Below are 72089 nucleotides of genomic sequence, written 5' to 3'. Positions count from 1 at the left end.
GCTAGTATCAGTACTCGATAATGTAGATTCCATATATATACAAATAATCTAGTCAGTTGTTTCCACCTGAAATTTACATACGTCTCTCGTGGGCAATGTGCGAGATTTCCGCGCTTTTAGTGACACACAGAAATAACGTCATATTGAACTATTAATTGACAGCACCAAAATCATTATGCATTGGCCGGGAATCGAACCCGGGCCTCCCGCGTGGCAGGCGAGAATTCTACCACTGAACCACCAATGCGATATGTTGTTGATCCATCACGGACATTTCAGAAAATATTAAATTTTACGTGACATAATGCAGATTAAGCTAGTATCAGTACTCGATAATGTAGATTCCATATATATACAAATAATCTAGTCAGTTGTTTCCACCTGAAATTTACATACGTCTCGCATGGGCAATGTGCGAGATTTCCGCGCTTTTAGTGACACACAGAAATTACGTCATATTGAACTATTAATTGACAGCACCAAAATCATTTTGCATAGGCCGGGAATCTACCACTGAACCACCAATGCGATATGTTGTTGTTCCATCACGGACATTTCAGGAAATATTGAATTTTATGTGACATAATGCAGATTAAGTTAGTATCAGAACTCGATAATGTAGATTCCATATCTATACAAATAATCTAGTCAGTTGTTTCCACCTGAAATTTACATACGCCTTGCATGGGCAATGTGCGAGATATCCGCGCTTTTAGTGACATACAGAAATAGCGTCATATTGAACTATTAATTGACAGCACCAAAATCATTTTGCATTGGCCGGGAATCGAACCCGGGCCTCCCGCGTGGCAGGCGAGAATTCTACCACTGAACCACCTATGCGATATGTTGTTGTTCCATCACGGACATTTCAGAAAATATTAAATTGTATGTGACATAATGCAGATTAAGTTAGTATCAGTACTCGATAATGTAGATTCCATATATATACAAATAATCTAGTCAGTTGTTTCCACCTGAAATTTACATACGTCTCGCATGGGCAAAGTGCGAGATTTCCGCGCTTTTAGTGACGCACAGAAATGACGTCATATTGAACTATTAATTGACAGCACCAAAATCATTTTGCATAGGCCGGGAATCTACCACTGAACCACCAATGCGATATGTTGTTGTTCCATCACGGACATTTCAGGAAATATTGAATTTTATGTGACATAATGCAGATTAAGTTAGTATCAGAACTCGATAATGTAGATTTATATGTATACAAATAATCTAGTCAGTTGTTTCCACCTGAAATTTACATACGCCTTGCATGGGCAATGTGCGAGATATCCGCGCTTTTAGTGACATACAGAAATAGCGTCATATTGAACTATTAATTGACAGCACCAAAATCATTTTGCATTGGCCGGGAATCGAACCCGGGCCTCCCGCGTGGCAGGCGAGAATTCTACCACTGAACCACCAATGCGATATGTTGTTGTTCCATCACGGACATTTCAGAAAATATTGAATTTTATTTGACATAATGCAGATCAAGTTAGTATCAGAACTCGATAATGTAGATTCCATATGTATACAAATAATCTAGTCAGTTGTTTCCGCCTGAAATTTACATACGTCTCGCATGGGCAATGTGCGAGATTTCCGCGCTTTTAGTGACACACAGAAATGACGTCATATTGAACTATTAATTGACAGCACCAAAATCATTTTGCATAGGCCGGGAATCTACCACTGAACCACCAATGCGATATGTTGTTGTTCCATCACGGACATTTCAGGAAATATTAAATTTTATGTGACATAATGCAGATTAAGTTAGTATCAGTACTCGATAATGTAGATTCCATATCTATACAAATAATCTAGTCAGTTGTTTCCACCTGAAAATTACATATGTCTCGCATGGGCAATGTGCGAGATTTCCGCGCTTTTAGTGACACACAGAAATAACGTCATATTGAACTATTAATTGACAGCACCAAAATCAATTTGCATTGGCCGGGAATCTACCACTGAACCACCAATGCGATATGTTGGTGTTCCATCACGGACATTTCAGGAAATATTGATTTTTATGTGACATAATGCAGATTAAGTTAGTATCAGAACGCGATAATGTAGATTCCATATCTATACAAATAATCTCGTCAGTTGTTTCCACCTGAAATTTACATATGTCTCGCACAGACAATGTGCGAGGTTTCCGCGCTTTTAGTGACACACAGAAATAACGTCATATTGAACTATTAATTGACAGCACCAAAATCATTTTGCATTGGCCGGGAATCGAACCCGGGCCTCCCGCGTGGCAGGCGAGAATTCTACCACTGAACCACCAATGCGATATGTTGTTGTTCCATCTACGGACATTTCAGGAAATATTGAATTTTATGTGACATAATGCAGATTAAGTTAGTATCAGTACTCGATATTGTAGATTCCATATCTATACAAATAATCTAGTCAGTTGTTTCCACCTGAAATTTACATACGTCTCTCGTGGGCAATGTGCGAGATTTCCGCGCTTTTAGTGACACACAGAAATAACGTCATATTGAACTATTAATTGACAGCACCAAAATCATTTTGCATTGGCCGGGAATCGAACTCGGGCCTCCCGCGTGGCAGGCGAGAATTCTACCACTGAACCACCAATGCGATATGTTGTTGTTCCATCACGGACATTTCAGGAAATATTGAATTTTATGTGACATAATGCAGATTAAGTTAGTATCAGTACTCGATATTGTAGATTCCATATCTATAGAAATAATCTAGTCAGTTGTTTCCACCTGAAATTTACATACGTCTCGCATGGGCAATGTGCGAGATTTCCGCGCTTTTAGTGACACGCAGAAATAACGTCATATTGAACTATTAATTGACAGCACCAAAATCATTTTGCATTGGCCGGGAATCGAACCCGGGCCTCCCGCGTGGCAGGCGAGAATTCTACCACTGAACCACCTATGCGATATGTTGTTGATCCATCACGGACATTTCAGAAAATATTAAATTTTATGTGACATAATGCAGATTAAGTTAGTATCAGTACTCGATAATGTAGATTCCATATATATACAAATAATCTAGTCAGTTGTTTCCACCTGAAATTTACATACGTCTCGCATGGGCAATGTGCGAGATTTCCGCGCTTTTAGTGACACACAGAAATGACGTCATATTGAACTATTAATTGACAGCACCAAAATCATTTTGCATAGGCCGGGAATCTACCACTGAACCACCAATGCGATATGTTGTTGTTCCATCACGGACATTTCAGGAAATATTGAATTTTATGTGACATAATGCAGATTAAGTTAGTATCAGAACTCGATAATGTAGATTCCATATGTATACAAATAATCTAGTCAGTTGTTTCCGCCTGAAATTTACATACGTCTCGCATGGGCAATGTGCGAGATTTCCGCGCTTTTAGTGACACACAGAAATGACGTCATATTGAACTATTAATTGACAGCACCAAAATCATTTTGCATAGGCCGGGAATCTACCACTGAACCACCAATGCGATATGTTGTTGTTCCATCACGGACATTTCAGGAAATATTAAATTTTATGTGACATAATGCAGATTAAGTTAGTATCAGTACTCGATAATGTAGATTCCATATCTATACAAATAATCTAGTCAGTTGTTTCCACCTGAAAATTACATATGTCTCGCATGGAAAATGTGCGAGATTTCCGCGCTTTTAGTGACACACAGAAATAACGTCATATTGAACTATTAATTGACAGCACCAAAATCAATTTGCATTGGCCGGGAATCTACCACTGAACCACCAATGCGATATGTTGGTGTTTCATCACGGACATTTCAGGAAATATTGATTTTTATGTGACATAATGCAGATTAAGTTAGTATCAGAACGCGATAATGTAGATTCCATATCTATACAAATAATCTCGTCAGTTGTTTCCACCTGAAATTTACATATGTCTCGCACAGACAATGTGCGAGGTTTCCGCGCTTTTAGTGACACACAGAAATAACGTCATATTGAACTATTAATTGACAGCACCAAAATCATTTTGCATTGGCCGGGAATCGAACCCGGGCCTCCCGCGTGGCAGGCGAGAATTCTACCACTGAACCACCAATGCGATATGTTGTTGTTCCATCACGGACATTTCAGGAAATATTGAATTTTATGTGACATAATGCAGATTAAGTTAGTATCAGTACTCGATATTGTAGATTCCATATCTATACAAATAATCTAGTCAGTTGTTTCCACCTGAAATTTACATACGTCTCGCATGGGCAATGTGCGAGATTTCCGCGCTTTTAGTGACACACAGAAATGACGTCATATTGAACTATTAATTGACAGCACCAAAATCATTTTGCATAGGCCGGGAATCTACCACTGAACCACCAATGCGATATGTTGTTGTTCCATCACGGACATTTCAGGAAATATTGAATTTTATGTGACATAATGCAGATTAAGTTAGTATCAGAACTCGATAATGTAGATTCCATATCTATACAAATAATCTGGTCAGTTGTTTCCACCTGAAATTTACATACGCCTTGCATGGGCAATGTGCGAGATATCCGCGCTTTTAGTGACATACAGAAATAGCGTCATATTGAACTATTAATTGACAGCACCAAAATCATTTTGCATTGGCCGGGAATCGAACCCGGGCCTCCCGCGTGGCAGGCGAGAATTCTACCACTGAACCACCTATGCGATATGTTGTTGTTCCATCACGGACATTTCAGAAAATATTAAATTTTATGTGACATAATGCAGATTAAGTTAGTATCAGTACTCGATAATGTAGATTCCATATATATACAAATAATCTAGTCAGTTGTTTCCACCTGAAATTTACATACGTCTCGCATGGGCAATGTGCGAGATTTCCGCGCTTTTAGTGACATACAGAAATAGCGTCATATTGAACTGTTAATTGATAGCACCAAAATCATTTTGCATTGGCCGGTAATCTACCACTGAACCACCAATGCGATATGTTGCTGTTCCATCACGGACATTTCAGGAAATATTGAATTTTATGTGACATAATGCAGATTAAGTTAGTATCAGAACTCGATAATGTAGATTCCATATATATACAAATAATCTAGTCAGTTGTTTCCACCTGAAATTTACATACGTCTCGCATGGGCAATGTGCGAGATTTCCGCGCTTTTAGTGACACACAGAAATGACGTCATATTGAACTATTAATTGACAGCACCAAAATCATTTTGCATAGGCCGGCAATCTACCACTGAACCACCAATGCGATATGTTGTTGTTCCATCACGGACATTTCAGGAAATATTGAATTTTATGTGACATAATGCAGATTAAGTTAGTATCAGAACTCGATAATGTAGATTCCATATGTATACAAATAATCTAGTCAGTTGTTTCCACCTGAAATTTACATACGCCTTGCATGGGCAATGTGCGAGATATCCGCGCTTTTAGTGACATACAGAAATAGCGTCATATTGAACTATTAATTGACAGCACCAAAATCATTTTGCATTGGCCGGGAATCGAACCCGGGCCTCCCGCGTGGCAGGCGAGAATTCTACCACTGAACCACCAATGCGATATGTTGTTGTTCCATCACGGACATTTCAGAAAATATTGAATTTTATGTGACATAATGCAGATCAAGTTAGTATCAGAACTCGATAATGTAGATTCCATATGTATACAAATAATCTAGTCAGTTGTTTCCGCCTGAAATTTACATACGTCTCGCATGGGCAATGTGCGAGATTTCCGCGCTTTTAGTGACACACAGAAATGACGTCATATTGAACTATTAATTGACAGCACCAAAATCATTTTGCATAGGCCGGGAATCTACCACTGAACCACCAATGCGATATGTTGTTGTTCCATCACGGACATTTCAGGAAATATTGATTTTTATGTGACATAATGCAGATTAAGTTAGTATCAGAACGCGATAATGTAGATTCCATATCTATACAAATAATCTCGTCAGTTGTTTCCACCTGAAATTTACATATATCTCGCACAGACAATGTGCGAGGTTTCCGCGCTTTTAGTGACACACAGAAATAACGTCATATTGAACTATTAATTGACAGCACCAAAATCATTTTGCATTGGCCGGGAATCGAACCCGGGCCTCCCGCGTGGCAGGCGAGAATTCTACCACTGAACCACCAATGCGATATGTTGTTGTTCCATCACGGACATTTCAGGAAATATTGAATTTTATGTGACATAATGCAGATTAAGTTAGTATCAGTACTCGATATTGTAGATTCCATATCTATACAAATAATCTAGTCAGTTGTTTCCACCTGAAATTTACATACGTCTCTCGTGGGCAATGTGCGAGATTTCCGCGCTTTTAGTGACACACAGAAATAACGTCATATTGAACTATTAATTGACAGCACCAAAATCATTATGCATTGGCCGGGAATCGAACCCGGGCCTCCCGCGTGGCAGGCGAGAATTCTACCACTGAACCACCAATGCGATATGTTGTTGATCCATCACGGACATTTCAGAAAATATTAAATTTTATGTGACATAATGCAGATTAAGCTAGTATCAGTACTCGATAATGTAGATTCCATATATATACAAATAATCTAGTCAGTTGTTTCCACCTGAAATTTACATACGTCTCGCATGGGCAATGTGCGAGATTTCCGCGCTTTTAGTGACACACAGAAATGACGTCATATTGAACTATTAATTGACAGCACCAAAATCATTTTGCATAGGCCGGGAATCTACCACTGAACCACCAATGCGATATGTTGTTGTTCCATCACGGACATTTCAGGAAATATTGAATTTTATGTGACATAATGCAGATTAAGTTAGTATCAGTACTCGATATTGTAGATTCCATATCTATACAAATAATCTAGTCAGTTGTTTCCACCTGAAATTTACATACGTCTCTCGTGGGCAATGTGCGAGATTTCCGCGCTTTTAGTGACACACAGAAATAACGTCATATTGAACTATTAATTGACAGCACCAAAATCATTATGCATTGGCCGGGAATCGAACCCGGGCCTCCCGCGTGGCAGGCGAGAATTCTACCACTGAACCACCAATGCGATATGTTGTTGATCCATCACGGACATTTCAGAAAATATTAAATTTTATGTGACATAATGCAGATTAAGCTAGTATCAGTACTCGATAATGTAGATTCCATATATATACAAATAATCTAGTCAGTTGTTTCCACCTGAAATTTACATACGTCTCGCATGGGCAATGTGCGAGATTTCCGCGCTTTTAGTGACACACAGAAATGACGTCATATTGAACTATTAATTGACAGCACCAAAATCATTTTGCATAGGCCGGGAATCTACCACTGAACCACCAATGCGATATGTTGTTGTTCCATCACGGACATTTCAGGAAATATTGAATTTTATGTGACATAATGCAGATTAAGTTAGTATCAGAACTCGATAATGTAGATTCCATATCTATACAAATAATCTAGTCAGTTGTTTCCACCTGAAATTTACATACGCCTTGCATGGGCAATGTGCGAGATATCCGCGCTTTTAGTGACATACAGAAATAGCGTCATATTGAACTATTAATTGACAGCACCAAAATCATTTTGCATTGGCCGGGAATCGAACCCGGGCCTCCCGCGTGGCAGGCGAGAATTCTACCACTGAACCACCTATGCGATATGTTGTTGTTCCATCACGGACATTTCAGAAAATATTAAATTTTATGTGACATAATGCAGATTAAGTTAGTATCAGTACTCGATAATGTAGATTCCATATATATACAAATAATCTAGTCAGTTGTTTCCACCTGAAATTTACATACGTCTCGCATGGGCAATGTGCGAGATTTCCGCGCTTTTAGTGACATACAGAAATAGCGTCATATTGAACTGTTAATTGATAGCACCAAAATCATTTTGCATTGGCCGGTAATCTACCACTGAACCACCAATGCGATATGTTGTTGTTCAATCACGGACATTTCAGGAAATATTGAATTTTATGTGACATAATGCAGATTAAGTTAGTATCAGTACTCGATATTGTAGATTCCATATCTATACAAATAATCTAGTCAGTTGTTTCCACCTGAAATTTACATACGTCTCGCATGGGCAATGTGCGAGATTTCCGCGCTTTTAGTGACACACAGAAATAACGTCATATTGAACTATTAATTGACAGCACCAAAATAATTTTGCATTGGCCGGAAATCGAACCCGGGCCTCCCGCGCGGCAGGCGAGAATTCTACCACTGAACCACCAATGCAATATGTTGTTGATCCATCACGGACATTTCAGAAAAAATAAAATTTTATGTGACATAATGCAGATTAAGTTAGTATCAGTACTCGATAATGTAGATTCCATATATATACAAATAATCTAGTCAGTTGTTTCCACCTCAAATTTACATACGTCTCGCATGGGCAATGTGCGAGATTTCCGCGCTTTTAGTGACATACAGAAATAGCGTCATATTGAACTATTAATTGACAGCACCAAAATCATTTTGCATAGGCCGGGAATCTACCACTGAACCACCAATGCGATATGTTGTTTTTCCATCACGGACATTTCAGGAAATATTGAATTTTATGTGACATAATGCAGATTAAGTTAGTATCAGAACTCGATAATGTAGATTCCATATGTATACAAATAATCTAGTCAGTTGTTTCCACCTGAAATTTACATACGCCTTGCATGGGCAATGTGCGAGATGTCCGCGCTTTTAGTGACATACAGAAATAGCGTCATATTGAACTATTAATTGACAGCACCAAAATCATTTTGCATTGGCCGGGAATCGAACCCGGGCCTCCCGCGTGGCAGGCGAGAATTCTACCACTGAACCACCAATGCGATATGTTGTTGTTCCATCACGGAAATTTCAGGAAATATTGAATTTTATGTGACATAAAGCAGATCAAGTTAGTATCAGAACGCGATAATGTAGATTCCATATCTATACAAATAATCTAGTCAGTTGTTTCCACCTGAAAATTACATATGTCTCGCATGGGCAATGTGCGAGATTTCAGCGCTTTTAGTGACACACAGAAATAACGTCATATTGAACTATTAATTGACAGCACCAAAATAATTTTGCATTGGCCGGAAATCGAACCCGGGCCTCCCGCGCGGCAGGCGAGAATTCTACCACTGAACCACCAATGCAATATGTTGTTGATCCATCACGGACATTTCAGAAAAAATAAAATTTTATGTGACATAATGCAGATTAAGTTAGTATCAGTACTCGATAATGTAGATTCCATATATATACAAATAATCTAGTCAGTTGTTTCCACCTCAAATTTACATACGTCTCGCATGGGCAATGTGCGAGATTTCCGCGCTTTTAGTGACATACAGAAATAGCGTCATATTGAACTATTAATTGACAGCACCAAAATCATTTTGCATAAGCCGGGAATCTACCACTGAACCACCAATGCGATATGTTGTTTTTCCATCACGGACATTTCAGGAAATATTGAATTTTATGTGACATAATGCAGATTAAGTTAGTATCAGAACTCGATAATGTAGATTCCATATGTATACAAATAATCTAGTCAGTTGTTTCCACCTGAAATTTACATACGCCTTGCATGGGCAATGTGCGAGATGTCCGCGCTTTTAGTGACATACAGAAATAGCGTCATATTGAACTATTAATTGACAGCACCAAAATCATTTTGCATTGGCCGGGAATCGAACCCGGGCCTCCCGCGTGGCAGGCGAGAATTCTACCACTGAACCACCAATGCGATATGTTGTTGTTCCATCACGGAAATTTCAGGAAATATTGAATTTTATGTGACATAAAGCAGATCAAGTTAGTATCAGAACGCGATAATGTAGATTCCATATCTATACAAATAATCTAGTCAGTTGTTTCCACCTGAAAATTACATATGTCTCGCATGGGCAATGTGCGAGATTTCAGCGCTTTTAGTGACACACAGAAATAACGTCATATTGAACTATTAATTGACAGCACCAAAATCATTTTGCATTGGCCGGGAATCTACCACTGAACCACCAATGCGATATGTTGTTGTTCCATCACGGACATTTCAGGAAATATTGAATTTTATGTGACATAATGCAGATTAAGATAGTATCAGAACGCGATAATGTAGATTCCATATCTATACAAATAATCTAGTCAGTTGTTTCCACCTGAAATTTACATACGCCTTGCATGGGCAATGTGCGAGATATCCGCGCTTTTAGTGACATACAGAAATAGCGTCATATTGAACTATTAATTGACAGCACCAACATCATTTTGCATTGGCCGGGAATCGAACCCGGGCCTCCCGCGTGGCAGGCGACAATTCTACCACTGAACCACCAATGCGATATGTTGTTGTTCCATCACGGACATTTCAGGAAATATTGAATTTTATGTGACATAATGCAGATCAAGTTAGTATCAGAACGCGATAATGTAGATTCCATATCTATACAAATAATCTAGTCAGTTGTTTCCACCTGAAATTTACATATTTGTCGCACAGTCAATGTGCGAGATTTCTGCGCTTTTCGTGACACACAGACGTCATATTGAAATATTAATTGACAGCACCAAAATCATTTTGCATTGGCCGGGAATCTACCACTGAACCACCAATGCGATATGTTGTTGTTCCATCACGGACATTTCAGGAAATATTGAATTTTATGTGACATAATGCTGATTAAGTTAGTATCAGAACTCGATAATGTAGATTCCATATCTATACAAATAATCTAGTCAGTTGTTTCCACCTGAAATTTACATACGCCTTGCATGGGCAATGTGCGAGATATCCGCGCTTTTAGTGACATACAGAAATAGCGTCATATTGAACTATTAATTGACAGCACCAAAATCATTTTGCATTGGCCGGGAATCGAACCCGGGCCTCCCGCGTGGCAGGCGAGAATTCTACCACTGAACCACCAATGCGATATGTTGTTGTTCCATCACGGACATTTCAGGAAATATTGAATTTTATGTGACATAATGCAGATTAAGTTAGTATCAGTACTCGATATTGTAGATTCCATATCTATACAAATAATCTAGTCAGTTGTTTCCACCTGAAATTTACATACGTCTCGCATGGGCAATGTGCGAGATTTCCGCGCTTTTAGTGACACACAGAAATAACGTCATATTGAACTATTAATTGACAGCACCAAAATAATTTTGCATTGGCCGGAAATCGAACCCAGGCCTCCCGCGTGGCAGGCGAGAATTCTACCACTGAACCACCAATGCGATATGTTGTTGATCCATCACGGACATTTCAGAAAATATTAAATTTTATGTGACATAATGCAGATTAAGTTAGTATCAGTACTCGATAATGTAGATTCCATATATATATACAAATAATCTAGTCAGTTGTTTCCACCTGAAATTTACATACGTCTCGCATGGGCAATGTGCGAGATTTCCGCGCTTTTAGTGACATACAGAAATAGCGTCATATTGAACTGTTAATTGACAGCACCAAAATCATTTTGCATTGGCCGGTAATCTACCACTGAACCACCAATGCGATATGTTGTTGTTCCATCACGGACATTTCAGGAAATATTGAATTTTATGTGACATAATGCAGATTAAGTTAGTATCAGAACTCGATAATGTAGATTCCATATCTATACAAATAATCTAGTCAGTTGTTTCCACCTGAAATTTACATACGCCTTGCATGGGCAATGTGCGATATATCCGCGCTTTTAGTGACATACAGAAATAGCGTCATATTGAACTATTAATTGACAGCACCAAAATCATTTTGCATTGGCCGGGAATCGAACCCGGGCCTCCCGCGTGGCAGGCGAGAATTCTACCACTGAACCACCAATGCGATATGTTGTTGTTCCATCACGGACATTTCAGGAAATATTGAATTTTATGTGACATAATGCAGATTAAGTTAGTGTCAGTACTCGATATTGTAGATTCCATATCGATACAAATAATCTAGTCAGTTGTTTCCACCTGAAATTTACATACGTCTCGCATCGGCAATGTGCGAGATTTCCGCGCTTTTAGTGACACACAGAAATAACGTCATATTGAACTATTAATTGACAGCACCAAAATAATTTTGCATTGGCCGGAAATCGAACCCGGGTCTCCCGCGCGGCAGGCGAGAATTCTACCACTGAACCACCAATGCAATATGTTGTTGATCCATCACGGACATTTCAGAAAAAATAAAATTTTATGTGACATAATGCAGATTAAGTTAGTATCAGTACTCGATAATGTAGATTCCATATATATACAAATAATCTAGTCAGTTGTTTCCACCTGAAATTTACATACGTCTCGCAAGGGCAATGTGCGAGATTTCCGCGCTTTTAGTGACATACAGAAATAGCGTCATATTGAACTATTAATTGACAGCACCAAAATCATTTTGCATAGGCCGGGAATCTACCACTGAACCACCAATGCGATATGTTGTTTTTCCATCACGGACATTTCAGGAAATATTGAATTTTATGTGACATAATGCAGATTAAGTTAGTATCAGAACTCGATAATGTAGATTCCATATGTATACAAATAATCTAGTCAGTTGTTTCCACCTGAAATTTACATACGCCTTGCATGGGCAATGTGCGAGATGTCCGCGCTTTTAGTGACATACAGAAATAGCGTCATATTGAACTATTAATTGACAGCACCAAAATCATTTTGCATTGGCCGGGAATCGAACCCGGGCCTCCCGCGTGGCAGGCGAGAATTCTACCACTGAACCACCAATGCGATATGTTGTTGTTCCATCACGGAAATTTCAGGAAATATTGAATTTTATGTGACATAAAGCAGATCAAGTTAGTATCAGAACGCGATAATGTAGATTCCATATCTATACAAATAATCTAGTCAGTTGTTTCCACCTGAAAATTACATATGTCTCGCATGGGCAATGTGCGAGATTTCAGCGCTTTTAGTGACACACAGAAATAACGTCATATTGAACTATTAATTGACAGCACCAAATTCATTTTGCATTGGCCGGGAATCTACCACTGAACCACCAATGCGATATGTTGTTGTTCCATCACGGACATTTCAGGAAATATTGAATTTTATGTGACATAATGCAGATTAAGTTAGTATCAGAACGCGATAATGTAGATTCCATATATATACAAATAATCTAGTCAGTTGTTTCCACCTGAAATTTACATACGCCTTGCATGGGCAATGTGCGAGATATCCGCGCTTTTAGTGACATACAGAAATAGCGTCATATTGAACTATTAATTGACAGCACCAACATCATTTTGCATTGGCCGGGAATCGAACCCGGGCCTCCCGCGTGGCAGGCGACAATTCTACCACTGAACCACCAATGCGATATGTTGTTGTTCCATCACGGACATTTCAGGAAATATTGAATTTTATGTGACATAATGCAGATCAAGTTAGTATCAGAACGCGATAATGTAGATTCCATATCTATACAAATAATCTAGTCAGTTGTTTCCACCTGAAATTTACATATTTGTCGCACAGTCAATGTGCGAGATTTCTGCGCTTTTCGTGACACACAAACGTCATATTGAAATATTAATTGACAGCACCAAAATGATTTTGCATTGGCCGGGAATCGAACCCGGGCCTCCCGCGTGGCAGGCGAGAATTCTACCACTGAACCACCAATGCTCTATGTTTTTGTTCCATCACGGACATTTCAGGAAATATTGAATTTTATGTGACATAATGTAGATTAAGTTAGTATCAGAATGCGATAATGTAGATTCCATATCTATACAAATAATCTAGTCAGTTGTTTCCACCTGAAATTTACATATGTCTCGCACAGACAATGTGCGAGGTTTCCGCGCTTTTAGTGACACACAGAAATAACGTCATATTGAACTATTAATTGACAGCACCAAAATCATTTTGCATTGGCCGGGAATCGAACCCGGACCTCCCGCGTGGCAGACGAGAATTCTACCACTGAACCACCAATGCGCTATGTTGTTGTTCCATCACGGACATTTCAGGAAATATTGAATTTTATGTGACGTAATGCAGATTAAGTTAGTATCAGTACTCGATATTGTAGATTCCATATCTATACAAATAATCTAGTCAGTTGTTTGCACCTGAAATTTACATACGTCTCGCATGGGCAATGTGCGAGATTTCCGCGCTTTTAGTGACACACAGAAATAGCGTCATATTGAACTATTAATTGACAGCACCAAAATCATTTTGCATTGGCCGGGAATCGAACCCAGGCCTCCCGCGTGGCAGGCGAGAATTCTACCACTGAACCACCAATGCGATATGTTGTTGTTCCATCACGGCCATTTCAGGAAATATTGAATTTTATGTGACATAATGCAGATCAAGTTAGTATCAGAACGCGATAATGTAGATTCCATATCTATACAAATAATTTAGTTAGTTGTTTCCACCTGAAAATTACATATGTCTCGCATGGGCAATGTGCGAGATTTCAGCGCTTTTAGTGACACACAGAAATAACGTCATATTGAACTATTAATTGACAGCACCAAAATCATTTTGCATTGGCCGGGAATCTACCACTGAACCACCAATGCGATATGTTGTTGTTCCATCACGGACATTTCAGGAAATATTGAATTTTATGTGACATAATGCAGATTAAGTTAGTATCAGAACGCGATAATGTAGATTCCATATCTATACAAATAATCTAGTCAGTTGTTTCCACCTGAAATTTACATACGCCTTGCATGGGCAATGTGCGAGATATCCGCGCTTTTAGAGACATACAGAAATAGCGTCATATTGAACTATTAATTGACAGCACCAAAATCATTTTGCATTGGCCGGGAATCGAATCCGGGCCTCCCGCGTGGCAGGCGAGAATTCTACCACTGAACCACCAATGCTCTATGTTTTTGTTCCATCACGGACATTTCAGGAAATATTGAATTTTATGTGACATAATGCAGATTAAGTTAGTATCAGAATGCGATAATGTAGATTCCATATCTATACAAATAATCTAGTCAGTTGTTTCCACCTGAAATTTACATATGTCTCGCACAGACAATGTGCGACGTTTCCGCGCTTTTAGTGACACACAGAAATAACGTCATATTGAACTATTAATTGACAGCACCAAAATCATTTTGCATTGGCCGGGAATCGAACCCGGGCCTCCCGCGTGGCAGGCGAGAATTCTACCACTGAACCACCAATGCGCTATGTTGTTGTTCCATCACGGACATTTCAGGAAATATTGAATTTTATGTGACGTAAAGCAGATTAAGTTAGTATCAGTACTCGATATTGTAGATTCCATATATATACAAATAATCTAGTCAGTTGTTTCCACCTGAAATTTACATACGTCTCGCATGGGCAATGTGCGAGATTTCCGCGCTTTTAGTGACACACAGAAATGACGTCATATTGAACTATTAATTGACAGCACCAAAATCATTTTGCATAGGCCGGGAATCTACCACTGAACCAAAAATGCGATATGTTGTTGTTCCATCACGGACATTTCAGGAAATATTGAAATTTATGTGACATAATGCAGATTAAGTTAGTATCAGAACTCAATAATGTAGATTCCATATGTATACAAATAATCTAGCCAGTTGTTTCCACCTGAAATTTACATACGCCTTGCATGGGCAATGTGCGAGATATCCGCGCTTTTAGTGACATACAGAAATAGCGTCATATTGAACTATTAATTGACAGCACCAAAATCATTTTGCATTGGCCGGGAATCGAACCCGGGCCTCCCGCGTGGCAGGCGAGAATTCTACCACTGAACCACCAATGAGATATGTTGTTGTTCCATCACGGACATTTCAGGAAATATTGAATTTTATGTGACATAATGCAGATCAAGTTAGTATCAGAACGCGATAATGTAGATTCCATATCTATACAAATAATCTAGTCAGTTGTTTCCACCTGAAATTTACATACGCCTTGCATGGGCAATGTGCGAGATATCCGCGCTTTTAGTGACATACAGAAATAGCGTCATATTGAACTATTAATTGACAGCACCAAAATCATTTTGCATTGGCCGGGAATCGAAGCCGGGCCTCCCGCGTGGCAGGCGACAATTCTACCACTGAACCACCAATGCGATATGTTGTTGTTCCATCACGGACATTTCAGGAAATATTGAATTTTATGTGACGTAATGCAGATTAAGTTAGTATCAGTACTCGATATTGTAGATTCCATATATATACAAATAATCTAGTCAGTTGTTTGCACCTGAAATTTACATACGTCTCGCATGGGCAATGTGCGAGATTTCCGCGCTTTTAGTGACACACAGAAATAACGTCATATTGAACTATTAATTGACAGCACCAAAATCATTTTGCATTGGCCGGAAATCGAACCCGGGTCTCCCGCTTGGCAGGCGAGAATTCTACCACTGAACCACCAATGCGATATGTTGTTGATCCATCACGGACATTTCAGAAAATATTAAATTTTATGTGACATAATGCAGATTAAGTTAGTATCAGTACTCGATAATGTAGATTCCATATATATACAAATAATCTAGTCAGTTGTTTCCACCTGAAATTTACATACGTCTCGCATGGGCAATGTGCGAGATTTCCGCGCTTTTAGTGACACACAGTAATGACGTCATATTGAACTATTAATTGACAGCACCAAAATCATTTTGCATAGGCCGGGAATCTACCACTGAACCACCAATGCGATATGTTGTTGTTCCATCACGGACATTTCAGGAAATATTGAATTTTATGTGACATAATGCAGATTAAGTTAGTATCAGAACGCGATAATGTAGATTCCATATCTATACAAATAATCTAGTCAGTTGTTTCCACCTGAAATTTACATATTTGTCGCACAGTCAATGTGCGAGATTTCTGCGCTTTTCGTGACACACAGACGTCATATTGAAATATTAATTGACAGCACCAAAATCATTTTGCATTGGCCGGGAATCGAACCCGGGCCCCCCGCGTGGCAGGCGAGAATTCTACCACTGAACCACCAATGCGCTATGTTTTTGTTCCATCACGGACATTTTAGGAAATATTGAATTTTATGTGACATAATGCAGATTAAGTTAGTATCAGAACGCGATAATGTAGATTCCATATCTATACAAATAATCTAGTCAGTTGTTTCCACCTGAAATTTACATATGTCTCGCACAGATAATGTGCGAGGTTTCCGCGCTTTTAGTGACACACAGAAATAACGTCATATTAAACTATTAATTGACAGCACAAAAATCATTTTGCATTGGACGGGAATCGAACCCGGCCCTCCCGCGTGGCAGGCGAGAATTCTACCACTGAACCACCAATGCGATATGTTGTTGTTCCATCACGGACATTTCAGGAAATATTGAATTTTATGTGACATAATGCAGATTAAGTTAGTATCTGTACTCGATATTGTAGATTCCATATCTATACAAATAATCTAGTCAGTTGTTTCCACCTGAAATTTACATACGTCTCGCATGGGCAATGTGCGAGATTTCCGCGCTTTTAGTGACACACAGATATAACGTCATATTGAACTATTAATTGACAGCACCAAAATCATTTTGCTTTGGCCGGGAATCGAACCCAGGCCTCCAGCGTGGCAGGCGAGAATTCTACCACTGAACCACCAATGCGCTATGTTGTTGTTCCATCACGGACATTTCAGGAAATATTGAATTTTATGTGACGTAATGCAGATTAAGTTAGTATCAGTACTCGATAATGTAGATTCCATATATATACAAATATTCTAGTCAGTTGTTTCCACCTGAAATTTACATACGTCTCGCATGGGCAATGTGCGAGATTTCCGCGCTTTTAGTGACATACAGAAATAGCGTCATATTGAACTATTAATTGACAGCACCAAAATCATTTTGCATAGGCCGGAAATCTACCACTGAACCACCAATGCGATATGTTGTTATTCCATCACGGACATTTCAGGAAATATTGAATTTTATGTGACATAATGCAGATTAAGTTAGTATCAGAACTCGATAATGTAGATTCCATATGTATACAAATAATCTAGTCAGTTGTTTCCACCTGAAATTTACATACGCCTTGCATGGGCAATGTGCGAGATATCCGCGCTTTTAGTGACATACAGAAATAGCGTCATATTGAACTATTAATTGACAGCACCAAAATCATTTTGCATTGGCCGGGAATCGAACCCGGGCCTCCCGCGTGGCAGGCGAGAATTCTACCACTGAACCACCAATGCGATATGTTGTTGCTCCATCACGGACATTTCAGGAAATATTGAATTTTATGTGACATAATGCAGATCAAGTTAGTATCAGAACGCGATAATGTAGATTCCATATCTATACAAATAATTTAGTTAGTTGTTTCCACCTGAAAATTACATATGTCTCGCATGGGCAATGTGCGAGATTTCAGCGCTTTTAGTGACACACAGAAATAACGTCATATTGAACTATTAATTGACAGCACCAAAATCATTTTGCATTGGCCGGGAATCTACCACTGAACCACCAATGCGATATGTTGTTGTTCCATCCCGGACATTTCAGGAAATATTGAATTTTATGTGACGTAATGCAGATTAAGTTAGTATCAGTACTCGATATTGTAGATTCCATATCTATACAAATAATCTAGTCAGTTGTTTCCACCTGAAATTTACATACGCCTTGCATGGGCAATGTGCGAGATATCCGCGCTTTTAGTGACATACAGAAATAGCGTCATATTGAACTATTAATTGACAGCACCAAAATCATTTTGCATTGGCCGGAAATCGAACCCGGGCCTCCCGCGTGGCAGGCGAGAATTCTACCACTGAACCACCAATGCGATATGTTGTTGATCCATCACGGACATTTCAGAAAATATTAAATTTTATGTGACATAATGCAGATTAAGTTAGTATCAGTACTCGATAATGTAGATTTCATATATATACACATAATCTAGTCAGTTGTTTCCACCTGAAATTTACATACGTCTCGCATGGGCAATGTGCGAGATTTCCGCGCTTTTAGTGACACACAGAAATGACGTCATATTGAACTATTAATTGACAGCACCAAAATCATTTTGCATAGGCCGGGAATCTACCACTGAACCACCAATGCGATATGTTGTTGTTCCATCACGGACATTTCAGGAAATATTGAATTTTATGTGACATAATGCAGATTAAGTTAGTATCAGAACTCGATAATGTAGATTCCATATGTATACAAATAATCTAGTCAGTTGTTTCCACCTGAAATTTACATACGCCTTGCATGGGCAATGTGCGAGATATCCGCGCTTTTAGTGACATACAGAAATAGCGTCATATTGAACTATTAATTGACAGCACCAAAATCATTTTGCATTGGCCGGGAATCGAACCCGGGCCTCCCGCGTGGCAGGCGACAATTCTACCACTGAACCACCAATGCGATATGTTGTTGTTCCATCACGGACATTTCAGGAAATATTGAATTTTATGTGACATAATGCAGATCAAGTTAGTATCAGAACGCGATAATGTAGATTCCATATCTATACAAATAATCTAGTCAGTTGTTTCCACCTGAAATTTACATATTTGTCGCACAGTCAATGTGCGAGATTTCTGCGCTTTTCGTGACACACAGACGTCATATTGAAATATTAATTGACAGCACCAAAATCATTTTGCATTGGCCGGGAATCGAACCCGGGCCTCCCGCGTGGCAGGCGAGAATTCTACCACTGAACCACCAATGCGCTATGTTTTTGTTCCATCACGGACATTTCAGGAAATATTGAATTTTATGTGACATAATGCAGATTAAGTTAGTATCATTACTCGATAATGTAGATTCCATATCTATACAAATAATCTAGTCAGTTGTTTCCACCTGAAATTTACATACGTCTCGCATGGGCAATGTTCGAGGTTTCCGCGCTTTTAGTGACACACAGACATAACGTCATATTGAACTATTAATTGACAGCACCAAAATCAATTCTACCACTGAACCACCAATGCGATATGTTGTTGATCCATCACGGACATTTCAGGAAATATTAAATTTTATGTGACATAATGCAGATTAAGTTAGTATCAGTACTCGATAATGTAGATTCCATATATATACAAATAATCTAGTCAGTTGTTTCCACCTGAAATTTACATACGTCTCGCATGGGCAATGTGCGAGATTTCCGCGCTATTAGCGACACACAGAAATGACGTCATATTGAACTATTAATTGACAGCACCAAAATAATTTTGCATTGGCCGGGAATCTACCACTGAACCACCAATTCGATATGTTGTTGTTCCATCACGGACATTTCAGGAAGCATTGAATTTTATGTGACATAATGCAGATTAAGTTAGTATCAGAACGCGATAATGTAGATTCCATATATATACAAATAATCTAGTCAGTTGTTTCCACCTGAAAATTACATACGCCTTGCATGGGCAATGTGCGAGATATCCGCGCTTTTAGTGACATACAGAAATAGCGTCATATTGAACTATTAATTGACAGCACCAAAATCATTTTGCATTGGCCGGGAATCGAACCCGGGCCTCCCGCGTGGCAGGCGACAATTCTACCACTGAACCACCAATGCGATATGTTGTTGTTCCATCACGGACATTTCAGGAAATATTGAATTTTATGTGACATAATGCAGATTAAGTTAGTATCAGTACTCGATAATGTAGATTCCATATATATACAAATAATCTAGTCAGTTGTTTCCACCTGAAATTTACATACGTCTCGCATGGGCAATGTGCGAGATTTCCGCGCTTTTAGTGACATACAGAAATAGCGTCATATTGAACTATTAATTGACAGCACCAAAATCATTTTGCATTGGCCGGGAATCGAACCCGGGCCTCCCGCGTGGCAGGCGACAATTCTACCACTGAACCACCAATGCGATATGTTGTTATTCCATCACGGACATTTCAGGAAATATTAAATTTTATGTGACATAATGCAGATTAAGTTAGTATCAGTACTCGATAATGTAGATTCCATATGTATACAAATAATCTAGTCAGTTGTTTCCACCTGAAAATTACATACGCCTTGCATGGGCAATGTGCGAGATTTCCGCGCTTTTCGTGACACACAGAAATAACGTCATATTGAACTATTAATTGACAGCACCAAAATCATTTTGCATTGGCCGGGAATCGAACCCGGGCCTCCCGCGTGGCAGGCGACAATTCTACACTGAACCACCAATGCTCTATGTATTTGTTCCATGACGGACATTTCAGGATATATTGAATTTTATGTGACATAATGCAGATTAAGTTAGTATCAGTACTCGATAATGTAGATTCCATGTCTATACAAATAATCTGGTCAGTTGTTTCCACCTGAAATTTACATACGTCTCGCATGGGCAATGTGCGAGATTTCCGCGCTTTTAGTGACACACAGAAATGACGTCATATTGAACTATTAATTGACAGCACCAAAATCATTTTGCATAGGCCGGGAATCTACCACTGAACCACCAATGCGATATGTTGTTGTTCCATCACGGACATTTCAGGAAATATTGAATTTTATGTGACATAATGCAGATTAAGTTAGTATCAGAACTCGATAATGTAGATTCCATATGTATACAAATAATCTAGTCAGTTGTTTCCACCTGAAATTTACATACGCCTTGCATGGGCAATGTGCGAGATATCCGCGCTTTTAGTGACATACAGAAATAGCGTCATATTGAACTATTAATTGACAGCAACAAAATCATTTTGCATTGGCCGGGAATCGAACCCGGGCCTCCCGCGTGGCAGGCGACAATTCTACCACTGAACCACCAATACGATATGTTGTTGTTCCATCACGGACATTTCAGGAAATATTGAATTTTATGTGACATAATGCAGATCAAGTTAGTATCAGAACGCGATAATGTAGATTCCATATCTATACAAATAATCTAGTCAGTTGTTTACACCTGAAATTTACATATTTGTCGCACAGTCAATGTGCGAGATTTCTGCGCTTTTCGTGACACACAGACGTCATATTGAAATATTAATTGACAGCACCAAAATCATTTTGCATTGGCCGGGAATCGAACCCGGGCCTCCCGTGTGGCAGGCGAGAATTCTACCACTGAACCACCAATGCTCTATGTTTTTGTTCCATCACGGACATTTCAGGAAATATTGAATTTTATGTGACATAATGCAGATTAAGTTAGTATCGGAATGCGATAATGTAGATTCCATATCTATACAAATAATCTAGTCAGTTGTTTCCACCTGAAATTTACATATGTCTCGCACAGACAATGTGCGAGGTTTCCGCGCTTTTAGTGACACACAGAAATAACGTCATATTGAACTATTAATTGACAGCACCAAAATCATTTTGCATTGGCCGGGAATCGAACCCGGGCCTCCCGCGTGGCAGGCGACAATTCTACCACTGAACCACCAATGCGATATGTTGTTGTTCCATCACGGACATTTCAGGAAATATTGAATTTTATGTGACATAATGCAGATTAAGTTAGTATCAGTACTCGATAATGTAGATTCCATATATATACAAATAATCTAGTCAGTTGTTTCCACCTGAAATTTACATACGTCTCGCATGGGCAATGTGCGAGATTTCCGCGCTTTTAGTGACATACAGAAATAGCGTCATATTGAACTATTAATTGACAGCACCAAAATCATTTTGCATTGGCCGGGAATCGAACCCGGGCCTCCCGCGTGGCAGGCGACAATTCTACCACTGAACCACCAATGCGATATGTTGTTGTTCCATCACGGACATTTCAGGAAATATTGAATTTTATGTGACATAATGCAGATTAAGTTAGTATCAGTACTCGATAATGTAGATTCCATATGTATACAAATAATCTAGTCAGTTGTTTCCACCTGAAAATTACATACGCCTTGCATGGGCAATGTGCGAGATTTCCGCGCTTTTCGTGACACACAGAAATAACGTCATATTGAACTATTAATTGACAGCACCAAAATCATTTTGCATTGGCCGGGAATCGAACCCGGGCCTCCCGCGTGGCAGGTGACAATTCTACACTGAACCACCAATGCTCTATGTTTTTGTTCCATGACGGACATTTCAGGATATATTGAATTTTATGTGACATAATGCAGATTAAGTTAGTATCAGTACTCGATAATGTAGATTCCATGTCTATACAAATAATCTAGTCAGTTGTTTCCACCTGAAATTTACATACGTCTCGCATGGGCAATGTGCGAGATTTCCGCGCTTTTAGTGACACACAGAAATGACGTCATATTGAACTATTAATTGACAGCACCAAAATCATTTTGCATAGGCCGGGAATCTACCACTGAACCACCAATGCGATATGTTGTTGTTCCATCACGGACATTTCAGGAAATATTGAATTTTATGTGACATAATGCAGATTAAGTTAGTATCAGAACTCGATAATGTAGATTCCATATGTATACAAATAATCTAGTCAGTTGTTTCCACCTGAAATTTACATACGCCTTGCATGGGCAATGTGCGAGATATCCGCGCTTTTAGTGACATACAGAAATAGCGTCATATTGAACTATTAATTGACAGCACCAAAATCATTTTGCATTGGCCGGGAATCGAACCCGGGCCTCCCGCGTGGCAGGCGACAATTCTACCACTGAACCACCAATGCGATATGTTGTTGTTCCATCACGGACATTTCAGGAAATATTGAATTTTATGTGACATAATGCAGATCAAGTTAGTATCAGAACGCGATAATGTAGATTCCATATCTATACAAATAATCTAGTCAGTTGTTTACACCTGAAATTTACATATTTGTCGCACAGTCAATGTGCGAGATTTCTGCGCTTTTCGTGACACACAGACGTCATATTGAAATATTAATTGACAGCACCAAAATCATTTTGCATTGGCCGGGAATCGAACCCGGGCCTCCCGCGTGGCAGGCGAGAATTCTACCACTGAACCACCAATGCTCTATGTTTTTGTTCCATCACGGACATTTCAGGAAATATTGAATTTTATGTGACATAATGCAGATTAAGTTAGTATCGGAATGCGATAATGTAGATTCCATATCTATACAAATAATCTAGTCAGTTGTTTCCACCTGAAATTTACATATGTCTCGCACAGACAATGTGCGAGGTTTCCGCGCTTTTAGTGACACACAGAAATAACGTCATATTGAACTATTAATTGACAGCACCAAAATCATTTTGCATTGGCCGGAAATCGAACCCGGGCCTCCCGCGTGGCAGGCGAGAATTCTACAACTGAACCACCAATGCGATATGTTGTTCATCCATCACGGACATTTCAGAAAATATTAAATTTTATGTGACATAATGCAGATTAAGTTAGTATCAGTACTCGATAATGTAGATTCCATATATATACACATAATCTAGTCAGTTGTTTCCACCTGAAATTTACATACGTCTCGCATGGGCAATGTGCGAGATTTCCGCGCTTTTAGTGACACACAGAAATGACGTCATATTGAACTCTTAATTGACAGCACCAAAATCATTTTGCATAGGCCGGGAATCTACCACTGAACCACCAATGCGATATGTTGTTGTTCCATCACGGACATTTCAGGAAATATTGAATTTTATGTGACATAATGCAGATCAAGTTAGTATCAGAACGCGATAATGTAGATTCCATATCTATACAAATAATCTAGTCAGTTGTTTCCACCTGAAATTTACATATTTGTCGCACAGTCAATGTGCGAGATTTCTGCGCTTTTCGTGACACACAGACGTCATATTGAAATATTAATTGACAGCACCAAAATCATTTTGCATTGGCCGGGAATCTACCACTGAACCACCAATGCGATATGTTGTTGTTCCATCACGGACATTTCAGGAAATATTGAATTTTATGTGACATAATGCAGATTAAGTTAGTATCAGAACGCGATAATGTAGATTCCATATCTATACAAATAATCTAGTCAGTTGTTTCCACCTGAAATTTACATACGTCTCGCATAGGCAATGTTCGAGGTTTCCGCGCTTTTAGTTACACACAGACATAACGTCATATTGAACTATTAATTGACAGCACCAAAATCAATTCTACCACTGAACCACCAATGCGATATGTTGTTGATCCATCACGGACATTTCAGGAAATATTAAATTTTATGTGACATAATGCAGATTAAGTTAGTATCAGTACTCGATAATGTAGATTCCATATATATACAAATAATCTAGTCAGTTGTTTCCACCTGAAATTTACATACGTCTCGCATGGGCAATGTGCGAGATTTCCGCGCTATTAGCGACACACAGAAATGACGTCATATTGAACTATTAATTGACAGCACCAAAATAATTTTGCATTGGCCGGGAATCTACCACTGAACCACCAATTCGATATGTTGTTGTTCCATCACGGACATTTCAGGAAGCATTGAATTTTATGTGACATAATGCAGATTAAGTTAGTATCAGAACGCGATAATGTAGATTCCATATATATACAAATAATCTAGTCAGTTGTTTCCACCTGAAAATTACATACGCCTTGCATGGGCAATGTGCGAGATATCCGCGCTTTTAGTGACATACAGAAATAGCGTCATATTGAACTATTAATTGACAGCACCAAAATCATTTTGCATTGGCCGGGAATCGAACCCGGGCCTCCCGCGTGGCAGGCGACAATTCTACCACTGAACCACCAATACGATATGTTGTTGTTCCATCACGGACATTTCAGGAAATATTGAATTTTATGTGACATAATGCAGATTAAGTTAGTATCAGTACTCGATAATGTAGATTCCATGTCTATACAAATAATCTAGTCAGTTGTTTCCACCTGAAATTTACATACGTCTCGCATGGGCAATGTGCGAGATTTCCGCGCTTTCAGTGACACACAGAAATAACGTCATATTGAACTATTAATTGACAGCACCTAAATCATTTTGCATTGGCCGGGAATCTACCTCTGAACCACCAATGCGATATGTTGTTGTTCCATCACGGACATTTCAGGAAATATTGAATTTTATGTGACATAATGCAGATTAAGTTAGTATCAGAACGCGATAATGTAGATTCCATATCTATACAAATAATCTAGTCAGTTGTTTCCACCTGAAATTTACATATGTGTCGCACAGGCAACGTGCGAGGTTTCCGCGCTTTTAGTGACACACAGACATAACGTCATATTGAACATTTAATTGACAGCACCAAAATCATTTTCCATTGGCCGGGAATCGAACCCGGGCCTCCCGCGTGGCAGGCGACAATTCTACCACTGAACCACCAATGCGCCATGTTGTTTTTCTATCACGGACATTTCAGGAAATATTGAATTTTATGTGACGTAATGCAGATTAAGTTAGTATCAGTACTCGATAATGTAGATTGCATATCTATACAAATAATCTAGTCAGTTGTTTCCACCTGAAATTTACATATGTCTCGCACAGACAATGTGCGAGGTTTCGCGCTTTTAGTGACACACAGACATAACGTCATATTGAACTACTAGTATTAATTGACAGCACCAAAATCATTTTGCATTGGCCGGGAATCTACCACTGAACCACCAATGCGATATGTTGTTGTTCCATCACGGACATTTCAGGAAATATTGAATTTTATGTGACGTAATGCAGATTAAGCTAGTATCAGAACTCGATAATGTAGATTCCATATCTATGATTATTTGTATAGATATGGAATCTACATCATCAAGTTATGATACTAACTTAATCTGCATTATGTCACATAAAGTTCAATACTTGGTGAAATGTCCGTGATGGAACAACAACATATCGCATTGGTGGTTCAGTGATAGAATTCTCGCCTGCCACGCGGGAGGCCCGGCTTCGATTCCCGGCCAATGCGAAATGATTTTGGTGCTGTCAATTAATAGTTCAATATGACTTTATGTCTGTGTGTCACTAAAAGCGCGGAAATCTCGCACATTGCCCGTGCGAGACGTATGTAAATTTCAGGTGAAAACAACTGACTTGATTATTTGTATAGATATGGAATCTACATAATCGCGTTCTGATACTAACTTAATCTGCATTATGTCACATAAAATTCAATATTTCCTGATAGGTCCATGATGGCATAACAACTAAGTAAAGAAATTGCCCTATAATGAATTCCCTGGGTCATCAACCGGGCCCTTTTTGTAAACTGGGACAATAATCGCCTTTGACCAGATACTTGGGAAAGTTCCGGTATAAAAAATTGAATTAAAAATATTTAGATAGGGCATCACAAATGGTTCGCCAATCAGACCGTCTGGACCTGCTGATTTACCGTTTTTGATATGTTTCAGACTTTCATGTATCTCGTCATCTGAGATATGACCATTCAAAATGTCACAATCGATTTCCATATCACATGAAAGAAAATAGTCAACTTTACTGATTAAATTTTCCAGGTCGTTTGCCAAAGCAAAATCATTATTGAATTCATTTTGTGAAAAAAGGGTACTGAAATATTCAAACCATTTCTGGGGATTTATAGATGACCCTTGTGACCCAATGACATGATTTTGAGTGCAACTAACTGTATAAGCGTTGTCCAAAATGTCTTATCTTGGGTACGACTTAATTGTGTTTTGTAATGGCTTAATTTATCACGGCACATATTTTTAAACCTGTTACGGATTGCATGTTTCTAGTTTCCTGCTTTAAGTTTTTTACACTCCAAATCAAACCATGGCGGTTGTTTTCTAGACTGACTCTATACCTTACGTAACATGCCGCTTTTATCAGCAGCAGATTCATTACGCAATTCAATACAAAAATTTGCCATTCTAGAAAACAAGGATGACGAAACTAGTACACAGTCGACAAGACTAGTACCATTACTAGACAGACATGTAACATCATCAATGAGACACGTGGAATGTTGAAACTATCAGCATTTTATATTGGAAAATAGTTTAAAACAATGTTACGTCGTCGTTGACAATAAAATCTGGCTGGCTTCCAGATCTGGCATTAAAATCGCCAACAATTATTACATCAACTTCACCTAAATTAGACAAAATAGTCACCAATTCACTTTCCAACAACTCAATACCATTTTGTGATTCGAGTCTATTATAAACAGTAGACGTTACAATAGTGAATGTCCCTATCTGAACGAATTAATTCTTTTCTAAATAAGAAAAACAAGCAATCATTTAAATTTGATTGAATACTTTCAGAATAATTCACAATCTCATTCTGATAAGCGTCATAACACCTCCAGCAAAACGACCACGCGTTGATTTACGATGACGTGTTTTTACTAGACACTTTAAAACCAGGAAAATCATTTGAAAATTGGTGTTCGTATTCAGCCCATGTTTCGGATAAAGAAATAACATTTGAGGAAATGAACAAAATCAACTGAAATAAGTTTGTGTTTAAAACCTCTAACATTTCAAGACAAACAGTTTAAAAATGATGGACCATGGCCATGTCCCTATAGTGTAGCATCAGCCATTGCACCTCTATCGCTTGTCAACTGTCTATGCTGTAGTCATGTTCGTAGACGTTTAACTCGTTTTGGTGAAGCTTGTCCTTCTCTTCCCGATCTTTGTCGTTCTTTTTGTTGGCCAATTTCTCCTTCCGGGATAATAACCATCTTTCCTCATTTCAGCTTGTTTAGCGATTCGCGCTGCCGTCTCGTGAGGTCATTTCCAATACCTATCCCAGCCTCTTTTAATGCAGGCCGGCCGGAGAGTGCAATTATCTTGTCATCTGAATGGTGAAATTTAGCTATTATTGGTCATACACGACCTTGTATTTGTGAGCTTGGTACTCGATGAGCACTTACAATGTCACGTGGTACCCATAATTTATTTTTCACATTTGCATTCAAAATATGTTTTACCATCTTTACATTTATCAAACGTTTCACCAGTTTCCTCAGCAATTCCGTAAAATCTGACATTGTCCCGTCTACTAACCGCTTCCTGCTTATCTGCATCTTGATCCAAGATATCAAGTCGTGAAATAATATGGTCAAGCTTGTTATCAATTTCAGCTACATCGAGCCCAAATATATTTCCATTTTCGATGATTTGACCAACTTCATTTTTCATTTCGCATACCGATTTATCTAACTTAGATACCCGTTCATCAAGTCACGAATATTTCTTGCGCAATTGGTCATGGTCATGCGTCATTTCCCTCCCTCAGTTCCCATCGTATTTCCTCACCATTACGGCCACCATGTAACCGCCACCAATATTAATGAAAAATACAAGGTTAATACATATTTCGTACACAAAGTCGATCTTAAGGTTGGGTAAACAAACCAATAATAGTTCTCCACGCCAAGAGATCACTGAGTTGGGAAGTTAAGACAGTATCCTAGCTATATATATTATAGTAAAAATCACGAACCATATTCTGATATCATCTTGAGAATTTGCTAGTGTACCATCCCTGTGTTTAAGCTGGCTGATATTAACTTTCCGACATCCCTGCTGTTTTTCTATGTCATAAAAATGATGTGGTCGCCACTCTAATTTAAATATCTGTGTCAGGGCTTAGTTGCAGATTTGATGAGATTCTCAATAATCGATTTCTTTTCATGTAAAATTGTTTTCAGTGATGATTCTTGTTCAGTTTCATGTTTGAGGTTTTTAATTTCATTGTTTAATATATGTTGTATTTATTGTATAGTTAGTGCTTAGTTTAGCATTATATTGTTTTGTTAGTTCTCTAATGTTTAGTTTTCCAATGTCCCTCCACTGTTGATGTTTGAAAACTTGATTTATCTTTTTGCCAGCGTCCCCAGTAATGTTCAAAGATATTACAATGATATTTAATGTGAAGTAGTCTGGTGTTAAAGCACCGGACCGGTTTGCGATTTTTAACAAGTTTCAAATGAAGAACAAAATTTGAAAATATTATGATCCGAAAAGATAAAATGTGGTTGAATGGAACATGTTTTACTGTAACACGAGAAATTATAGATTTGGTTATCAAGAGGGTGTCAATACACGACTTGCTTGATACGTATATCCTCTCTGCTTGACATGTCGGTATTTTTACGAAAGTGATTTATAGAGCAAATGAACAATCTGAGATCGGACATAATTGGGTAGCTTGTTCAACGATTCACAATTGATATTATGCTTTGAAACATGAAAAAAAAAGATTCAGGTGGTGGCATCATTTCAAACAGTGTGATGCCATCCAGTAACCCATGGGAAAGATCAGACGCATCTGATGTGGTTGACTGAACAGCATCCATGTCTTCCATCGAATTTACACATCAAAAGACTCCCTTGAAAAAAGAATATAGAGGGAAACGAATTTGAGGGAGGCAATTTCCGGACTTGAGTGTTGCTGTGCAAAATCGTTGTTTTTATCATTGTCTAGGATATTTGTCAGTACGCCTGGCAGCAAGTTCATCAGCACGTGGATCAGTTGGGGAGTTTTCTTCACAGTAGTTGTGTTGTCACACGTGGCATGTTGTAGACTTAATTTCATCCGTCGACTGGTACATGCTCGTATTTGCATGTGATTACACCATTGAGAGAATTCTCATCGCAGACGGAATAATTTTACGTGGTCGATCAAAGCATTTTAAAGTTTTAAATTATTACGTTTGGTATGTAAGGTGGCACACCTGATAGAATGACCTTAGTAGCATGTTTACATAAAGAAACTAGAACCAATACAAACGCCTGACATATCAGTCACTTCCGATGCGACATCCGACTCTTGATCCTGACCATGTCATTAAATGGAAAGTGGGAGGTTGATTTTTAGAGTCAAACGGATCGATACACGGAGCGTCAACAGAAGAGGGTATATAGTTGTTACAGGAGAGGTTCGCACACTCATCTCATAATTGTTTAATGCACATCTATTACTGTTATAGTCTCAGTGCTGACAATTTCAGTATGATTACAAAAACCTGTACGAGTAACATCAAATTAAACAGCACATTTGTTGGGTTCAAAGTTTAGACATCCATATACACACGCCAGGCGTTTCAGTTGTCATATTATTTTTTTATATCAAAAATCAGTTGAATTGACACTGTTAGTAATCAAAGTTATTGTGTAATTATCGGTAACACCAGTCAGTTTTACTAGTAGATGTTGATGCATCAAGTGTAATTTTGCTTAAACGTTCTGGAACACAGTCTTTATCACTTTATCAATGGGTAACACCTTTACGGCAACTCCGGCGAATTTCCCCTTTCAAGACATTTATGACACACTATCCTGTCCATCGAAAATTAAATTTTGACGATATGCTGACAGTGTGTGATGTTAATAACCCTGTCAATGGAATTCTCACTACATATCATGTACATCTGTTGACAGACTGATTTAACATGCTTTAACTCGGGATTTCCAATTTTAAATTTGGTTGATTTTAAATCAACCAAAAATACTGCAGTTGTATGCCCAAATTGAATAGAAACTCCTGTAGTATTAATAAAGTATTAAGTATTAATAAACCAACGTAGACGAACAAAGAAGTCAACTTAACTCTCAAAAGATAGGGATGCTGAATTGTTACAAAAACATCGAGTTACAGAAACGACCACGCCCATATTTTTTAAAACCACGCCCACTTTTGTGAAACCGCACCCAAATTGTAACTATGTTCAATTAACAGTTAACGGAACTTCGAGTTACAGGCAACATACATTTTGGTTTCTGTTGAACGTCCACATTCACTACCTCAAACTTTAAATAACAGTTAACCAAACTTCGAGTTAGTACTTTTCATAAGTTTATTAAAAGTTCCTTTAAGAGATGCAGGTTTGTGGGCACTTGGGAGTGAATTATTTTTTTTTTTGCTTTTTATTACCTAAAAAGTCTTGGCTATAGACTGTTAAAATTTTGTAGAAATGTGAATAGTGGAACATATTCAAAAAACGATTTTAAAATATAGATAACAGATGCAAAAATTCTCTCTTTTGAATGCTTAGCAAGATTTAGCAAGGCTGTAGATAAATAATAAAAAAGAAACATGGTGAAAAAAAGAAATGACTGGATCTCCATATTATGCACTATATTTAACTTTTAACAAAACTAAAAGACATTTAAATTTGGAACTGTTACAGCCATTTTAATTATGAGCATTAGCAAACTTCTTACTGAGTGAATTGTTATGCAAATTAGCAATTATCTCAGCTTCTTTTTAGTGCACATCCCAGAACTTTAAAAAAAATAGCTCCTAGACGCTTTGACCTTTTGTTTTGAAATTTTCACAAATGATTGACAATGTGTTTATCTTCAAAACGCCGTCGGGGCATTGTTTTTGGTTGAACAGTGTTACAGCAATCGTACAGGCAACTAGCCTGGGTGTTAATTTATGCATTAGCTTGAAGTAGTGAAATTTGGACTGCTGTCCTGCAAAATTGACAACTGGTAGACAGTTTTCAAGACGGCACTTTCTTCATAGTAAACAGCCGTACCCACAAACCAATTTTGACAGGAAACAGAAGCATGGTTTAGGAGGTAATTTTTTTTAAATCACTTTTGACCAAAAAAGCACATTTTTGTGCATATCTCAAACTACAGTGTCCATAACAAAAAAATACTAACAAAATTTTAAAATTTATACAATAAGCTTTCCGAAAACATATAGTTTTGTGGACAAGGGAGGTCATCTTGGTTTCCTAATTAACTAATTAAAATACCTGTCAGGTAAACTGCATCTCTACCTTAATAACCTGTTAGATGGGTTTTTATATTTCTAGTCTTTATTTAGTCGCCTGCCTTTTAACAAAATTCTCCAAGAGATTTCTCCAAAGCTTGCTGTATTGACCCATGGTATGTATGCTTAACAGCTCACAATTACATTTTATGAACAAATGTGACAGGGGTCAACCCAATGCATGTGCACTATAAATATCGGCACTATGGACCAAATAGTGGCATAGTAGAATCGTTTAATTGTTTCTGTTTGCTAATTTGCATAATTGTTGGTGGATCAACTTCTCATGAACAAATTTCCTACAATTACTCTCAAATATCAAGTAAGATACACAACAAAAATCAAGTGAAACAATTCAGCCATCAACAAGTCCATCATCCATCCATAATCCATCCATACTGACTCCAGACGCCGGACACCATCCCAGGTACAATGAGCTAAAAATTAAACAGATGTCATGAGGACCACATGAGGACCACCCATATGGTACCTACATACCTACATCAAATATAAATGCAATCAGGCTAATAGTTCTCAAGAAAAAGTCTAATACAATTATTTAGCAAAAGTGTCATAATAATAACAAACATAATGTATAACCATCTCAAAAATATTTGATAAAAATAACAATGGAGTTTGTTTATTTAAGAATTATAACATGATTTTAAAAGTATGTCTCAAAATGCAATGAAAACTATATACTATATAGAGTCATCTTATCACAATAAAAAATGAAACAGGTAATTTAAATAGTTTGTTCTGCATTCACTATTATATAGTAACTATTAATTACTACTGTCATCTTGGTTGACATGAAGATTCCAAGAGAGTGCCTAGTATGCAGATTCCACATCATCAGTTGAGATGTAATACTCATCATATAACTCATTCCAAGCGAGCGTCTTGTATCACTATGTGAATCCTACATCAAACTGGACAGTTGAGGTGTAATAGTCATCATATAACTCATTCCAAATGAGTGTCTCATATGTGAATCCCACATCAAACTGTACAGTTGAGATATGCAATGTACATCATTTCACTCATCCCAATTTTCTTCACATTCAATCACGCAAGATACAACAGAAAGTTCATTACAGACAGTCATGGCATTATTTTCTTGATGGTAAATGAATGCTGAATAATCAGCTTGTTCGTCACCACTCATGTCTTTTTGATTTTCAACTAGGATAGCAGAGCCATTGTTGACAAGTTGAAAATCATCTGATTTTTCCAGTATCTCTCTGAAAAAAATTACGAAGTATTTATCATGAATAATATAATATTGATGAAAGAAAGAAAACTTAGAAAAAACTGAAGGTATTTGAGGCACATGAAGTAAAAATAGAGAATATTTAAAATTAATAAAACAAGAAGCCTGGTATCTAATATATGTCTGCTCTTTGTAAAAAAAAATATGATCCACAGTATTAAAGTTAATAATATTCACAGAAAACTCTTATAAAACAAAAAGAATACATTTGATTTTACAACTGCGTTTTGCAGTCTGATTTATTCCTATAAAACAGGTTTAAATTAAATCTAATTTTCTGAGATATCAGAAATTGTTCAATTTATGCAAATTAGGTAATCAATATCATAGTTTTTCATAGTTATAACGCCTGTGGATTACCCAAGAGCATCTATGTACGAAGTTTCTTGAAATTTGACTAGTGGTACTGGAGATCTGTGGAACAACTAATAACTAGCCCATTTATTCAAATTAGTTAATTAATACACAGATTTCAACCAAAAAGGGCACATATGTACCAAGTTTCATTGAAAAGTTAATATTGCAAAATATGCAAATAGTATGCACAAATTTCAATTCGAATCCAATTAGGATTTTTACCTTGTTACCATGCACAAATGTAACATTTATATACAGTTGTTCATTTTTTAGATATTGGTGGAAAAATAGAAAATTGATTAAATAGAATGCACAGATTTCAATTCCAAACTAATCAGGTCTGTGCATTGTTTCCAGTCATCTATGTACCAAGTTTCATTGAAATGTAATGATTAGTAAATGAGAAATTGGTGGGAAAGCCAAAGATTTACTGATTACCATGCAAATTAATATATACAGATTTTAACCAAAGGTTAATCAGGTCGGTGCATTTTCCTAAGGCATCTATGTATGAAGTTTCATTGAAATGTGATATTGATTCTTGAGATAATGGTGGAAGAGGCATATGCATACACACTAATGTGGCCTTGTGGTAACCACAAAGTCTCCTATTGTGTGCCAAAACAACCATTCATATCAATTGCTATTAAATCAGAATGCATCAGAAGTTAAAATTGAAATACATGTTATTACATTCTACTCCTCAAACTAAATTCCTGCACTCCAGTCTGGAAAAAACACTTAAATCTACACAAATCTATTCATGTAGTAAATGTGGTTGAAATCCATAAAGTTTTTTTCAAATGAGTCTAAAATGCAAAAATTTATATGCAAATCTAAGTACATATTTATGCACAGATATGGATCAAAATCAGGATAAATTCATAAATATGTTCTTAAATTAGGCTGAAATGAGACAATATGCAAATTAGCTACTTAATATGCACATATACAGAGTGGCCCTAAACTGACATCTGCAAATTACTTCATGGTACATGTATCTGTGTTTCAAATTTGGTTAAAATAGGCTCTGAATTTTTGATATTTTGCTTACCGACAGACAGACATACCAAACTTATTACATCCCTTGTGCACTCACGGTAGCTAATAAAACAGCTGACGTATATAAACATACCTAAGTTTCCCAACACTTGCACACAATTTGTTCACCCTTGTAAATTGCAGCAATCTTTCTAAAGTAATGGTATCTAAGCAATCAGATGCTTCATCACTAGACGTATTGTTTTCTTCAATATCATCAGATGAATCTTCCTTATTTTGACATCTTAGAAGTCTCACATAGTATTGCACTTCTAGTAAAATAGCTTCCTCAGTTGATATCACTTTTTTGATAGGATGGATTGATTCCTGAATCTGTGGATCATAAATGTGTTAGAATATAATGTACAATGATAATTGCTCACTTCTATTTAATAAATCCTGGGATAATTAATTGCTTCTGGAAAAAAAATGAATGTTTATCATTTAAAAAATATTTGTTACAATCCAAAAGGCTGTCAAAGCCATTTGGTAATTCCTATATCCATTCATTGGCTATAGAAGTCATTTGGTAAGGTCAATATCTAATCATTGGCTCCAGAATCCATTTGGTAAGGTCAATATCTAATCATTGGCTCCAGAATCCATTTGGTAAGGCCAATATCTATTCATTGGCTCCAGAATCCATTTGGTAAGGTCAATATCTAATCATTGGCTCCAGAATCCATTTGGTAAGGCCAATATCTAATCATTGGCTCCAGAATCCATTTGGTAAGATCAATATCTAATCATTGGCTCCAGAATCCATTTGGTAAGGTCAATATCTAATCATTGGCTCCAGAATCCATTTGGTAAGGCCAATATCTAATCATTGGCTCCAGAATCCATTTGGTAAGGTCAATATCTATTCATTGTCTCCAGAATCCATTTGGTAAGGTCAATATCTAATCATTGGCTCCAGAATCCATTTGGTAAGGTCAATATCTATTCATTAGCCATAGAATGTCTATATCTATTTTTTGGCCGATTCACTGCCATGCATCCATAAAAGTGATGTGATTGATAAAGTTGTTTTCAACCATCATTCAAAATTTATAAAACATTTGGCACATTCCCAGTTAGTTATCAAATTTAAGATGATTGTTTAACATTAAAAAGATTGACAATTGTATCTGATCAACAAACGAGTACTTGTCCATATTGAGATATATTGCTCTGGAACAGTATTAATTAAAACAAAATCAGCCATTTTGAATACATGTATATATCTATAACATGATGTATAATGAATATATAAAATTTGAACATAATCAGTCAAAGCATGTCAGAGATATGGCTCTTGAAGCCCATTCATAAAACAAAATGGCCACCAGTCAGCCATTTTGAATCCGATCTCCAATATTATAAGTTTGAATGAAATCTATCCATAAATGCCAGATGCTTGATATTTGATGATTTTTTTAGCACAAAAATGGCCACCATTTGACCACTTTGAATAGCATCGTCAAACCATAATATCTGTATATCTATGACATGATGTATAATGAATATTTAAAATTCAAACATAATCAGTCAAAGCAAGTCAGGGATATGGCTTTAGAAGCCCATTCATTAAAACAAAATGGCCACCAGTCAGCCATTTTTAATCCAATCTGGAAAATAAAATGACGTACATCATGAACCTGTAATGTCTAATGTATGTACCAAGTTTGAACGAAATCAATCCATAAATGCTTGATATTTGATGATTTTTTAGCACAAAAATGGCCACCATTCGGCCATTTTGAATAGAATCATCAAACCAATATATTTGTATATATCTGACATGATGTATAATGAATGTTTAAAATTTGAACATAGTCAAAGCAAGTCAGAGATATGGCACTAGAACCACATTCATTAAAACAAAATGGCCACCAGTCAGCCATTTTGAATCCGATCTGAAAATTAAAATCAAGGTTCCATAATGTCTAATGTATATACTAAGTTTGAACAAAATCCAACTGTAAACAGCCAAGAAATGCTTGATTTTGATGATTTTTTAGCACAAAAATGGCCATCATGTATGATGTATGTGTGAAGTTTGATTGCGATTGGTACGGCATTTCTAAGATACAGGTCTGGATGCATGGACGCACAGAAGCACAGACACACGGATGTACAGAGGTCAAAACATAAGTCCCCGTTTTTGGACTGCATCTGAACGGGGACTAAAAAACATTCACGCCTTCATGAAATTCACTGTAATCAAAGTTTAAGTAGTACGCAGCAGAGTTCAGTTTGTTTTGTCTTATTCAGTTTTGTCTTTCTTCAAGCTTTATTTTTAGTTGATGTTCATTTGACCCATGAGTTATTAAAAAATTATTATTAACAGGAGCTAAAATACTTACCAATAGATATGGCATCCTATTTTCACTTACAATAGGAATACGTTCTTTATAGCTTTTAATGAACACTGCCATTTGAGAGCACTGACCAAGATGCTGTGTTCCATCAGGGCCTGCACCTACACCAGAGTATGTGACTATATAGTTATACTGATCAGCAATTGAATTACCCCTGAATGAACAAACACAACATAATAGCATAACTATTCCGGCCAATTCCATCATGATCTTCATCCTCATAGAACTCAGGAAAATTGCAGGTTTTGTTCCTATGTGGGCTAAACACATGCGTAACATGCAAATCTGTTCATTTTAACCTGTGTAATTACCCTCAGTATATATATCCCATGATATTTTCACTTATGTTGACATCAGCAGACACAAGTGATTAATTCCAGAGTTTTGTATTAATCTGAGTTGCAGGCAGTAATCATGCATATAATGTTGACATCAGGGTGTGATATTTCAAGCCTTGCATATGCTGTACTGTGATTTCATCGGTTCGTTTGTTTGTGATATTTGCTCAAATTCATTAGGATTTTTTTAAAATTTCAACCAATATTTTGGAGGGAATGAATAATAATTCTGAAATTAATAATTTTGACATTTTCTGACCTTGATTTGACATTGACAATTTTTGGGGATATATTTATACCCATCTAATTATGGTTGTGTTATGTTAACAGTGATAGTTCATCCTTTCTTGGTAGTTAGCTTTTAATTTTTAGTCTTAAGAGATATTGTTTTATATTATAATATTGTTCTATATTTATGTAATTCATTGTAATATTTATTATTACTTTGTACTGTAACCATTTAATTAATTCTTAGAAATTTAAACATTTTCAATAAATGTTCAGCAACAAAAAAAATGTATAAAATGCAGATGAGATCATATTCATTGGAAGTGCCATATCTGATAACTATCATACTTAATTGAAAAATTAAATTACCATTCTTGAAACTGCTGTCTTGTCCATTCAAAGCGATGATCCCAGTGTCTAAGTCCCTGGAAGTCTTTGAACAGAACATTAAAATCTGCATTTGGTGTTGTCATGACAACAACATTTGGTTGAATTCGATGAAATATATTTTCACGTAAAGCTTCCAACACTGGAGGATCTAAATGCTCAATCCTAAAATAAATGAAATACCAAAAAGGTCATTTTCAAAAATGATAGGATTTTTTTGTATGCTTCATTGTCTTCATCCCACTGGTAACGTTATTTATTTATATTTTTTCAAATAGCTGTAATATTTACTCACAATTCAACACATGCCATCATATCACAGTTGCTTAATCTGCTGTCATAATCTGCCACTGATCCACACAGGATTATCACACTTAATGGATTATCTCTTGGATATAGATAATCTGATATCAAAGGTTGTCCAAAATGTTGATTTGATTCTAGTGCCAGATTATCAATATCCACACCAATCAGTTCTTCTATGTACGATTCATTCTTCAGTTTTCTCAGTAATTTGCACTCAGAGCATCCCATGTCAACCACCTGGAGATACAGAAACAGGGTTTTATAATTTGCACTCAGAGCATCCCATGTCAACCACCTGGAGATACAGAAACAGGGTTTTATAATTTGCACTCAAAGCATTCCATGTCAACCACCTGGAGATACAGGAACAGAGTTTTATAATTTGCACTCAGAGCATCCCATGTCAACCACCTGGAGATACAGAAACAGGGTTTTATAATTTGCACTCAGAGCATCCCATGTCAACCACCTGGAGATACAGAAACAGAGTTTTATAATTTGCACTCAGAGCATCCCATGTCAACCACCTGGAGATACAGAAACAGGGTTTTATAATTTGCACTCAGAGCATCCCATGTCAACCACCTGGAGATACAGAAACAGAGTTTTATAATTTGCACTCAGAGCATCTCATGTCAACCACCTGGTGATACAGAAACAGAGTTTTATAATTTGCACTCAGAGCATCTCATGTCAACCACCTGGAGATACAGAAACAGAGTTTTATAATTTGCACTCAGAGCATCCCCATGTCAACCACCTGGAGATACAGAAACAGAGTTTTATAATTTGCACTCAAAGCATTCCATGTCAACCACCTGGAGATACAGGAACAGAGTTTTATAATTTGCACTCAGAGCATCCCATGTCAACCACCTGGAGATACAGAAACAGGGTTTTATAATTTGCACTCAGAGCATCCCATGTCAACCACCTGGAGATACAGAAACAGAGTTTTATAATTTGCACTCAGAGCATCCCATGTCAACCACCTGGAGATACAGAAACAGGGTTTTATAATTTGCACTCAGAGCATCCCATGTCAACCACCTGGAGATACAGAAACAGAGTTTTATAATTTGCACTCAGAGCATCTCATGTCAACCACCTGGTGATACAGAAACAGAGTTTTATAATTTGCACTCAGAGCATCTCATGTCAACCACCTGGAGATACAGAAACAGAGTTTTATAATTTGCACTCAGAGCATCCCCATGTCAACCACCTGGAGATACAGAAACAGAGTTTTATAATTTGCACTCAGAGCATCCCATGTCAACCACCTGGAGATACAGGAACAGAGTTTTATAATTTGCACTCAGAGCATCTCATGTCAACCACCTGGAGATACAGAAACAGAGTTTTATAATTTGCACTCAGAGCATCTCATGTCAACCACCTGGAGATACAGAAACAGAGTTTTATAATTTGCACTCAGAGCATCCCATGTCAACCACCTGGAGATACAGAAACAGGGTTTTATAATTTGCACTCAGAGCATCCCATGTCAACCACCTGGAGATACAGAAACAGAGTTTTATAATTTGCACTCAGAGCATCCCATGTCAACCACCTGGAGATACAGAAACAGAGTTTTATAATTTGCACTCAGAGCATCCCATGTCAACCACCTGGAGATACAGAAACAGAGCTTTATAATTTGCACTCAGAGCATCCCATGTCAACCACCTGGAGATACAGAAACAGAGTTTTATAATTTGCACTCAGAGCATCCCATGTCAACCACCTGGAGATACAGAAACAGAGTTTTATAATTTGCACTCAGAGCATCCCATGTCAACCACCTGGAGATACAGAAACAGAGTTTTATAATTTGCACTCAGAGCATCCCATGTCAACCACCTGGAGATACAGAAACAGAGTTTTATAATTTGCACTCAGAGCATCCCATGTCAACCACCTGGAGATACAGAAACAGAGCTTTATAATTTGCACTCAGAGCATCCCATGTCAACCACCTGGAGATACAGAAACAGAGTTTTATAATTTGCACTCAGAGCATCCCATGTCAACCACCTGGAGATACAGAAACAGAGTTTTATAATTTGCACTCAGAGCATCCCATGTCAACCACCTGGAGATACAGGAACAGAGTTTTATAATTTGCACTCAGAGCATCCCATGTCAACCACCTGGAGATACAGAAACAGAGTTTTATAATTTGCACTCAGAGCATCCCATGTCAACCACCTGGAGATACAGAAACAGAGTTTTATAATTTGCACTCAGAGCATCCCATGTCAACCACCTGGAGATACAGAAACAGAGTTTTATAATTTGCACTCAGAGCATCCCATGTCAACCACCTGGAGATACAGAAACAGAGTTTTATAATTTGCACTCAGAGCATCCCATGTCAACCACCTGGAGATACAGAAACAGAGTTTTATAATTTGCACTCAGAGCATCCCATGTCAACCACCTGGAGATACAGAGACAGAGTTTTATAATTTGCACTCAGAGCATCCCATGTCAACCACCTGGAGATACAGAAACAGGGTTTTATAATTTGCACTCAGAGCATCCCATGTCAACCACCTGGAGATACAGAAACAGAGTTTTATAATTTGCACTCAGAGCATCCCATGTCAACCACCTGGAGATACAGAAACAGAGTTTTATAATTTGCACTCAGAGCATCCCATGTCAACCACCTGGAGATACAGAAACAGAGTTTTATAATTTGCACTCAGAGCATCCCATGTCAACCACCTGGAGATACAGAAACAGGGTTTTATAATTTGCACTCAGAGCATCCCATGTCAACCACCTGGAGATACAGAAACAGGGTTTTATAATTTGCACTCAGAGCATCCCATGTCAACCACCTGGAGATACAGAAACAGGGTTTTATAATTTGCACTCAGAGCATCCCATGTCAACCACCTGGAGATACAGGAACAAAGTTTTATAATTTGCACTCAGAGCATCCCATGTCAACCACCTGGAGATACAGAAACAGAGCTTTATAATTTGCACTCAGAGCATCCCCATGTCAACCACCTGGAGATACAGGAACAGAGTTTTATAATTTGCACTCAGAGCATCCCATGTCAACCACCTGGAGATACAGAAACAGAGCTTTATAATTTGCACTCAGAGCATCCCATGTCAACCACCTGGAGATACAGAAACAGGGTTTTATAATTTGCACTCAGAGCATCCCCATGTCAACCACCTGGAGATACAGAAACAGAGCTTTATAATTTGCACTCAGAGCATCCCATGTCAACCACCTGGAGATACAGAAACAGGGTTTTATAATTTGCACTCAGAGCATCCCATGTCAACCACCTGGAGATACAGAAACAGGGTTTTATAATTTGCACTCAGAGCATCCCATGTCAACCACCTGGAGATACAGAAACAGGGTTTTATAATTTGCACTCAGAGCATCCCATGTCAACCACCTGGAGATACAGAAACAGGGTTTTATAATTTGCACTCAGAGCATCCCATGTCAACCACCTGGAGATACAGAAACAGGGTTTTATAATTTGCACTCAGAGCATCCCATGTCAACCACCTGGAGATACAGGAACAGAGTTTTATAATTTGCACTCAGAGCATCCCATGTCAACCACCTGGAGATACAGAAACAGAGCTTTATAATTTGCACTCAGAGCATCCCATGTCAACCACCTGGAGATACAGAAACAGGGTTTTATAATTTGCACTCAGATCATCCCATGTCAACCACCTGGAGATACAGAAACAGGGTTTTATAATTTGCATTCAGAGCATCCCATGTCAACCACCTGGAGATACAGCAACAGGGTTTTATAATTTGCACTCAGAGCATCCCATGTCAACCACCTTGAGATACAGGAACAGAGTTTTATAATTTGCACTCAGAGCATCCCATGTCAACGACATGGAGATACAGAAACAGGGTTTTATAATTTGCACTCAGAGCATCCCATGTCAACCACCTGGAGATACAGAAACAGGGTTTTATAATTTGCACTCAAAGCATTCCATGTCAACCACCTGGAGATACAGGAACAGAGTTTTATAATTTGCACTCAGAGCATCCCATGTCAACCACCTGGAGATACAGAAACAGGGTTTTATAATTTGCACTCAGAGCATCCCATGTCAACCACCTGGAGATACAGAAACAGAGTTTTATAATTTGCACTCAGAGCATCCCATGTCAACCACCTGGAGATACAGAAACAGGGTTTTATAATTTGCACTCAGAGCATCCCATGTCAACCACCTGGAGATACAGAAACAGAGTTTTATAATTTGCACTCAGAGCATCTCATGTCAACCACCTGGAGATACAGAAACAGAGTTTTATAATTTGCACTCAGAGCATCTCATGTCAACCACCTGGAGATACAGAAACAGAGTTTTATAATTTGCACTCAGAGCATCTCATGTCAACCACCTGGAGATACAGAAACAGGGTTTTATAATTTGCACTCAGAGCATCCCATGTCAACCACCTGGAGATACAGAAACAGGGTTTTATAATTTGCACTCAGAGCATCCCATGTCAACCACCTGGAGATACAGAAACAGAGTTTTATAATTTGCACTCAGAGCATCTCATGTCAACCACCTGGAGATACAGAAACAGGGTTTTATAATTTGCACTCAGAGCATCTCATGTCAACCACCTGGAGATACAGAAACAGAGTTTTATAATTTGCACTCAGAGCATCTCATGTCAACCACCTGGAGATACAGAAACAGAGTTTTATAATTTGCACTCAGAGCATCTCATGTCAACCACCTGGAGATACAGAAACAGGGTTTTATAATTTGCACTCAGAGCATCTCATGTCAACCACCTGGAGATACAGAAACAGAGTTTTATAATTTGCACTCAGAGCATCTCATGTCAACCACCTGGAGATACAGAAACAGGGTTTTATAATTTGCACTCAGAGCATCCCATGTCAACCACCTGGAGATACAGAAACAGGGTTTTATAATTTGCACTCAGAGCATCCCATGTCAACCACCTGGAGATACAGAAACAGAGTTTTATAATTTGCACTCAGAGCATCTCATGTCAACCACCTGGAGATACAGAAACAGGGTTTTATAATTTGCACTCAGAGCATCCCATGTCAACCACCTGGAGATACAGAAACAGAGTTTTATAATTTGCACTCAGAGCATCTCATGTCAACCACCTGGAGATACAGAAACAGAGTTTTATAATTTGCACTCAGAGCATCCCATGTCAACCACCTGGAGATACAGAAACAGGGTTTTATAATTTGCACTCAGAGCATCCCATGTCAACCACCTGGAGATACAGAAACAGGGTTTTATAATTTGCACTCAGAGCATCCCCATGTCAACCACCTGGAGATACAGAAACAGAGTTTTATAATTTGCACTCAGAGCATCCCATGTCAACCACCTGGAGATACAGGAACAGAGTTTTATAATTTGCACTCAGAGCATCTCATGTCAACCACCTGGAGATACAGAAACAGGGTTTTATAATTTGCACTCAGAGCATCCCATGTCAACCACCTGGAGATACAGAAACAGAGCTTTATAATTTGCACTCAGAGCATCCCATGTCAACCACCTGGAGATACAGAAACAGAGTTTTATAATTTGCACTCAGAGCATCCCATGTCAACCACCTGGAGATACAGAAACAGGGTTTTATAATTTGCACTCAGAGCATCCCATGTCAACCACCTGGAGATACAGAAACAGAGTTTTATAATTTGCACTCAGAGCATCCCATGTCAACCACCTGGAGATACAGGAACAGAGTTTTATAATTTGCACTCAGAGCATCTCATGTCAACCACCTGGAGATACAGAAACAGGGTTTTATAATTTGCACTCAGAGCATCCCATGTCAACCACCTGGAGATACAGAAACAGAGCTTTATAATTTGCACTCAGAGCATCCCATGTCAACCACCTGGAGATACAGGAACAGAGTTTTATAATTTGCACTCAGAGCATCCCATGTCAACCACCTGGAGATACAGGAACAGAGTTTTATAATTTGCACTCAGAGCATCTCATGTCAACCACCTGGAGATACAGAAACAGGGTTTTATAATTTGCACTCAGAGCATCCCATGTCAACCACCTGGAGATACAGAAACAGGGTTTTATAATTTGCACTCAGAGCATCCCCATGTCAACCACCTGGAGATACAGAAACAGGGTTTTATAATTTGCACTCAGAGCATCCCATGTCAACCACCTGGAGATACAGAAACAGAGCTTTATAATTTGCACTCAGAGCATCTCATGTCAAACACCTGGAGATACAGAAACAGAGTTTTATAATTTGCACTCAGAGCATCCCATGTCAACCACCTGGAGATACAGAAACAGGGTTTTATAATTTGCACTCAGAGCATCCCCATGTCAACCACCTGGAGATACAGAAACAGGGTTTTATAATTTGCACTCAGAGCATCCCATGTCAACCACCTGGAGATACAGAAACAGGGTTTTATAATTTGCACTCAGAGCATCCCCATGTCAACCACCTGGAGATACAGGAACAAAGTTTTATAATTTGCACTCAGAGCATCCCATGTCAACCACCTGGAGATACAGAAACAGAGCTTTATAATTTGCACTCAGAGCATCCCATGTCAACCACCTGGAGATACAGAAACAGGGTTTTATAATTTGCACTCAGAGCATCCCATGTCAACCACCTGGAGATACAGAAACAGAGTTTTATAATTTGCACTCAGAGCATCCCATGTCAACCACCTGGAGATACAGAAACAGGGTTTTATAATTTGCACTCAGAGCATCCCATGTCAACCACCTGGAGATACAGAAACAGGGTTTTATAATTTGCACTCAGAGCATCCCATGTCAACCACCTGGAGATACAGGAACAGAGTTTTATAATTTGCACTCAGAGCATCCCATGTCAACCACCTGGAGATACAGAAACAGAGCTTTATAATTTGCACTCAGAGCATCCCATGTCAACCACCTGGAGATACAGAAACAGGGTTTTATAATTTGCACTCAGATCATCCCATGTCAACCACCTGGAGATACAGAAACAGGGTTTTATAATTTGCATTCAGAGCATCCCATGTCAACCACCTGGAGATACAGCAACAGGGTTTTATAATTTGCACTCAGAGCATCCCATGTCAACCACCTTGAGATACAGGAACAGAGTTTTATAATTTGCACTCAGAGCATCCCATGTCAACGACATGGAGATACAGAAACAGGGTTTTATAATTTGCACTCAGAGCATCCCATGTCAACCACCTGGAGATACAGAAACAGGGTTTTATAATTTGCACTCAAAGCATTCCATGTCAACCACCTGGAGATACAGGAACAGAGTTTTATAATTTGCACTCAGAGCATCCCATGTCAACCACCTGGAGATACAGAAACAGGGTTTTATAATTTGCACTCAGAGCATCCCATGTCAACCACCTGGAGATACAGAAACAGAGTTTTATAATTTGCACTCAGAGCATCCCATGTCAACCACCTGGAGATACAGAAACAGGGTTTTATAATTTGCACTCAGAGCATCCCATGTCAACCACCTGGAGATACAGAAACAGAGTTTTATAATTTGCACTCAGAGCATCTCATGTCAACCACCTGGAGATACAGAAACAGGGTTTTATAATTTGCACTCAGAGCATCCCATGTCAACCACCTTGAGATACAGAAACAGGGTTTTATAATTTGCACTCAGAGCATCCCATGTCAACCACCTGGAGATACAGAAACAGAGTTTTATAATTTGCACTCAGAGCATCCCATGTCAACCACCTGGAGATACAGAAACAGAGCTTTATAATTTGCACTCAGAGCATCCCATGTCAACCACCTGGAGATACAGAAACAGGGTTTTATAATTTGCACTCAGATCATCCCATGTCAACCACCTGGAGATACAGAAACAGGGTTTTATAATTTGCATTCAGAGCATCCCATGTCAACCACCTGGAGATACAGCAACAGGGTTTTATAATTTGCACTCAGAGCATCCCATGTCAACCACCTTGAGATACAGGAACAGAGTTTTATAATTTGCACTCAGAGCATCCCATGTCAACGACATGGAGATACAGAAACAGGGTTTTATAATTTGCACTCAGAGCATCCCATGTCAACCACCTGGAGATACAGAAACAGGGTTTTATAATTTGCACTCAAAGCATTCCATGTCAACCACCTGGAGATACAGGAACAGAGTTTTATAATTTGCACTCAGAGCATCCCATGTCAACCACCTGGAGATACAGAAACAGGGTTTTATAATTTGCACTCAGAGCATCCCATGTCAACCACCTGGAGATACAGAAACAGAGTTTTATAATTTGCACTCAGAGCATCCCATGTCAACCACCTGGAGATACAGAAACAGGGTTTTATAATTTGCACTCAGAGCATCCCATGTCAACCACCTGGAGATACAGAAACAGAGTTTTATAATTTGCACTCAGAGCATCTCATGTCAACCACCTGGAGATACAGAAACAGGGTTTTATAATTTGCACTCAGAGCATCCCATGTCAACCACCTTGAGATACAGAAACAGGGTTTTATAATTTGCACTCAGAGCATCCCATGTCAACCACCTGGAGATACAGAAACAGGGTTTTATAATTTGCACTCAGAGCATCTCATGTCAACCACCTGGAGATACAGAAACAGAGTTTTATAATTTGCACTCAGAGCATCTCATGTCAACCACCTGGAGATACAGAAACAGAGTTTTATAATTTGCACTCAGAGCATCCCATGTCAACCACCTGGAGATACAGAAACAGGGTTTTATAATTTGCACTCAGAGCATCCCATGTCAACCACCTGGAGATACAGAAACAGGGTTTTATAATTTGCACTCAGAGCATCCCATGTCAACCACCTGGAGATACAGAAACAGAGTTTTATAATTTGCACTCAGAGCATCTCATGTCAACCACCTGGAGATACAGAAACAGGGTTTTATAATTTGCACTCAGAGCATCCCATGTCAACCACCTGGAGATACAGAAACAGAGTTTTATAATTTGCACTCAGAGCATCCCATGTCAACCACCTGGAGATACAGAAACAGGGTTTTATAATTTGCACTCAGAGCATCTCATGTCAACCACCTGGAGATACAGAAACAGAGTTTTATAATTTGCACTCAGAGCATCTCATGTCAACCACCTGGAGATACAGAGACAGGGTTTTATAATTTGCACTCAGAGCATCCCATGTCAACCACCTGGAGATACAGAAACAGGGTTTTATAATTTGCACTCAGAGCATCCCATGTCAACCACCTGGAGATACAGAAACAGAGTTTTATAATTTGCACTCAGAGCATCTCATGTCAACCACCTGGAGATACAGAAACAGGGTTTTATAATTTGCACTCAGAGCATCCCATGTCAACCACCTGGAGATACAGAAACAGAGTTTTATAATTTGCACTCAGAGCATCTCATGTCAACCACCTGGAGATACAGAAACAGAGTTTTATAATTTGCACTCAGAGCATCCCATGTCAACCACCTGGAGATACAGAAACAGGGTTTTATAATTTGCACTCAGAGCATCCCATGTCAACCACCTGGAGATACAGAAACAGGGTTTTATAATTTGCACTCAGAGCATCCCCATGTCAACCACCTGGAGATACAGAAACAGAGTTTTATAATTTGCACTCAGAGCATCACATGTCAACCACCTGGAGATACAGGAACAGAGTTTTATAATTTGCACTCAGAGCATCTCATGTCAACCACCTGGAGATACAGAAACAGGGTTTTATAATTTGCACTCAGAGCATCCCATGTCAACCACCTGGAGATACAGAAACAGAGCTTTATAATTTGCACTCAGAGCATCTCATGTCAACCACCTGGAGATACAGAAACAGGGTTTTATAATTTGCACTCAGAGCATCCCCATGTCAACCACCTGGAGATACAGAAACAGAGTTTTATAATTTGCACTCAGAGCATCCCATGTCAACCACCTGGAGATACAGGAACAGAGTTTTATAATTTGCACTCAGAGCATCTCATGTCAACCACCTGGAGATACAGAAACAGGGTTTTATAATTTGCACTCAGAGCATCCCATGTCAACCACCTGGAGATACAGAAACAGAGTTTTATAATTTGCACTCAGAGCATCCCATGTCAACCACCTGGAGATACAGAAACAGGGTTTTATAATTTGCACTCAGAGCATCCCCATGTCAACCACCTGGAGATACAGAAACAGGGTTTTATAATTTGCACTCAGAGCATCCCATGTCAACCACCTGGAGATACAGAAACAGGGTTTTATAATTTGCACTCAGAGCATCCCCATGTCAACCACCTGGAGATACAGGAACAAAGTTTTATAATTTGCACTCAGAGCATCCCATGTCAACCACCTGGAGATACAGAAACAGAGCTTTATAATTTGCACTCAGAGCATCCCATGTCAACCACCTGGAGATACAGAAACAGGGTTTTATAATTTGCACTCAGAGCATCCCATGTCAACCACCTGGAGATACAGAAACAGAGTTTTATAATTTGCACTCAGAGCATCCCATGTCAACCACCTGGAGATACAGAAACAGGGTTTTATAATTTGCACTCAGAGCATCCCATGTCAACCACCTGGAGATACAGAAACAGGGTTTTATAATTTGCACTCAGAGCATCTCATGTCAACCACCTGGAGATACAGGAACAGAGTTTTATAATTTGCACTCAGAGCATCCCATGTCAACCACCTGGAGATACAGAAACAGAGCTTTATAATTTGCACTCAGAGCATCCCATGTCAACCACCTGGAGATACAGAAACAGGGTTTTATAATTTGCACTCAGATCATCCCATGTCAACCACCTGGAGATACAGAAACAGGGTTTTATAATTTGCATTCAGAGCATCCCATGTCAACCACCTGGAGATACAGCAACAGGGTTTTATAATTTGCACTCAGAGCATCCCATGTCAACCACCTTGAGATACAGGAACAGAGTTTTATAATTTGCACTCAGAGCATCCCATGTCAACGACATGGAGATACAGAAACAGGGTTTTATAATTTGCACTCAGAGCATCCCATGTCAACCACCTGGAGATACAGAAACAGGGTTTTATAATTTGCACTCAAAGCATTCCATGTCAACCACCTGGAGATACAGGAACAGAGTTTTATAATTTGCACTCAGAGCATCCCATGTCAACCACCTGGAGATACAGAAACAGGGTTTTATAATTTGCACTCAGAGCATCCCATGTCAACCACCTGGAGATACAGAAACAGAGTTTTATAATTTGCACTCAGAGCATCCCATGTCAACCACCTGGAGATACAGAAACAGGGTTTTATAATTTGCACTCAGAGCATCCCATGTCAACCACCTGGAGATACAGAAACAGAGTTTTATAATTTGCACTCAGAGCATCTCATGTCAACCACCTGGAGATACAGAAACAGGGTTTTATAATTTGCACTCAGAGCATCCCATGTCAACCACCTTGAGATACAGAAACAGGGTTTTATAATTTGCACTCAGAGCATCCCATGTCAACCACCTGGAGATACAGAAACAGGGTTTTATAATTTGCACTCAGAGCATCTCATGTCAACCACCTGGAGATACAGAAACAGAGTTTTATAATTTGCACTCAGAGCATCTCATGTCAACCACCTGGAGATACAGAAACAGAGTTTTATAATTTGCACTCAGAGCATCCCATGTCAACCACCTGGAGATACAGAAACAGGGTTTTATAATTTGCACTCAGAGCATCCCATGTCAACCACCTGGAGATACAGAAACAGGGTTTTATAATTTGCACTCAGAGCATCCCATGTCAACCACCTGGAGATACAGAAACAGAGTTTTATAATTTGCACTCAGAGCATCTCATGTCAACCACCTGGAGATACAGAAACAGGGTTTTATAATTTGCACTCAGAGCATCCCATGTCAACCACCTGGAGATACAGAAACAGAGTTTTATAATTTGCACTCAGAGCATCCCATGTCAACCACCTGGAGATACAGAAACAGGGTTTTATAATTTGCACTCAGAGCATCTCATGTCAACCACCTGGAGATACAGAAACAGAGTTTTATAATTTGCACTCAGAGCATCTCATGTCAACCACCTGGAGATACAGAGACAGGGTTTTATAATTTGCACTCAGAGCATCCCATGTCAACCACCTGGAGATACAGAAACAGGGTTTTATAATTTGCACTCAGAGCATCCCATGTCAACCACCTGGAGATACAGAAACAGAGTTTTATAATTTGCACTCAGAGCATCTCATGTCAACCACCTGGAGATACAGAAACAGGGTTTTATAATTTGCACTCAGAGCATCCCATGTCAACCACCTGGAGATACAGAAACAGAGTTTTATAATTTGCACTCAGAGCATCTCATGTCAACCACCTGGAGATACAGAAACAGAGTTTTATAATTTGCACTCAGAGCATCCCATGTCAACCACCTGGAGATACAGAAACAGGGTTTTATAATTTGCACTCAGAGCATCCCATGTCAACCACCTGGAGATACAGAAACAGGGTTTTATAATTTGCACTCAGAGCATCCCCATGTCAACCACCTGGAGATACAGAAACAGAGTTTTATAATTTGCACTCAGAGCATCACATGTCAACCACCTGGAGATACAGGAACAGAGTTTTATAATTTGCACTCAGAGCATCTCATGTCAACCACCTGGAGATACAGAAACAGGGTTTTATAATTTGCACTCAGAGCATCCCATGTCAACCACCTGGAGATACAGAAACAGAGCTTTATAATTTGCACTCAGAGCATCTCATGTCAACCACCTGGAGATACAGAAACAGGGTTTTATAATTTGCACTCAGAGCATCCCCATGTCAACCACCTGGAGATACAGAAACAGAGTTTTATAATTTGCACTCAGAGCATCCCATGTCAACCACCTGGAGATACAGGAACAGAGTTTTATAATTTGCACTCAGAGCATCTCATGTCAACCACCTGGAGATACAGAAACAGGGTTTTATAATTTGCACTCAGAGCATCCCATGTCAACCACCTGGAGATACAGAAACAGAGCTTTATAATTTGCACTCAGAGCATCCCATGTCAACCACCTGGAGATACAGAAACAGAGCTTTATAATTTGCACTCAGAGCATCTCATGTCAACCACCTGGAGATACAGAAACAGGGTTTTATAATTTGCACTCAGAGCATCTCATGTCAACCACCTGGAGATACAGAAACAGGGTTTTATAATTTGCACTCAGAGCATCCCCATGTCAACCACCTGGAGATACAGAAACAGAGTTTTATAATTTGCACTCAGAGCATCTCATGTCAACCACCTGGAGATACAGAAACAGGGTTTTATAATTTGCACTCAGAGCATCCCATGTCAACCACCTGGAGATACAGAAACAGAGCTTTATAATTTGCACTCAGAGCATCCCATGTCAACCACCTGGAGATACAGAAACAGAGCTTTATAATTTGCACTCAGAGCATCTCATGTCAACCACCTGGAGATACAGAAACAGGGTTTTATAATTTGCACTCAGAGCATCTCATGTCAACCACCTGGAGATACAGAAACAGGGTTTTATAATTTGCACTCAGAGCATCCCCATGTCAACCACCTGGAGATACAGAAACAGGGTTTTATAATTTGCACTCAGAGCATCCCCATGTCAACCACCTGGAGATACAGAAACAGAGCTTTATAATTTGCACTCAGAGCATCCCATGTCAACCACCTGGAGATACAGAAACAGAGCTTTATAATTTGCACTCAGAGCATCTCATGTCAACCACCTGGAGATACAGAAACAGGGTTTTATAATTTGCACTCAGAGCATCCCATGTCAACCACCTGGAGATACAGAAACAGGGTTTTATAATTTGCACTCAGAGCATCTCATGTCAACCACCTGGAGATACAGAAACAGAGTTTTATAATTTGCACTCAGAGCATCTCATGTCAACCACCTGGAGATACAGAAACAGGGTTTTATAATTTGCACTCAGAGCATCCCATGTCAACCACCTGGAGATACAGGAACAGAGTTTTATAATTTGCACTCAGAGCATCCCATGTCAACCACCTGGAGATACAGAAACAGAGCTTTATAATTTGCACTCAGATCATCCCATGTCAACCACCTGGAGATACAGAAACAGAGTTTTATAATTTGCACTCAGAGCATCTCATGTCAACCACCTGGAGATACAGAAACAGGGTTTTATAATTTGCACTCAGAGCATCCCATGTCAACCACCTGGAGATACAGAAACAGAGTTTTATAATTTGCACTCAAAGCATCCCATGTCAACCACCTGGAGATACAGAAACAGAGTTTTATAATTTGCACTCAGAGCATCTCATGTCAACCACCTGGAGATACAGAAACAGGGTTTTATAATTTGCACTCAGAGCATCCCCATGTCAACCACCTGGAGATACAGAAACAGAGCTTTATAATTTGCACTCAGAGCATCTTATGTCAACCACCTGGAGATACAGGAACAGAGTTTTATAATTTGCACTCAGAGCATCTTATGTCAACCACCTGGAGATACAGGAACAGAGTTTTATAATTTGCACTCAGAGCATCCCATGTCAACCACCTGGAGATACAGAAACAGGGTTTTATAATTTGCACTCAAAGCATCCCATGTCAACCACCTGGAGATACAGAAACAGGGTTTTATGATTTGCACTCAGAGCATCCCATGTCAACCACCTGGAGATACAGAAACAGGGTTTTATAATTTGCACTCAGAGCATCCCATGTCAACCACCTGGAGATACAGAAACAGGGTTTTATAATTTGCACTCAGAGCATCCCATGTCAACCACCTGGAGATACAGAAACAGAGTTTTATAATTTGCACTCAGAGCATCCCCATGTCAACCACCTGGAGATACAGAAACAGAGCTTTATAATTTGCACTCAGAGCATCTTATGTCAACCACCTGGAGATACAGGAACAGAGTTTTATAATTTGCACTCAGAGCATCTTATGTCAACCACCTGGAGATACAGAAACAGGGTTTTATAATTTGCACTCAGAGCATCTCATGTCAACCACCTGGAGATACAGAAACATAGCTTTATAATTTGCACTCAGAGCATCCCATGTCAACCACCTGGAGATACAGAAACAGGGTTTTATAAATTTGCACTCAGAGCATCCCCATGTCAACCACCTGGAGATACAGAAACAGAGCTTTATAATTTGCACTCAGAGCATCTTATGTCAACCACCTGGAGATACAGGAACAGAGTTTTATAATTTGCACTCAGAGCATCTTATGTCAACCACCTGGAGATACAGGAACAGAGTTTTATAATTTGCACTCAGAGCATCCCATGTCAACCACCTGGAGATACAGAAACAGAGCTTTATAATTTGCACTCAGAGCATCCCATGTCAACCACCTGGAGATACAGAAACAGGGTTTTATAATTTGCACTCAGAGCATCCCATGTCAACCACCTGGAGATACAGAAACAGGGTTTTATAATTTGCACTCAGATCATCCCATGTCAACCACCTGGAGATACAGAAACAGGGTTTTATAATTTGCACTCAGAGCATCCCATGTCAACCACCTGGAGATACAGAAACAGAGTTTTATAATTTGCACTCAGAGCATCCCATGTCAACCACCTGGAGATACAGAAACAGGGTTTTATAATTTGCACTCAGAGCATCCCCATGTCAACCACCTGGAGATACAGAAACAGAGTTTTATAATTTGCACTCAGAGCATCCCATGTCAACCACCTGGAGATACAGAAACAGAGTTTTATAATTTGCACTCAGAGCATCCCCATGTCAACCACCTGGAGATACAGAAACAGAGTTTTATAATTTGCACTCAGAGCATCCCATGTCAACCACCTGGAGATACAGAAACAGAGTTTTATAATTTGCACTCAGAGCATCCCATGTCAACCACCTGGAGATACAGAAACAGGGTTTTATAATTTGCACTCAGAGCATCCCCATGTCAACCACCTGGAGATACAGGAACAGAGTTTTATAATTTGCACTCAGAGCATCTTATGTCAACCACCTGGAGATACAGAAACAGGGTTTTATAATTTGCACTCAGAGCATCCCATGTCAACCACCTGGAGATACAGAAACAGGGTTTTATAATTTGCACTCAGAGCATCCCCATGTCAACCACCTGGAGATACAGGAACAGAGTTTTATAATTTGCACTCAGAGCATCCCATGTCAACCACCTGGAGATACAGAAACAGAGTTTTATAATTTGCACTCAGAGCATCCCATGTCAACCACCTGGAGATACAGAAACAGAGCTTTATAATTTGCACTCAGAGCATCCCCATGTCAACCACCTGGAGATACAGAGACAGAGTTTTATAATTTGCACTCAGAGCATCCCATGTCAACTACCTGGAGATACAGAAACAGGGTTTTATAATTTGCACTCAGAGCATCCCATGTCAACCACCTGGAGATACAGAAACAGGGTTTTATAATTTGCACTCAGAGCATCCCATGTCAACCACCTGGAGATACAGAAACAGGGTTTTATAATTTGCACTCAGAGCATCCCATGTCAACCACCTGGAGATACAGGAACAAAGTTTTATAATTTGCACTCAGAGCATCCCATGTCAACCACCTGGAGATACAGAAACAGGGTTTTATAATGGCCTGATTGTGAACTACGAAAACTATGAAAATAAGTAATTTTACTTTTAATAATGTATTTTTGTACGCTATTATAATCATGACTAGGAAATAATCAACTCCAAAACAAGTAAATTATTCGCCTGTGTAGCATGAGTGCATGGTTTACATGGCAGTGATTGTTTGCTACTAAATCAATCTGCTGTTTTTTTTTTATAGAAACTTGTATAAATTAACACCAATGCACATATAGTAAAAGCATTTATTTTCATGGACATCTGACATTTATTTTCACTATTTTGAAGTTTTGAGAATATTTACTGTGTTTAAATTTCACGAATTTATCAAGGAAACAATGAGTTTTATTGTTAATTATTTTACATGTTCCCGTAGATTTAATTTAATGGATTTTACTTATGAGCGAAAATAGCGAAATTAAAACCAAGTGAATAACTAATGCATTTACAGTAATTACATTAAAATCACAAGAAAAATCTTTTTTTTGGACTGTACAAATTTTAATTATAATATTGATGGTATTATTCTTGATATTTTGTATTTAGGGTATAATAGGTAGAACTAGCAGTAAAATTGCACCAAAAAAGCATCCCATTAACTATGACACTGAATGAAAAATAAAACATAATTGACAAGAACATACAAAGCATTACATATACCAAATTTAAACACAATCAGTCAAGAGTGTCAGAGAAATAAAGATGAGAACACTAGACAACAAACCAACATAATAATTGCTATTCAATCAGTTTACATGTACATAATGCGTAATGACAGCACCAAGCATGAATAAAACCGACACCGACATACTAGAGAAATTGTTGATAACATGTTGCATTCTGGGTGAACAAACTGAAGAACAAAACTCATGATGTGGTATATCCATATATTTACACTTGCGACTTTAGTGAAAAGAACTTCCATACACATGTACCCCCACAAACATCAGGGTGCGGCTACTAATAGCATTCTGTCATAAACTAACCTTTTTTGGTTGATATTTTCTTGCTATATCAACTACAGCATCGTATCTTTGTCTGTATAAACGTGGTGTGAAGATTAGATCTCCTGTATCATCTTCATTATTGTTTGTTGGTTTTGCAACACAATCTTCATGTTTTATTTTTGATTCCATTTTGGAGCTTGAGATTGTAACATTCAATATCTGTAGAATATATTCACTGTGTTTACTTATTGCATGAATCACATCTAATTGTAACATACTGCTGTAGCCAAATAATGGAAATATATAAAAAACAAGCAGCTTCTCGACTGAAATACATGTAGCTCCACTGTTAGCAATGCACATTTCAGTAAGATAGAAATAACATTACGAAAAAAAATCTGAGAGAGATCCATCTGAGGTGCCTACATGTATATAATGTCAAAGAATCAGACTTGCGGTTTTCAACAAAAATTAAAAATATATACACCTGAGCAACTTATGTGTATATCAACGCAACCGGTTTTCAAAATATTCATCAAAATGAGAGAATCAAAGGTATCATTAAGAAATGAACAAATCTGAGGTATGTACAACTGAGGTACTTATATGTATAATATCAATGCAATCAGAATTTCAGTTTTTAACAAAAAGTAGAAAAAATAACTTTTTACCAAAAATGACAAAAATATTCAGGTAAATTAGAGAATTGAGGATATCATCACAAAATGAATAGACCTACGAAAAGTCTACTCAAGGTACATATACACCAAGTATCAAAACAATCAGATGACAAAAAAGTAAAATGTTGACATGGATAGATGGCAATGGACAATCACTCACATAAGCTTTGCTGGACAAGTTGACAGCGGAGCTAAAGAAATAGACAACTAGTTATTTTTCATTTTATCATAACTCTCATTAAACATACTGTAACCTAGATGTTAAATAAAGAATAAGAATTCAAGATGGATAAAAACTAGACTGGCCATTATGTGTTTATCACACAGGTGATTCTCTGAGGTTATTCTGTCAAAGTGTTATTTCTCATTTTTCAAAACAGTATATTCCCAAATGCCCACATGTTATTTCTCAGAATAACAGTATATTCCAAACTGGGGTGGGCTGAAAGATTTTGCAAAAAAAAGTTTAGGGTGAAGAGAAAAATATTTGCTGAGACTAGGCAATGATCAGAAATGTTAGATTGAGTTAAAATAACCACCATCTTAAATTTGATGAGCAAAGAGATGTGCCTATGTGTGACATGATGTATGTATTATATATCACATCTTTTTCTGAATAATATGTTTCTCCTATTGTGGTTGTGTCCCGCTATAGTTAAAGTGGGAGGGTCGTCACATGCGCACGCACAGGAATTTAGTCCCAAGCGGCGATAACAACACATGCTAAAAATGCAAAGGCTCATGGGTAGACACTTGTTTGTAAACAATGACACCCTATGGCCATCTGACGCATGCACAGGTGACGACTCCCCTGCTTTAAAATCAGAGTCTTTATTTTTATTTTGTTTTTGACATTCCAAATAAGTGTATTAATAGTCAGTGTTTTCTCCAGCTTTCTATTTATGAAGGGGGTTGTCGTCCCTTCAGATCTAGCTAGGTGGCGCGTCACAGTTCAATACATGCACAAGCCATCATTAAAATAATTCAATGGGCAGTGAGGAAAGGGACGATTTTCGCCCTTGGAGTATTTTCTTGAGGGCGCACAAAGTGTAAACACTGAATAGCTGATGAGACATTTTAAAAAACTATGAGGCTCATATTTTGTATTTTTTGGGGGGTCAGCTAATATGCGGTTTTGGGTACTGATCTGTGCCACTGTGTTCAATTATGGCTTCGTTGTTGTATGGTCAAAATGGTTTCACTTTGTGCCTTATGAGATGCCTAACAGTATTTCAGGAATTTTGGTAAGATCTGATAAATGATGTTAAACTTCTTGTTTATTAAATAATTTTGGAATTCATTTTAGGCAACTTTGTCTGTTTATTATGTATATAGTACTGTAAAATACTTTATTTTAGCAGGAACTAATTTTCACTGAAAATACCTTTTTAGTTATTTCATATGGAATTTATTTTTACTGATTTTTGATGAGTTGAATATTAAATATAGGAAAAAAGTTAAAATCGATGTCATTGTTCGTGGTATGCAGTACGAAGCAGGTGAGGATATAACAGCAAAAATTCGAAAACTACTTATTGAGGAATTGAAAATTGCTACTGCTGACAAAATGCTTTTTAGCAGTTTACACCGTTTATTTAAACCAAGTAAAGAGCGTCCATGTCCGCCAGTTGTTATCCGATGTGTATTTCTCAAGGACAGAGACGAGATTCTTGGAAGAGGGTCGCTATTGAAGGAAACTAACTTTATTATTCATGAACACTTGCCACCAAGTCTACAGAAAGCACGGAATAAACTATTACCAGCATATTATAAAGCTAAAAAGATAAATGCTCATGTTCAGATTCGTGTACCACAGGGTGACGTTTGTGCACTCCTCGTGGTTAATGGGAAAATAACTAAACGTGTTGCAGCTGTAAACTGATGTAACTATTTGGTTTCAGCCTTCCTTAGATAATGTAATGATATTCATAATTCAACACATTGTACTCAGTAATATTGCTGTACTAAGGTTTTGATTTGTGGGGGTCATAGCTTCGTTGCTCACATATTGTTTGAAAATTTACATGTGCGGTTTTTTAATTTCAACACCGCTGTTACGAGTATTTGCCAAAATTCTATGGTGTATATGTTTGCTTGTATTATATTGGTTATATGTGGTTTTTAGTCGTTTATTAATTTTGTTTTTGTTTTTTATTGTCTTCTTCTGTTATCTATGTCCTTATCGTTTCATTTTTCTACTTACCGGTATTTTTGTTTGTTCCCATGAATATACATGTATGGTAATTTGGCCCAGAAACACCTGTGGCTGGTGTAAATTAAACTGTCGTAGTATATGGCCGTAGCTCTTAAAGTTGAAATTGCTTTCTTTAACTGTAATGGTATAGCCAATTCATTAAAAAGACGGGAAATGTTTACTTGGATGAGGAATAAACCTCATAATATATTTTGTTTGCAAGAAACACACTCTATATTGGACCAAGAATGTCTTTGGAATTCTGAATGGGGCGGGGATATAATTTTCAATCACGGTACGGGAAACCAACGTGGTGTGGCTATTTTTATAAAGAATAATTTATCTTACGTTATTCATAATCAAAGAAATGGTCAAGATGGGAGATGGATTATGATCGAAATGACAGTTGATTGCTTACGTTTTACCATAGTATGTTTATATGCTCCAAATAATGACAACGCAAATTTTATAGATAACATTATTTCCAATCTTGGCGATTTTTGCGATTCTACGGAAATAATTATCTGTGGAGATTTCAATACGGTCCAAAATGAAATAGTTGACAAGGCGGGTAACACAAGACGTAACTATCACCCCCGGGCAAGAAATAAAATTCAACAATTAATGTTAACTTGGGATTTAGTTGATGTTTGGCGACTGCACAATCCAGATGTTAGACGATATACTTGGAGGAGGGGTAAACAAGCTAGTAGAATTGATTATATCCTGGTACCTTTTTTACTTGTATCCAAAATTACTATGACAACAATTGGAGAGAGTTTTCACTCAGATCATTGTTTAATTAGTATTGGTGTCGAAACCAGTATGTTTCAACGAGGGAAAGGGTATTGGCATTTTAACACTTCCTTGTTGAGTGATGATAAATTTGTGAATCAGACTAAACAATTTATTACCGACTTTTTCGATAACAATATTGGAACTGCAAATCCTCATTATGTATGGGACTCGTTTAAGTGTGCTTTAAGGGGTCATTGTATAAAGTTTGGTTCAATTAAGAAAAAAAAATATAAAGAAAGGGAAAACTCGCTACTCTTCGATATTAATTAATAAGCTACAATGTTTGATTGATTCCACTGATAGCCCATCCACTTATAATTTACAACAACTTTCTTCAAAACAGGAGGAACTTGAATTATTGTATTCTGAAAAAACTGCTGGTGCAATGATTCGTTCTAAAGTTCACTGGTCATTGAAAGGTGAACGCCCTAATAAATACTTTTTAAATTTGGTGCATAGGAATTATTCACGTAAAAATGTAACTAGATTGATTTTGTCCGATGGCACGGTATTATCTAATCCTGGTGATATCTTGAAGGAGGAAGTAAAATTCTATGCTAATTTATACTCTTATAACGGTGCTGAATCGCCGAATAACAACCAGAATGATAGTTTCTATCCACACAATTATAAACTATGTTTGGACGAAAAGAGGCAATTACTATGTGAAGGCTCCATTACACCAGCTGAGCTTTTGAATGCCATTCAATCTTTTCCAAATGGAAAATCGCCAGGTTTAGATGGTATTCCCATCGAAATATACAAAACATTTTATCCACAGCTGTGTAGTCATATAATACAATGTTTCAATTATTCGATGGAGTGTGGGAGAATGTCACTTTCTCAGAGAGAGGGACTTTTAACATTGCTTTTAAAACAGGACCCTCAGGGGCATGATAAAAACCCTACTCTTTTAAAAAATTGGCGGCCATTAACTCTATTATGCTGTCATTACCGCATTTTAGCAAAATGTCTTTCACTTTGAGTTAAAAAAGTTATTTCTGATATCGTCGGGCATGACCAAACTAGGTTTATTCATGGGAGGTTTATTGCCGACAACATCAGAAGAATTTTAGAAATTATTTAATATTATGAGCATGAAAATGAACCTGGGCTTATATTTATAGCTGACTTTGAAAAGGCATTTGATAAGCTAAGTTGGGAGTTTATAATTCGAAGTCTAATTTTTTTCAATTTTGGTTCCTCATTCATTTCTTGGGTAAAGGTTATATATAATAGTATTTATAGTCGTATTATTAATTTTGGTAATATTTCAGATATTTTTCACCTTTTTCGAGGCGTTCGGCAAGGGTGTCCGTTATCGCCATATTTATTTGTCATTAGCGTAGAACTACTAGCTATTCGGGTGAGGAGTTGTGTCAATATTAAAGGTTTATTCACAGGACCAATAGAAAACAAAGTGTCACAATACGCAGACGACACAAATTTTCCAATAGAAGCTAGTTATGATTCGTTTATTGCTTTATTCAATATCCTTGAAGAATTTTCTAAGATCTCTGGTTTATCGCCTAATTATGATAAATGTAAGGTGTTGCGCATTGGTTCTTTAAAAAATACAGACTTTCATATTGACACTCCATATCCCTTAGTATGGATTGATGGTGCTGTCGATGTTCTTGATATTCATATTCCTGTTGATTTATCTCAATTGACCTATGTAAATTTTAACTATCGCATTGAAAAGGCGAGGAAGATACTGCAACCATGGTACGGAAAGGGTCTGACTATATTTTGAAAAATTACAATTATAAAATCTTTGATAATTTCTCAGTTCACCCATCTTTTTATGTCTCTACCATCTCCTGGTGATGAGTTCTTTAAGAAATATGAAAATATTGTTTTCCCGTTTATTTGGGGTGGTAGGAGAGACTTAGTTAAACGAAATGTACTGTACAAGTCATATGAGAAGGGTGGTGTTAAACTTACTAATTTAAGAGCATTCAATAAAGCTTTGAAAGCAGCTTGGATTCCGCGTATTTATCATAATGATACTTCCTTTTGTAGTAAAATATTTAAATACTTTCTCTCCGACTTTGGTGGTGCCCTGGTTTACTTCGCTAAGCTGGGTAAACCAGACCTATTTAAGTTCGACCCTTTTCGATCAAGTTTTTTAAAAGATATAATTTCAGCATGGTTGCAGTATAATTATACGAGTGCAAGTAACATAGAAAATATACTTCAAGAACTAATATGGAATAATTCTAATATTCGGATTGACAACACAACTGTTGCTTGGAAACGTTTTATACAACACGGTATAATATTTATTAATGATCTTTTGAATGCAGACTGTACTTTTTACACGTTTCAAGAATTGGTATCAAACTACGGGAATGTATGTACTCAATTTGAATATCGACAGTTATTATCAGCAATTCCATCTATTTGGAAGCGCAGTATTGTTGAATCTAACATGTCAAAACTAATGGTCTGTATGCCAAACATGCATAACAATATCTGGCTGTCAGGAACTAAGGTTAATAAAAATATTTACCTTTGGTATTGCCATGAGGAATTTCCTGATTTAACCCACCTCAGTTATACAGCAATATTGGCTGGACATTTTGAACACCCCTTTACCTTGGACAAATATTTATCTTGCTCCCTTTTCTATTACTACCGATGCCAAATTACGCTATTTTCAATATAAAATTAATATGAAAATATTGCCTTCAAACAGGTTGTTGTGCTTGTGGGGCTTAATTGATTCCCCCCTGTGTTCATTTTGTGGAGAAGTTGAGGAAGACTATTTTCATTTATTTTGGGACTGTAGATATGTATTTGTATTCTGGACATCAGTCAATGAATGGTTTTCTTTCATTACAGGTGATACTTTGACGTTAAGGGCAGTAACATGTATTTTGGGGGATGTATACAATGCTAGACCATTACATAATTCTATGTTATTATTGACACGCTATTATATATTTAAATGTAAAATTGTTGGGACAAAACCAGACATTGGTGGTTTTAGATCATATATCAAATTAATTTATCATACAGAGAAGAAAGTCGCAATTATAGAAAACAGACAGGGAAGTCGCAATAAAAAATGGGGAGAATTCATTAATTATTTTGAAGCATAAGTCTGTATTTGTGTAGTAACCTGTAATGTTTTTGTGTATTGTATCTTTGTTTTGTTAAGCATATCAATATAAATAAAAAAAAAAAAAAAAAAAAAAAAAATCGCTGGATTTTATTTTCAATCCTTTAGCGAAAATAGCCAAAATTAATTCAAAGCGAAAATAAAGTATTTTACAGTACTCTGTCATATTGATCAAGATTAATTAGAAAAGACCTGCATTTCACTTTCAGTCCCATGGAGCTATATGTTTTGAATTCTGATATGCTTTCTGCAATATACAGTCTGGACTGCATTGAACAACATGTACAGTGGTCAATGCAAAATTTTATAAGGCTACTTTTTTTACATGTATTAAGTTACTATTAAAGCCAGATGGTCATCAACTGTGCACACGCGGGAATTGAGTCCCAAGCGATGATTAAACAACACACACTAAAAAGGCAAAGGCTCATGGGTAGATGCTTGTTTGTAAATAATGATACAATATGGCCATCTGACGCAAAATTGTGTAGGTGACAACTCCCAGTTGCTTTAATGGAATGGTAGAACAAGTAAACCAAAAATTTAGTTCCTTCAGGTGATTTTGAGTTAGATTCATTAGCAAGGGTAATGATTTTGTAATTTTTGTTTCTCAATAATTTTTTTTCTGTAATTTTTCCTGTGGAATGTTTGATATTTTTTTTTTAAACCTACTCAAAATTTCCTAATGGTAAACCCTTATAGTAAAAACATTGTTACATTTGTAGATCACGAATGCATCCAGGCACCAACTATTCAAATGATAACAGGTTGACCATTAGAAATTATGGGAGGTGATTTTTTTTGTACCCTTCATAAGTTTTTAACTTGATTGTTTCGTCGTGTTGATGTGGCTTTATACGTTAATTGTTTCGGGGGGGGGGGGGGTCTTCTGTGTGCAGATTTTTGGGCACCCCTCCAGAATACATTCTATTGGTCTATTGGTCAGTCCCTAACCTTTTTTTTAACCTTTTTTTTACTTGTATTACACAGAAACATGGAATGAAACAAGTTTACGAGAAGCTTGCCGACATTCACATGTGCTCCAAATAAAATTTCTAACTCTTATACTGGTGATCACTATTTTCCCCCCAAACACTCAGGTTTTCTCTAGAGAACTCAGGTCGGTTGTCCGTAATTTCGAGTTTGTTTAGCTCTAAAGTCACATACCTAGCGAAAATATGATCGTATATCGAAGTACTTCGACTAATAGTCGATATATCACATCCCACTTCCAGTTCTCTAAATTTCAGAGATACAGAGCGTCGTCAGTCACTTTCTCTATGGAGAAAATACCGGAAGTAGTTACGAACCAACGACCTCTTGTTCCAGTCTTTTGTTAATTATAACAATGATGGCGGGGTATTATGAAACGTGAATTCATCGCTAAGCTTAAAAAAATTGCAAGCCTTGTGAAAAGACGACTAACAGCTGTAAGTATTGCGTTACTCGAATTAACTAACCACCAGCAACATTTGTATCCAAGATCAGGGCTACGCGTTGTGTTCTTCCGAAGAAGTACATCAAAACAAAGCTTCCATGCGATGCCGTTCACACATCGTTCACGTTTTGTTTGTTTACGTTTTATCCAACGGCAATCAACGCGAACAGAAATACTAACATTCCGTTACATGTCTAAATTTTTTAATGTCGAAAGGCTTCTGCGTCCTCATATAAACGTGTTTTTTTCTTTCTTTTTCTTCTCTTTTTTTAAATCAATCGTACTTGGAATCGGTCAAGGCTGGACGTCGTGATTGTACGTCGTTCCTTTGATCATCCGACAGATAGAACTCACGTGTGAAGGAAGATAGCCTGACTTTATAACACGCCACCATGTAGACGAATAATTTCACGTTTACAAATTGTATTCATCAAAACACAGAACTGAAAAAGTTTCTGTTTCAGAAATACCCGATATTAACCATTTGTAAATCACTCGCATCTGTCAAAAACTTGTTTTTGTTCTACGAACTCTAAATACTATTACTATGCAAATTGTTGTTTAGCGACATAACCATCAGAATCAGAATTACCATCAAGATCAGAATTAATAAAAAGTAATGCAATGTGTGCAGATATGCAAGAAAGTGTATCTGATGTGCAAATAATTAGTCCCTCCCCTCAAAATAAACCAGTTATAGCTATACATGTACCTCAGTAATGTTTCTTGCAAAGTGATCACCATTTGAAAAAATATAGAATTCTGTGAAACTAAAATATTCACGAATTATTTATTGCCAGGGTTACGTTGTTATATTTATTATACCTGATCGGAATATTATGTTTCTTTTTTTAGTTTGATTACAATTCTTAGAGGAGCTCCAGAATTTGGTTGCTTCTAATTACTTGCGCCCACTGAGTTACAAAGCTGAATAAAGAAGGATGACACAAAGGGCTCACTGCCACACAAGTACCCGAGGACACAAAAGACGTTCTATTGAGCTGCGGACTCAATCATTGACTCATGGTTTTGAAGCAATGGCTTTGGAAACTCCCCCTGTACACAAAAGACGAAAGACTGGCAGATTTAATCAGCTGCCAATACAGGATTTCCCAGAGCCTCAAGTCTACACACCAGGTAAATAATGATTGCTTGTTTGGTCGTACATGTACATGTAGGGTCTGGGCTATTAATTGATAATGTATATAATTACCGATACTGCAATAAGGCTTTTAATGAATAATTAAAATATATACATACATGTGTATGGTGAATGGCTCATATTCAAATTATATCTAATAATAATAATAAGGAAGTAAAACGTTTCTTCAGAATTCAAAGTGTTAGTTCAGTTAATATTAGCTTAACCTTATTAGTCTGTCTGACCCTATTGTAGACAACCAGTCAGTACCAATGATACACATGAGCGGTTTTACTGGACATTGTTTATGTTTGTACACAGTACATCAGTGATTACTTAGTAAACAGGTGCTAACCTGCAAGCATAGCTATTATATAGACTTCACAACTAACTCCACAAATCACAAATAAATGTGTTTTTTTTTCCTGATGTGTTCAGTTTTGCTGAATTCTGCCCCTCATGTCTATGCCATGTAGCCTGAAATCCATTAATGTCCACACACTTTAAATAAACCATTTCTAGTTTTATAATAACTACAAATGTATGTTGCAAAATTGTATAAACTTTATATGCTGTGTTTGTGCTACAACTAATTATTTTTAATCCAGGGTAGAGATGTATAAAAACATTTGGTAATTTAATTAGTGATACATACTACGTACAAACTTGTAACCACTGTGAAAGATGAGACACGTGTATGCGCGTGTATGCTATGGATCACTGCTTACACGGTAAATAAAGGTAGTAACCGAAGTCAACAAGTGGTCCTCTCATGAATTTATCATTGTTTGTCTTTCAAATCTCTGGGAGAGCTAATAACCCTGACATTTGACCTCAAGATACTGGCTCTAGAGAAGCATTCAATTGGTCTAGATTTCACTACAATTAGAATGTGACAAATCAGTACATGCACATGTATGTACTTATCTTATGGGTCAAAGAATTGGCACTAAGGATTGTCCTTTACTCGGGACAAGTTGTCATTCAGACAACTGAATTGTAATTCACCTACATGTAACATGCTATAGGAGATATAAAGGCAACATACATTTTCTTGAGCAAGATTGAAAGTTAATGTCAAGTCCTAGGGGTGCAGAACTTAAATTGAAATTTTTTCTTGAGATCCTGATTATTTTAACCTAACAATTTCAGAAGCTGTTAGCCAGACAATCATGTTGTGTAGTCCGTCATTGGTTTGGTACTTGAATCCATGCCTACCAACCAGTTCACTTTCTGGAGGAACACCCATAATCAGTTAATTAGTGGAAAGACATTTTTAATTGGGCTACTAATTTTGGAAAATGCTAGTGCTGACACAAGATTTTATAGTCTCTGTGCCTTGGGCTGTATGTTGCTTAATCTAAGTCTTGTAGTCACATACTGGTAATCATTCCTATCACTTTAACCAAGACATTGTAAGAAGATTGTGAACAAAACTTGGGAGTACAATTTTGCGAGTCAGCAAAAAATATTTCCTGAAACATATAACGATTAATTATTGTAAATTGAAGGAGGATCTTACACGCAGAAAATTTGATCAAGACTAGAAGTATTTGCAATAATATGTCCAGTTTGTCCATAGTTAACAGATATTAGAATAATTTATTTATAGTAATAATGTGAATACTGCTTCATGATATGAGATGAAATTCAATCATTGTTGTTATGTTTTTCTATATTTTGTTTTACTGTATTTTAATTTAATATTGTATTTCATGTTTTATAACAGGGCAATTAAAGTTGTCAATTTACAGAACAAGAAGACATTTAATGGTTAATAGTAAGTGCATTTTCCTATATCTTTTAAACATGTGAATGTAAATATACACATGATTACAGTGACAGTGTGTTAGACATGTTGCCAGACATTTCAAATACAATGTACCCTGTACAGCTGACATGATAATGAGTAAAATATTCTGTTGATATGTGCTGATAAAATTTTGTGAAATTTAAAATAATCACATCACTTCTTCAGTATCAGCACATATACATTTCTTTTATCCTAAATTATTAAAATATGACTTTATGACATTTACGTAAGCTCATTGTGCATACACGGTTTCTGGCTTTAATTTTTGAAAATGGTCGTAAGCTAAAAATGGCTGTTCTGTACATGGTAATGTGATTGATAAGAAGAGCTGTGCTTCTTAAAATGATATCGATTCTTCTTACACATGTAGTTTTAACTTGTGCAAATGATAGGACAGTAGAGTGATCACTTGCATTAGAAAGTAAAATCTGATAATTACCAGCCAATTATATGAGAAGATTAATGAATACATGCATCATTTTATATTTCAGTTATCAAAGCAAGGGGTATTTCTCACATACCAGGGTACACTGATGGTTGTTATGTCACAGTAAGTTAAGGACTTTGACCGCCTAAGTCAGTTTTTGCTGCTTTTCATACATAAAACCTGCATAAGTTTTACCTGTAGCTAATTGAAAGTTATGTGTAATGGTCCAAATAATTTATAGAAAAATATAGAAAAATGTGCAAAATGCAGGAGAAATTATTTGTAATCAAAAGTGAGTTACAATAAAGATTATTTTGCATGCATATATACCAGGATGTACAATGTATGCTATCAAGATACATACAAATATGCTTTCACTAATCACAAAATTGTATTTTAGTCCTGTTTAAGACCAAATATTTGTGTTTATGATTTTCAGGTTGTCATAGTTGCACCTCATGGTAAAAAAGACAGCATGGCGACGAGAGTTGTCACTGACGCGACTCCCCATTTCCAGGAAATATTTCCTCTGTAAGTGTAATTTTTTTATGTTTTGAAAAATATTATTTTCTTAATTAATAGTTGCATTCCTATTTTTTGTGAGTATCCCACTGACCAATATATACATCATAAAATGTTGAATTAACTGCAGGTTATGAATTTTAGTGGTCATTCTATATTCAGCTAGATTTATAAACACTTAATGAGTTAGGAGGATTTCTTTGTCCTTGAAGGTAATTTACCCTCCAATGCTCTCAAAATAAAATACTCTTTAAATACCCTTTATCATATCAGATTTTTTACATAAGCAGCGTCATTCGAACACATTTTTTGTTTTTAGCTTGTTATACATATTTTACATGTTTGTATTTTACATAAATAAACTTCATAAATAAATAATTTTCATTTCTGATGAGGAGAGTGGTATCACTAATTTTGGAAATTCCTATTTAGCCAGAATAATGCTCTGGCACATTGTTCATAACTGAAAATAATATCTGAGCGAGTTGGTTAATAATTTACCGAAAACGTCAGTTAAAAATGGATCATGCATTTCTGATAAGTTTGCGTTTTATACCAAATACTGCTGAGTGAGGGGAAACTAATTTGTCTGCTGTCATCAATATCAGTATTACTCAAAATATTCACAATAAATGAAGAATTGTCACAAACACTGAATAATCTTTGTGAATCATTATGTTAACCACCCCTTCAAAGAAGTAAATCACAGGCAGTATGCATGTCAATCAAGTGGTGCTGTCAAGTCTTCAACAAAACAAACAACATGCAATTTGCCAAGCATCTTGCTGATTTACTGTAGGAATAATTCTCAGAACCGCTGTAAAACATAGTGTACCTAGGTAAAATCTCTTATAGATGTAATATGAGGGATTGATGCAAATAACCACAGTTTCTAAAATTCCAAAACAGTAACTTTCAAAAACCATCTCCTGCTGGCGATTTTTATTTCATAACTAGTCAACAAGTTGTTTTTTTAGATTTAAGATTTGGAAAACTTGAATGACATAATATATATATATATTTTTTGTAGAAGTTTTCTTCATCTTGATCTACTTGACAGAATAGTTATTTCTCTCTATCGACAGAGCAGTACATTGTAAGTATTTATTGTCATAAATATGTTTTTACTTTTTTCATTTGAATGTCTTTAGTACAGTCAAAAACATTTGAGATAATATTACAGGGAATTTTGATTTCACACCAGTATACCAATAATATATATGTATCGAGAACTTATTCTAATATTTCTCCATAATAAAACAGTTGACTTTGATTAGCAGAATTGTGTATGTCAATCAGCACTGGCATTGATTTACAAGTGGATTGTGGAAGTAATTACATTAACAGGAATAACTTGTTAGATTTCCTCCTTGATTTGATTTGTGCATGAGTTTATTAGATTAAGACTGTATATTGGTTGGTTTCATGTGTGATAGTGCCCTCAAAGTTCAACCTTGCAACTTTTGACAACCCAAATTACTCTGTATCAACAGAATGTCAATAGTAATCATTTAATTGTTAATCTTCATATTCTAAACAGTTTCTTAAGAACAATGATTTATTTGATCAAAGGTACTCAACAATGCCAACAATAAACATTATTTTCTCTATCTGGAAATTTGTTTTTTTTTATTTTCTGCATTCAATACTGTACCCAAATGTGCTAACTTCTTTATATTATGTGATACATGGCAATACTATTTATCTGATTTCATGGAAATACTAAGTTTTTTTGTTTTTTTCACCATCAGAAATGATTTGATGGGTTGCATGTCATTTGGTGCAAAGCATCTGATAAAAGGAACAAAGGTAGATAGATTTCATTACATTCTCTTACATTCAAATGTTACAGTGGTAAAAATAACTTTCTTTGCTGAAAAATCTGATCCTAAGGTAGAAGCCTACTCCTGAATGAAAATACCCAGAATTTATTCATTTTGCAATAAAATGTACTCCAGGTCAACATTGATTTACAAAATGTTTGCAGTTACTAGCCTAACTTTCAGAAAAATGATTGTTTTATTTTAATGGATAATTCTCATTTTGGCAGTACTGGTATTATTTTCTTTATGAGTTCCTATACCATATCTTAAATTGTAGGCTGATGACATAAGCTGAAAAAATTATATATTGGTAATCTCAAGGTGTTTATTACTGTCATTATTATGTCATGGGACAAAGCTCCATGAATGTACATATTAAACCAATAAACATTTTGTCACACGGTTTATAACCAATTTTCTCAAAAATTATGAGTAGGCTTCTACCATATATAGTGTAAACATCTTGCTGTAGTAGTATACAATGTATTTCTCAAGGGTTTATAATATAAGGGCTTACAACTAGGTTAATATATGATGAAAATCTCATTTGAAGTCACATGAATTGTGAGATGATTACAAACATTTTTTAATAATGCAGTGACTGGTAAAGTGTTAAAATTTGTCATCGCTTAGATGCAATATGCATGTCTTTTCATATACAAAATGATAGCCACATGATGATGTTGTTTAGGGCAATGACTGTTTACCAGTACTTTTCTGTGATTTGCCATTGGTCAGAAATAAGTTTGATTTGCTTGCATATTTACTCTTTGCATAATATAGATATCAAAGTTGTATGCCCCTATAAGTCATTTTACTAATTTCTTATATTTTAGTTGATAGATGGTTGGTATTATTTACTGAATCAAGAATTAGGTGTGAAGAAACATTTAGGAGTTCCTTACAAGAGACCTAAACTCAGTAAAGGTATGTACTCATCATGGTGCTTGATTAGTCTAGGTTTTCAATCCCATATAATAGACAATTTACCTCAGACATGCACGCTCTTGTGAAAAACATTGTTATTTCTTCTGTGTAGGGGGTTTATTTCACTGTGTAAATGTTCGATAGATTATCAGAACAACGGGAAACCAGTGAATAAATTATGCAAACAGGAAATCAACCCTGTCTTTCTCGCACGGAAATCAACTGATAATACTGTAACTTGAAATTTGTCTATTAGGACAGCAGTAGAAATTTTATTTAATATTTTATCTGAACAATGAATTATGTTGTGCTGTATCAATTGCGCCCTCTATAATTTACAAACATGAATCTTCCTATAGTTTGTAAGCTTAAAATGAAATACATTTATATTTCATTTTAAGTCAGCTTACAAATCAATTTGGTCAAGATAAAGATATATGATGCTTGTACATCTAACTAAATATACAAAATATACAAACCTTCTCAAAAGATCCCCAGTCAGTCTGCCTTTTAACATCTC

The 72089-nt window shown here is 37.4% G+C and overlaps 1 protein-coding gene across 1 annotated transcript; it reads right to left on the bottom strand.

Annotated features, from left to right (window-relative positions):
• Nucleotides 1–32955: 32955 nt before the first annotated feature.
• On the bottom strand, nt 32956–64776 carry LOC100373004 (small RNA 2'-O-methyltransferase-like). The gene is made up of 7 exons (XM_085492057.1): nt 64646–64776; nt 56719–56898; nt 39020–39267; nt 38707–38889; nt 37757–37925; nt 35503–35741; nt 32956–33981 (listed from the first exon to the last, which is right to left on the bottom strand). Exons 2-7 carry the CDS (start codon nt 56866–56868, stop codon nt 33777–33779), a joined length of 1194 nt encoding a protein of 397 aa, XP_085348183.1. The 5' UTR covers nt 56869–56898; nt 64646–64776; the 3' UTR covers nt 32956–33776.
• Nucleotides 64777–72089: the final 7313 nt, after the last annotated feature.

This window comes from Saccoglossus kowalevskii, chromosome 17, assembly GCF_978046115.1.
Source record: "Saccoglossus kowalevskii chromosome 17, keSacKowa6.1, whole genome shotgun sequence".
In the NCBI taxonomy this organism is placed as follows: domain Eukaryota; kingdom Metazoa; phylum Hemichordata; class Enteropneusta; family Harrimaniidae; genus Saccoglossus; species Saccoglossus kowalevskii.
Note: the sequence above shows the minus strand (reverse complement) of the source record. Positions and strands in the feature narration are given on the sequence as shown.

Coding starts and splice junctions, on each gene's coding strand:
- LOC100373004 (XM_085492057.1), bottom strand. CDS start 56,868: ATGGAATCAAAAATAAAACATGAAGATTGTGTTGCAAAACCAACAAAC. Junction 37,926..38,706: donor AGACAGCAGTTTCAAGAATG/GTAATTTAATTT, acceptor TTGTTCATTCAG/GGGTAATTCAATTGCTGATC. Junction 33,982..35,502: donor GCAAGTGTTGGGAAACTTAG/GTATGTTTATAT, acceptor AATTTTTTTCAG/AGAGATACTGGAAAAATCAG.